Source organism: Bidens hawaiensis, unplaced genomic scaffold (assembly GCF_021521415.1).
Source record: "Bidens hawaiensis isolate Kalapana, Puna unplaced genomic scaffold, B.hawaiensis_p1.1 tig00001179_1, whole genome shotgun sequence".
Lineage (NCBI taxonomy): Eukaryota > Viridiplantae > Streptophyta > Magnoliopsida > Asterales > Asteraceae > Bidens > Bidens hawaiensis.
The window spans coordinates 1,418,097-1,490,185 of NW_027491068.1; the positions used below are offsets into that span (position 1 = coordinate 1,418,097).

At 36.5% G+C, this 72,089-nt stretch overlaps 3 protein-coding genes and 1 pseudogene across 4 annotated transcripts; 2 read left to right on the plus strand and 2 right to left on the minus strand.

The window, feature by feature from the left end:
* Nucleotides 1–17,164: 17,164 nt before the first annotated feature.
* LOC143563136 (chromatin modification-related protein EAF1 B-like) lies at nt 17,165–26,523 on the plus strand (annotated as a pseudogene). Its single transcript, XR_013140608.1, has 20 exons — nt 17,165–17,439; nt 19,174–19,333; nt 19,517–19,571; nt 19,756–19,850; nt 19,952–20,676; nt 20,734–20,876; nt 20,963–21,118; nt 21,211–21,396; nt 21,501–21,581; nt 21,906–21,963; nt 22,060–22,544; nt 22,615–22,668; nt 23,800–23,857; nt 24,001–24,089; nt 24,161–24,295; nt 24,368–24,505; nt 24,597–24,716; nt 24,807–24,904; nt 24,995–25,198; nt 25,284–26,523. The product of XR_013140608.1 is annotated as a chromatin modification-related protein EAF1 B-like (transcript).
* A 4,143-nt stretch (nt 26,524–30,666) lies between these two features.
* LOC143561833 (uncharacterized) lies at nt 30,667–31,281 on the minus strand. The gene has a single exon (XM_077049805.1). It carries the CDS (start codon nt 31,279–31,281, stop codon nt 30,667–30,669), a length of 615 nt encoding a protein of 204 aa, XP_076905920.1.
* A 9,290-nt stretch (nt 31,282–40,571) lies between these two features.
* LOC143562465 (germacrene A synthase 1) lies at nt 40,572–45,097 on the plus strand. The gene is made up of 7 exons (XM_077050256.1): nt 40,572–40,795; nt 42,417–42,687; nt 42,933–43,308; nt 43,536–43,754; nt 43,862–44,000; nt 44,321–44,569; nt 44,682–45,097. The coding sequence occupies exons 1-7, from the start codon at nt 40,664–40,666 to the stop codon at nt 44,973–44,975; spliced, it is 1,680 nt and encodes a 559-aa protein (XP_076906371.1). The 5' UTR covers nt 40,572–40,663; the 3' UTR covers nt 44,976–45,097.
* A 4,356-nt stretch (nt 45,098–49,453) lies between these two features.
* Nucleotides 49,454–52,348, minus strand: LOC143562476 (large ribosomal subunit protein uL13w-like). Its single transcript, XM_077050265.1, has 4 exons — nt 52,013–52,348; nt 49,944–50,060; nt 49,766–49,853; nt 49,454–49,673 (listed from the first exon to the last, which is right to left on the minus strand). Exons 1-4 carry the CDS (start codon nt 52,282–52,284, stop codon nt 49,530–49,532), a joined length of 621 nt encoding a protein of 206 aa, XP_076906380.1. The 5' UTR covers nt 52,285–52,348; the 3' UTR covers nt 49,454–49,529.
* Between the last annotated feature and the right edge of the window lie 19,741 nt (nt 52,349–72,089).

Below are 72,089 nucleotides of genomic sequence, written 5' to 3' on the forward strand. Positions count from 1 at the left end.
AGGGGGGGCATAGATTTGTCGTCAATGACATGTTGAATACAATAATAAAAAATTAAAAATGGAGCGATTTTGGGCTTGAACATCACTACAACCCTAAAATAAAAATCGACCATCCGCTAACATGACGCACGTTTTAAGAATCCCCTATTTTGTAGCCCTCCACTACACATAGCTTTTAGGACCACTCATATATAACTACTAGCAACCAATAGAAACAAAGGTTTAAATAGTATTTATGTGAGAATTCTTTTAATTAATGGTATGAAAATAGTAGGTCAAAAGAAATTTATCAACCACATCATTCGTAAACATTATATAGACTTAATTATGTGCTTTGAAAAATAACAAGGTTGGGTATGTTGTTTGGGGTAATGTACCGTAAATCGTGAATTATGAGAGACATCTATTTTCTAGGGATAATGACATAAAATAAGTAAATTAAAACTTGGACCCAAGAGCTTTGCCAGGTAAAAACAAAATATTAAATGCTTATCGCCGCATCAAGTTGAAGGTTATTAATGAGTTTATTTTCACCAAAGAATAAAGAGTAATTAGATAAACGCAAATTCATGTAAATCCCTTTGTAGACACTTTATTTTTAATGGTTTCCTAATAATACAATAACAAAATAATATGAAACAATATAAATTTGGATAATTATTAATTATATTTGATAATAATTAATACATGATATATAACGCATTTAATGCGACATATTTTATATATGAAGCATTCTGTATATATATGTATGGTTCTCATATTCGATTTCATCATTCACTTGTAGTCACACTCACACTCATATCTTATACAAATGGCAGGATTTCAATTTAACTTTCTCGCCTTCTTCGTGGTATCAATGGCAATCATACAACCCTCCATCGTAAGTACATTGTACACATATACACACACTATCTTAATTTATTTAGTTTGCATAGATTTTTGTTTTTTTAGTTGTCAATTAACATTACTTAATACTTTTCATATACGTATCTCAGGCCGGTGGTGAAGTTTCAGTGCTGATCCAAAGTAAATACCTTTACAGTTTATGATTATATTATATTATATTATTGTTATATATTTTAAAAACTTAAGTAATTTATTTTTGTACAGATTGTCCGGTTGCATGCGCATATAGATGTTCTGCAACACATCATCCTGGAAATTGCATAGATACATGTAATGATTGTTGTGGAAAATGTTTATGTGTTCCTTCAGGGACTTATGGAAATAAAGACGAATGTCCTTGTTATAGAGACATGAAGACCCATGAAGGACAACCCAAATGTCCTTAATTCAAAGCTAAATTTTGTTATTATTATTTACTATAAAACTAGTCGGGGAGACTAACGCCGAACTTTTTATATTATCTATTATCTAATTGTTGGATTTGATTTAAATAAACAAGTTACATTTACTCCGAGGAATTGATGGTTGGTTTTTTATTTTTCTGCTAAAGAATTATAAGTTATAATCCGCTCAACAAGTTAATAAGAATATAAGATATAAGTTGGAACAATTTTGGCCGAGCTAGTTTCATGAGTTTCATTACCAAAATAAAGATTGAATAGCTAATAAATATTTAATTCATAAAATGCAGAGAGTTATAAAAATGAGAAACAATAATTTTATTAATCGTTCCCCAAATCTATTTAATATAACTTTGATTTTTTTCCAAATCTTTTTAGTATGAGTATGAATTGTAATTAGTTTTCAATTATAATTTTGTAAGAACTTAAGAGGGTTGAGTTAATTTTTGTTTTGAATCACATAATGGTTATATAAATTCTATCTTCAATAAACCTTTCCTCTTCATTCATCATTGTCATTTTAACTATCTTCACGTAAACACATAGAGTATACGCTTCTTCCTAATCTACATAGGACTAGAAACATATATATTATAAAGACAGAGGAAGTATATATTACCCAATCACTAATCTTGGTATGTAATTACGGATACAAATCTTTTCTCCAATGAGGGATGAGCTCGGCAGCATACTGGTACCAATTCAAAACTTCCCGACCCCGATTTTTTAAAAAAATTGGTAAATGTATTAATACCGAAAATGCTCGGTTTGGTACTGGAAGAAAAATTCAGTAAATAACGATACTGGTACCGATCCCAAATTTCTTTAAAAAAAACTTGATTATGGTACTAAAATGTTTAATCCGGTGCAGGTTCGGTACCGATACTTGGTACCATTTGCTCTTCCCTAGGGTTAAAAAGCACCCTTTACACATTATCCATGATCTTGAATCTTGAAAGGGTTCATATCTTATATGTGTGTGTGAATGTTTCACACAAGAAGTGATATTAGTGTGAGAATGAATTTTAGCCATTGATTAAGTTTAATCAATGGTCCAAATTATAAATGACGATTTATAATTAACAAGAAATTAGTTTGACCAAGATTTTAATGTAAAAGGTAATTTAGTCTTGGTTTTAAAGTTATGAGTAACTAAAGGTATTTAAATGTTATTTACTATTAATTAATTAAAGTTACTAATCAACCTTTTTAGATTTTTTTTATTAATTCACCATTTTAATCAAAATTATTGGTAATCAAATATTATTTTAATTAGTTCTAGAATATCTTCATATATACCTCGTCAAATGTGTCAAACATTAAATTCATGTATAGCTTACACAAATTCATGTATTGCCTACACAAACTCATGTAGTTTGTTGGTGGTATTACGAATGTGTAGAAATACCACAAGTGTAGGTTATTAACATATTTGTCATTTATTATATTTAGTTTTATGTCTAAAATAAAAAAAAATAGTTTATTTTAACCAAAGCATATCAAATAAATATGTTTAATACTTAAATAAATGTGAAGGTCAAATTTCCATTAACACAAAAGTAGAGGCAAAGGTTTTGAAATACATTTGTATTTACCTTTTAAATTGTATGTAAATGTTCTTGTATTACATGATATATTTGTGTGTAAACATATTAAGTGATGCACTTGTGTAGGTTAACATCATGGATTGGTGTACGTATTATATATATGTATATATATATATATATGATGTTGGCGTTAGTGTTTTTAATATGGTTGATGTATTTACTACACTAGCGTATCTACACTATAATTGATGTTCCTAAACTGCACACAAAGGTTCACACACTGTAATAAATATGTATAATGTGATGATTAGTGTAGGTTATTAGTTATCACAAATTTGAATAAAGTTATGATCCATGTATGTTGTTACTTGTTAGTTAACATACATATGAATAATGTATTGATGTTTAGGTATTTTCGTTTAGTTATTGAATAATAATAATTGTGTGTAAAACGTTCTATCATGTGTAGGTGTTCTAGCCGAGTGAAAACATATTTTGAAGGAAGCGTTCTATCATGTGTAGGTATTCTAGCCGAGTAAAAAAAACAGATTTTGTAAGAAACATTTTAATGCTTATGTAAATAACAACATAACCTAATGTGTAGGAAATATTCTATCTCGGGAAGGGTATTGGAAATAATAAGTATATATCGAAAATGGGTAAATCTTGACAGCAATATTGTCGTACAAATTATGTTTTCTATTCTATATGAATATTCAAATAATAATTCAAAACATTAGGAAGTGTAACATCCCGTTTCCTGATTTCAGTTAATAAACGAAAAATGAGCTGTTATGAGTTGGGCTAGTGTTGGGTAAATGGGTATGGGTTATGGACTTGGGTTATGAAAGAAGGAAGGAGAGTCCATGGGCTTGAGCTCGGAGGGTGATTCTTTAGCTGATTCGCTATGGGAACTTAGCGAATCGGAGGGTGATTCTTTAGCTGATTCGCTATGGGAACTTAGCGAATCGGATGGTGATTCTTTAGCTAATTCACTAGGGGAACTTAGGGTGATTCTTTAGCTGATTCGCATAAGGAAGCATAACGAACTAGGCTTGATTCTTTATCCGATCCGTTAAGAGAAAAGGGTAACGAATTACTCTTGATTCGTTAAGACCATTCGTTAACAGAGATAACAAATTAGAAAGTCCAATTCGCTAACACCAAAGTAACGAATTAGAAGTTTAACAGAAGGACAGAATGGTCCCTGAACTTAGAAAAAAATGAATTAATTACAAATAAGCTAGTGATATGGCTAGTAATAGATAATTGATACGAGTAATTATTATACAATTAGTCGTGCACAGCTCAAGAAGGGAATAACCGTAAATGGTGAACGCAACCGCATTGAGGTGAGTTTCTAGCCCCACTTCCTTGTTATGTTTTCGGGGCTGTGTGCATACTCGATGTGATAGTTAATACACTTACCCTAAGTGGTAAGTGTATGCCTTGTATGATTTATGTATGATGATTGCTTGACGGTATGTGAACGATCTTCGGATATTGCATGTGCCGTCAAGTGGTAGTTACAAGCATGATTGATATGTATGATGTATGAATGATGTATGTATGAATATATATGATGTATGAATAATGTATGTATGATATGTTGATGGTACGTGAAAGCTCTTTGGAGATTGCACGTATTGTCAAGGAAAGTATGTAAACGACAGGTATGTTATAGTAGCACGAATGTAGGGAACCGCCCCTAGTAATGTCGGCGAATGAAAGGAACCGACCTTAATAATGTCGGAGAATGAAGGGAACCGATCCTAATAATGTCGGCGAATGAAGGGAACCGATCCTAATAATGTTGGCGAATGAAGGGAACCGATCCTAATAATGTCGGCGAATGAAGGGAACCGATCCTAATAATGTCGGCGAATGAAGGGAACCGACCCTAATAGTATCGGCGAATGTAGGGAACCAACCCTAATAATATCGGCGAACGTAGGGGACCGACCCTAATAATATCGGCGAAGGTTATAGGGCGGAATGCTCTTTAAAACGTATATGTATGAATGAAAGTATGTGAGTAAGTATGAAAGAAAGAATAAAAGTGCGTATGTAAGTAAGTGTGTAAGAAGATATGAAGGTATGTACCTCCGGGTGCATATGCTAGTATGTGAATGTTTTGTATGTTGTATGATTAACTAGATACCACTCAGCGTAGCTGACTTTAAGTATGCACGCAGGCGAATCGACTGAGGCGGTTGGCTTGAGGAAGACACATGGCAGGATCCGAAGAGGCTGGCATCTGGAGATTGTCGTGATGTTTGAAATGCTATGTTTTATGTTATGTTTTTGAAAGACACGTTATGGATGCTGTAATGAATGGTTGACTTTTATGTTATTCCGCGAAAGTTTTTATTAACTCTGATATTTAGAACCGCGTTTATGAGTAAATCCAACGTTAAAGTGAGGCACCGGTAACGGGGCCTTACAAGTTGGTATCAGAGCAAAGTTCGAGAGATTTAAGCATCCTACATGCTTAGACTCGAACAGAGAATGAGATTTAAGTAAGAAAAGAAAGAAGATGCCTGTACGAGAATGCCATGTGTCACTCAAGCAAGCTAAGTAAAGGTAAAGTAGTATGTGATTAAATTCACATGTAAAGTAGAATAATGAATAAATGTTTGCATAGTATCTAAATAAAGAATGTATGAATGCTAGCTTAATTTCTAGGGATAGGGTACGTGATGATATGAACTGTTTGAATGTCTAACTGTTAGAAATAGAACTAGCACAAATAGACTCATAAGAGGAAGTGTATAGGACACGGAAAGTAACGTGATCAGCTAACCACAACTGGCCACTGTTATTACCTGTTAGCCTAACTATCCTTGTACTAAATGATTCCTTAAGTGATGACGTTTGTGTTTCCTTATAGAATACGAATTGCTGGAGCTAAGAAAGCAGCTGGAAAGGGAGGGCGTACAGGACGTCGTGGTAGGCCACGTGTTGCCCGAGAGCCATCAGTAGAGACCGCTACTAACAATGAAGGCGAAGGAAGTGCAGCCGGTGGAAATCCAAGTAACAACGAAGGGTATCAACTTAACCCTGCTGTTCAAGCTGCCATTGCTCAAGCGGTAGCAGCTGCTGCGAAGAACTGGAATGCTGAAGGGTCTGCTGGAGGCCGTGAAAGAACCGCTGAAAGGGCGGAAGGAGATGGTAAGAAAAATGATGAATGGGAGGGGGAAGAATCAAGCATGGTTAAGTCAGTGAAGGTTGATGCTAAGAAAAGGGGCCGAGGTGGGTGCAACTATAAGTCTTTCAAAAGTTGTGGTCTACCGGAGCTAACCGGCTTGGGAGACGCAATCGCTACTCTTCAATGGATAACCGCGATGGAAAAAATTATCCGAATTAGCGAATGTCGTCCCGACCAAGCTGTGGGGTATGCTACCCAATCATTCGGTGAGGAGGCGATGTACTGGTGGGAGACAGTTGAGCAAAGGAAGATTCGAGAAGAGGTCAAGGCCTAGAGATGGGACGATCTGAAGGAGTTAGTGATGAAACGATTCTGTGCTGATGCAGAGATAGAAAAGGTTGAGATGAAGTTCTTAAGTCTGAAGGCGGGTAAGATGACGCACCGAGAATACTTCACTGAATTCAACCGTCTGTCAAGGTTGGTGCCAGACATGGTGAACACCGAGGCCAAGTGATGTGTTGCAAAACACACCTCTTTTCCTTACGTTTTTATCTTGTTTTTATTAATAAAGTATTACTTTTTTATGTCTTTAAGGGATTAAATGATAAATATTACAAAGACATGTTAACTTGTGTAGGTGATGCAAAGAAGAAAGAAAGAACAAGAAAAAAAAGGAACTTGAAGGGTTTAAGTGTCAAGTTTTCAAAGTTTAAGCAAGGCCCGGTCCAAGCCCATGAATTAAAAGCCTTATAATATATTATATTAAGATAATATCACAATTAATCAGCCATTCTTGATCAGCCAAACCCGAAATCAAGTAAGAAAAAAACCTAAAACCCTAGTTCTTCAAGGCTGCCGATCGGAACTCTTAGCCGCCGGCCAAAAAGAAAGAAAAAAAGGAAGCTGTTTGGCGGCTGGTGGTTCTTGGACGGCTGAGGAAGAAGAGGAGACTTGTGGGCAGCTGCTAGGAACGTAAAACATCCAAAGATCTCAGCCATATTGTTTAGTATACATCTCTAAACTTTGTTTATCTTTCAAAACCCTAACTATCTTGATTTGATCTTTGTTATTGAATTGTTTTGCAAGTAACTAGTGGTTTGGTTTATTATTGATTGATCTTGAATCTTGGTTGAGTTTTATGATGTTTATGTTGGTTAATATGATGTTTTTATTAAGTGTTCATGGCTGTCCAAATTTGATTATGAGCTAAACTCGTTGTTCTACCTAGGAATGATGTAGTGTTGACATGTAATTGACATAATAAACGGATTGGTAATGTTTAAGTTGTAAAATTGATTATGTAAATTTGATTAGACCATATAATTAGGTTGTATGTTGGCTGTGAATTTTGATGTGTTACTTAATTCCCACTTGCTTGCTTTAATTGAATCGGTTTTGATTATCGTTTGCATAGTTTAGCCTATTACTTGGTGTTTTGGGTTTTATTGCGGGTTGATCACCGTAGGGATATGTTGGGTAACTAATCATATAAAATCAGTTAATATACCTTCCTTGAGACCGAAAGGTGATAGGAAGTAAAGTTGTCACATATCTTTTATTTGCTAGAATTAGGACCGCGCGAAAGCGGGTTTTGCTCTTGTTGAATTTAAGTGTTATGCAATGAGTTGGCTTAATTAGGGTTTGGTTAAATTGTTCCTCTGTTCTTGGTTACATAACTGGGTGTTCCATGGGATGGTGTGTCGATGAGACCGAAAGGTAATTCGTCATTAGAACACGTAATTAATTAATTATCCGGTAATGTTTTAATAATCAATTCAAATGAACTAGAGATTAGTTGATGAGACTGAAAAGTAATTTGACTGTCTTAAAGGATTTTTAATTGTGTCATCTTTTGAAACCGGTATCTTAAACGTTTTTCCAATCCGTTGTCATTTTCATTAAACACGAGTCAGTCCTAGGTAGACGTTTTTACATATTGAATTTAATCCGAAAGTTTTCTTAAAGTATTTTGTTAACAGTTTTCTTTTAATTAAGTTAAGTAGTTAAATAAAATCTTAAAAATCAAATAAATATTATTTTGGTAAGTCTTAATTAGAGTTTCATAATTAAAAACGTTTTCACGTGTCTTTGTGTTCGACATCCGGACTTCCTTAATGCTATACTATTTATGATCGGTACACTTGCCGGTTTTGTGTGGTTTCTATAGGATTTTCGTTTTTATAAATTTAAAGCTTAATTGTGGTTCGTTCCTTATTTATATTATATATTTTCACACATCAAGTTTTTGGCGCCGTTGCCGGGGACACGGTTTGAAGCGTTTTAAGAACGACTCGAGTCAAGATTTTCCATGTTTACTACTTGTCTTTCTTATTTGTTTTGTTTATTAGTTTAAAATAGTTTAGATAATTATAATTTCTTTTAATTATTTTAAATAGTTGTATGCGACGTACTCGATCTCTAGGACCACCAGAAGTTGAAGGATTTCCCGAACCAGAGAGAGAGCTTCTTGAGAGACGTCGTACAAAACCGTCCTCCAGTTCATTTACATCCGTCGGTAATACGTTCTCTTCTCCTACTTTTTCTGAACCCGTCATTAGGGATAGGATTATGGGCGACGCGAATCCACTACCGAGGAGGACAGTTGCAGACCGGGCCCGTCCGGTCGATGCTGGCGCGAGATCCAGCATTGCTCCACCAGCTATAGCAGTTCAAACGACCTGGCAGATTCCATCGAACGTTCTGAACACCATTTCCCATTCTGCTCAATTTCACGGGTTGCTCCACGAAAACCCGCATTCACATCTCACTCGCATCGCACGTATTTGCGACACGTTTCACCTTGCCAACGTATCCGAAGACGCCATCAAACTCCGCATCTTTCCGTTCTCACTCGTTGATCAGGCGAGTCTGTGGCTTGAGTCCCTCCCACAGGGATCCATTTCTACTTGGGCCGCCATGCAGACCCAGTTCCTGGAAAAATACGATCCTCAGGCTAAGGCCGCTCGTTTGCGTAACCAGATTCATTCTTTCCAGATGGAGGACACTGAGAGTTTCTACGAGGCGTGGGAGAGATTCAAAAACCTACTCACTTTATGTCCGAACCACGGCTTGCAGGACTGGGCGGTTGTTGAAAAGTTCTATAACGGAGTGACGTAAGCGACTCGGAATATGCTTGACACTGCTGCAGGAGGCAACTTATTGACGACAAAGGATACCGATGAGTGCATTGCCTTATTTAACGGTTTAGCCATGAGTGGATACCAGCGACCACCTTCTAAGAGTACCAAAACCGTTGATTCCCTATCACGCGGCATGCACTCGGTCGACACGAATACCGCACTGGCGGCACAAGTTGAAGCGTTAGCAAAGATCGTGAAGGACCTGCAGGTGAAAAGTAAGTTATGCGAGATCTGCAGAGGGGGACACGATACCGTTCAGTGTCCCGTAGGTTTCCAGGAGGAGGCAGTCGACTACGTTAATAATCCAATCTGAAACCCTAATTCTTTTAATTCTTATAATTCTTATAACCAAAATCCTAACTGGAGGAACGGAAATCATTCCGGCTTCCAGCCGCGTCAGAGTCTATTCCAGGATTCCGGTGAAGGAGCGAGTGGTGGGGAGAAGAAGCCCACGCTGGAGGAGATAATGGCACAGCAGACTCAGATGCTGTCGCAGCTGATGACTCGAGAGGATTCCCGTCACAAAGAGACTCAAGAGAAATTTCGGGAACACGAGTCATTCATGAGAAATCAGGGGGCGTCAATTCAAAATCTTGAGAGGCAGACAGGAGAGATAGCGAATCGTCTGAATGAGAGGCCGCCAGGTACACTTCCAAGTAACACTGAGCAGAATCCGAAGGCTTTCGCGAAGGCGGTAACGACGAGGAGCGGTGCAGGGGCACATAGTAAGCCAGTGAATCAGGGGCCTGCGGTAGATGTAGAAGAGCAGGTAAACGATGAGATTCAGATGGAGTCTCCACCGGCCAAGATGCATCAGAGGCGAAGCCCAGGAAGTACAGCACAGGCCGAGGACCAGCCATTACCCAGCACACCACCGAGAGTCTACAAACCTAGACTCCCATTTCCCGGGAGAGTCCGCAGGGATAGAGACGAGGAGCAGAACACTAAATTTCTTGATCTCCTGAAGCAACTTCATCTTAACATCCCATTCCTTGAGGCACTAACTCAAATGCCGAAATATGCAAAGTTCCTTAAGGATATTCTTTCTAATAAGGAGAAGTTAGCTGAGGTCTCTTCCATCCCGCTGAGTGCTGGTTGCTCTGCAGTTTTGCAGAGAAAATTACCGGAAAAGATGTCCAATCCTGGGAGTTTCACGATTCCCTGCATCTTGAGCGATAATACGGTTGTTCAGGCACTGGCAGATCTTGGTGCCAGTATTAATCTCATGCCGTATTCCGTGTATCGCAAGTTGGGACTAGGCGAACCGAGGCCTACCCGTATGAGTATACAGCTTGCTGATCGTTCTGTGAAATACCCCCGAGGGGTGGTCGAGAACATGCTAGTTCGTGTCGACAAGTTCATCTTCCCGGTGGACTTTGTCATCCTGGACATGAACGATGATGATAGTGTCCCACTTATCTTAGGACGACCATTCCTTGCCACTGCACAGGCGTTGATCGACGTCTGCGAGGGTAAGTTGATTCTGAGAGTTGGGGATGAGAACGTCACCTTCGACGTTCGACAGTCACTGAAACACCCCAAGTCTGCTGATGACTCCTTATACTTCATTGATACCATCATGGAGCATGTCGGGGAGTTTCTCAGCGAAATTTGTGGAGGATCTGCCTCCGACACCCAGATTCTCGATAGGGAGATTCCGGAGATTGAAATGGTTGCCGTAACCAATCAGTCCTTAGATGACGACACCGAGTCGCATACCCCTGAATCTGGCGTGTCTGCCGAGATCGTACGAGACGATCCTATGGACCGACCTTCGGTCGAGAGTCCTCCTTCTTCCTTAGAGCTTAGGGATCTGCCTGCCCATCTTGAGTACGCATTTTTAGATGAAGAGAGGAAGCTTCCAGTTATCATTGCATCTGCTTTGACGGAGGTCGAGAAGGAGAAGTTGTTGAGGGTGCTACGAGAGCACAAAGAGGCGATTGCATGGAAGATTATCGACATCAAGGGTATCAACCCTTCGTTTTGCACTCATAAAATCCTCATGGAGGAAAATTTCAAAACTGTCGTCCAGCCGCAACGGCGGATCAATCCGAAAATGCAAGAGGTCGTGAAGAAGAAGATTATCAAACTCCTTGATGCGGGGATCATTTTCCCCATTTCTGATAGCGCTTGGGTGAGTCCAGTCCAAGTGGTTCCTAAAAAGGGTGGCATGACTGTCGTCACCAGCGAGCGGAACGAGCTTATTCCCACGAGGACTGTGACGGGATGGCGAGTCTGCATCGACTATCGCAGACTGAATGATGCCACCAGGAAAGACCACTTTCCTTTACCTTTCATTGATCAAATGTTGGAGCGTTTAGCGGGTCAGCAGTACTACTGCTTCTTGGATGGTTTCTCCGGGTATTTTCAGATTCCCATAGCTCCCGATGACCAGGAGAAAACCACTTTCACCTGCCCTTACAGTACGTTTGCCTACAAACGTATGCTGCTCGGACTGTGTAACGCTCCGGCCACATTCCAGAGGTGTATGGTGGCCATTTTCCATGATATGATCGAGGACTCCATGGAGGTGTTCATGGACGATTTTTCCGTATTTGGGAGTTCCTTCGAAGAGATTCAAAACCAAATCAAAAAGAATATTTTGATCATGAGGAATGTCAATAGTTAATACAAAGAAATGCACTTAGCTTTATAGATTTGTGGATTCAATTTAATTTCAACTAAGAACATGCATAAACTACATTATTTATGAAAAGTTTATTTTTTTTTAATTAAATAATATTTTTTTAATACATTTATCATTCCATTTTTTCTTTTCTTTACTCACAACCAATTTCAAAAAATGGTAACTGGGATATGATCTGCATACACCACCCCCATCACTGTATAGGCCTATACGGCTCGTATATGTCACACATGATTAACAAGTGTACAGAGGAGATACAAAAACGAACTTTTTGAAGCCTATACGATCTATACAACCCTATACGAGCCGTATAGGTCTTCAACAAATCGTATATGAGTTACACCATAAAACCTACACGACTCGTATAGGGTTATACAACTGTATGGAAACATTTTGCTGAAAACTGTTGAACTGGGCTTTGACCGGCTGTTACCAACAACTTAAAAAGGACTTTACGAGTCTATATGAGCCGTATAGCCCTATATAACCCGTATATGCAGATTTTCAGTTCTCTAAGTGTAAAACATGAAATATTTTTATTTTTATGATGGTTGATAAGATTATCAATATATTTTGGTCAAATGTTTGTTGTTTGCTTGATCATTGATTGATTATTGTATATAAACTATAAAGTGTCTATGCACTATAGATAGGCTTTATAATTAGATTTATCACTATCCTTAATTGATATACCATATAACAATTTTACACATGATATATTTGAGTCACATAACCAACAAAATATATTTATTCATTTAACAATATGAACTTGGTGGAAAACAATACGTTTTATTTCACTTAAGAGGTGTCACGTTTCTAAATTCTAATTTCTAATATACAGAGAGAACATTTACCATCTAGGAGAGTATTTAAGTTTAAGAAACACATTTATTTCACACATCATTTTCAACTTTTAATCAGTTATAAAGAAGTTTTTATACGGTCCATATATGTCTATACTAGGCACCAGAAACAAAAATGGGCAACTTCCGACACAAACGGACAGGACTCGGTGCCTATACGGTTCGTATAGCCTATACGAATCATATATGTGAAAAGTGGTGTATGAAGATCCCACTAATATGGTGTAACATTAACTTTTCAAATATACAAAAAAATCACTAAATTTTCTCTCTCATTCACTTACAATCTTTCAACACATAAAGCACTCCCTAAGAGAGGACATTACACCCATATGGGTAGGGTGTATGAGTTCATTCAATGGCAAATGTTTGCCACAAATTTTTTTAGCGTTATTGTATTTAGCTTTTACATGATATTTCGTATGTTAAATTTTTTGTTTGAATTGTCGTATTTTATTTTTCCGGTTTTCAAAATTATTTAATGTTTTTAAATTTTAATATTAATAAATTTTTAATTACATGTAATTGTTTAATTTATTTTAAATGAAAAAAAAAAGTTGTAGGGTACTTGCGGATGGATGTATCTTGTGATTTTATGATTTGTGGATACTTTAGGGTATAAATGATGTGATACTGATAATGCAGAATTGATCGGTGAATGAATAACTCATGAGAGCTCTCCCATTTATAAAAACCCCACCTACATTGACATATTGACATGATTACAAATATAGTCGTTTTATACTAATACGAACCCATCACACAAGAAGGGTCGAGTCAAAGTCAAAGCTATTTATTGGACCTAGTCAAAGTCATCTATAAGGAGTCAAAGTCGCTTAATTAGGGGAGTCAAGGACTGAATTAGGGGAGTCAAAGTCAAGAGGCGTATTTAGTGGAGAAACTCCTTATGACCTTTTTAGTATAAATAAAGCTAGGTCTCTTCTATTTCAGGGAGTCTAAGTTATCTAAAATATATCAAGTTATATTGTAATTGTAATATGGAGACTAACCCTTCTCGAATTGGGTCTTTTATCTAAGTAATCGAATCTTTTGCTTGAGTCCAGATTCTAGACTCTATCATTTGGTTCCGTTGCCGGGAAACGATGGCACATTCCACCACTAAAGACGAAGGTTCCTATATTGATTCCGTTGTTGCCCAATTAGCGGCCATTAACTCTCACCTTGAAGCTATAGAATGTCATTTTAGGGATGAGATAGCGGCCCTTAAAGCACACTACATTCCACATGGGAAATCAGGTAACGATTCTGGCAGATTTGATGATGCTCAACACATAAAAGGGATGCAACCAACCACTTTCAAGGTTCCATCTACTATTGTGCCAAACATCATCACCTCCTACGTATCTACACCTCACATACTCCCTGATTTCAGCACCAAATACCATCCCAAGACCGACCTTCAAACCCTCACACTTGAAGTTGTTGAGAAAGAAGATCAGATTGTTGAAAAAGGTGACGAACCCATCAACCACCATGAAGACATCCCTGAAATCAGCCTACATGCACTCGGGAGTGGGTGCTTTCCAATACAAGCAAATTGGAAGGTGATGTTCATGGTCTTCTCTATTAACGGCCAAACTCATAAGTTATAAATTACAGCAGCGAGGACAATGGTTTTAGTTACCTTCCAGCAGCTCATAACAACTCATTTACCACCAAATGCTTGGCTACCAAATTCAGCTCCATTGGTGGTGTCATCATTCAAGGTTTTGATCATGGTCTGCAAAAACCTCCTCGATCCGTTTCGACTCGACTTGGGGACAAGTCGTTTCTGCGGGAGGGAAGTATTGATACGAACCCATCACACAAGAAGGGTCGGGTCAAAGTCAAAGCTATTTATTGGACCTAGTCAAAGTCATCTATAAGGAGTCAAAGTCGCTTAATTAGGGAAGTCAAAGTCAAGAGGCGTATTTAGTGGAGAAACTCCTTATGACCTTTTTAGTATAAATAAAGCTAGATATCTTCTATTTTAGGGAGTCTAAGGTTGTGTTTGTTTTGTTTATAAGGTCTGCAAGGAGCCTATGTCTGCGGGCGCACAGACATAAGCCCTTGAAGACTGTTTGTTTAAAAAAAAAGATCTGAAAACTGTTTTTATGGTCACAAAAAATAAGCTTTTTCACCATCTTCATACTTCTTCACACTACTTAACATCATACCAAGTACCAACACCCAATGTCCAACACCACCACCACCCACCGTCCGCCGCCACCACCACCATCCGCCGTCCGCCGCCACCACCACCCACCACCACCTTCCGCCGCCACCACCACCCACTGTCTGCCGCCACCACCAACACCACCCACGGTCCACCGCCACCACCGTCAACCACTCACCACCACCACCGTTTACCACCCACCACCATCGTCCATCTCCACCACCCCTGTCGGCCACAACCACCGTCCACTACCACCACCACCACCCACCGTCCGTCGCCACCACCACCCGCCACCACCATCCACACCACCCACCGTCCGCCGCCACCACCACCACCCGCCACCAACATCCACCACCACCCACCACCACCGTTCATCACCACCAGCACCCATTGTCGGCCACCATCACCGTCCACCACCCACCACCACAACCGTCTATCACCACCACCCACCGTTTACCGCCTACCACAATTGTCTACCAACACCACTTCCATAGTTTGTACACCACTACCAATTATTTTAGCACTCTACAAACGTTAAATGACTTTTATCTACTGTAATATATATGATAGGTAACTAATTTTCAGCTTATGCAGATGATTTTCAGTTTATAAAACAAACAGTATTATATTTTCAGATTGCAGACCTTCAGACCACGTCTTCAGTTGCAGACATTAAATCAGATGAAATCAGATTGCAGACAATTTTTGTCTTAAAAAACAAACATCACCTAAGTTATCTAAAATATATCAAGTTATATTGTAATTGTAATATGGAGACTAACCCTTTTGGGTCTTTTATCTAAGTAATCGAATCTTTTGCTTGAGTCTAGATTTTAAACTCTATCATATACCATCAAATATATTTGAATTTTAAATCGAGAATGGGTTGTTCTACTATCGGTATACAGTAATGAAGCAATACCACTTGAAGCAACATTGAAACTATGAGGTCTTTCAATGTGAAAGATGTAGCTAAACTCTTTCACAAAAATGTTATACATTTCATACCTGACCGTAGACAAAAAACACAATATTTTTCTTTTTGAACAACTTTCATGTTGTTCTTATAAATACACTATTGTTCAACTATCACAATAATATTATAATAAATAAACAAATGGAAAATTTGTCTATGATTATTTTTAAGACTGAATATTTGTACAAAAAATAAAAAAAAATTATTATAGTTTTCTTCAATATGAAGATGTCTAAAAAAATTGATGTCATTGTACACTTTAAATATAAACTCTTTTATATATACATTTTAATTTTAAAGAAAGTATATTTATGACACGTAATTATTATATTAATATTTTTTATATATATTAAGTATGTTTAGAATATAATTTCTGACATTAATATTTCAATTAATAGAGATTGGGCAATTAATACGGCATGTTGAATTTACAATCAATACTATTTAGAACCGAGATTTTTTTTCTTTTCCATCAACAGAAAAGAAGTCATTTTGAAAGGAATTTAATAGTGAGAATTAATTTCAGAATGTCATGTGTTCAGAATTAATTTATTTTATTAGTACAGATTAGGGTCGTCCAAACCGCTCGCCGCTCGCTCGAAAATTGCTCGGAAAATGCTCACTCGTTTTTTCGCTCGATTGAAAACGAGCCGCTCTGCTCGGTTCGGTTTGTAAGCGAGCCAAGCAACGAGCAAAGGTATGCTCGGTTCGGCTCGGCTCGAATATTTTTAATTTATTTTATATATAATTATATATGAACAAATATATAAATATATAGACAAAACACATAAATATAAGCTTACAATTATTTTTACCCCTTAAAATTTTTCATATTCCGTTAATTTTATAGTTTTATTTGTTCAATTCAAGTTTTTAGAAAACTAAAAGTTTGTTTACATGATCATTATATCTCACTCTAAACTTATTTATAATAAAAAATTATAATATAAAACATGTTTGTCTAAAAACTACTAATTTATTTATAAAATATATTATTTATAACATTTAAATTTATTTCTTATTGAATTTTTTGAAGTGAAAAATAAATAAATAATGTTCGAAATCGCTCGATGTTCGATCGAAAAATGCTCGATTCGATTTTGGCTCGTTTCGGTTTTCGCTCGGTTCGAATTTCAGCCGCTCGGTTCAGTTCGGTTGTAAACAAGCCAAACAACGAGCAACCATTCGCTCGGTTCGGCTCGGCACGTGAACAACCCTAGTACAGATAGAAAGATAGATTTGGAACCCCTTTTAATAAACAAAAAGCCCAAAAGGCCTCTTCGTCGACGTCTGCATGTTGTCCAGCCCACTAAATTTACACAGAAAATAATAATATTATTATTATTATATTATTTGCAGAGCCAAATAAGAGCTTGAAGACGAACCAGAACGAACAACATTATAAACACACAAATCTTGACACCAAATTCATTCATATGTATCATGTACACGTACAATTCCAGAGCAATTACGCTCATTTTGTCATAAAACCCAATTCATTCACGTCCTATTTTTTCTAGGGCAAATTTCGATTTCATTTCTCAAAATTGATCCATTTTACGTCCAATTAGAATTCAAAGGTATAGGGGAAACGTTTCTAAGCTGGATATTGCTGCATTGGTGGTTTCAATTCAGGTATAAGCTGCAGAAACCCTAGAATTGGATGAAATGTTGTGTGTTGTGTAAGCCCTAATTATTGGCAATTTTAATTAGAGTTGGTTATTGGATTGTGAATGTGTAATTGTGCAATTGCAGTGTTTTATTGCTGTAATTTGATTGAATGCATGCTTGGAAAGTAACCAAGTGTTATGTAAATAAAATAAGGTTTTTTTTTTGAGAATTGCACGTGGGCATGTAGTGTACTCAGCAATGGAGTGGAATATACAGTGAAATTGTTGGAAATAATAATATTATAGTGATGTGAATTGAACTGGTTTGCTTTTTCTGTGCAATGTGAATGGTTTAACTGTTACTCGAACGCCTAGATCATGTGTGATCAACTAAACTATTGGATTGTGTTGCTTGGATTCGTGAATCGGCTGATATCTAGATTATTTCCAAATTGGGTCTGTTTTATTAATTATGATCTTCATTGTCGGTGACAATTGACGAACGTATTCCTTTCCTTGATTATAAAATCAAGTTTCTACGGATTACCGTAAATATGATTATTTATGTTTATATAAGAATCATGTTAATTATTATCATTACTAGTGCCTATAGTAAGCGTGTTCTGTTCTCTGAAATTTATGACTTTAGTTTTAGTTTTAGAAGACGACCCTTGTGCACTACTTCAATAAGATGTGTAGTCTATGAAAAACAGTGTGTGTAGGGCTGTAAACGAACCGAACCGAACGAAGCCTTGTTCATGTTCGTTCGTTTAACATTAAACATGTTAACGAACGGTTTATGAACACTATTCGAATGGAAAATCTTGTTCTTGTTTGTTCGTTAAGAAGTTGAGCTTGTTCACGAATGGTTCATGACTGCAAACGAACGTGTACTATTTAAGAAAAATAAAGCAACATTCTTAATCCAAAACATTAGACATGATCATCTTAATTAAACATAAAGTTAAGCACTTGATATACTAATAATAATAAACATAATCATCCTCCAATAGGCGGGTTTATTCTGATAACGTCAACGAAGCACAGGATAAATTTGTTGTTAGTTAAAGCAAGACTATATAAAATAAACCATTAACAAAACGAACTGAACATAAACAATTCATTATAAAAGTTAAATGTTAGGCTGGTTATTACAAATAAAATACAATAAAAATATAAATCAAACCTTTAACTAACGAATATAAACAAACGAACATAAATGAACACATTACTGAACCTTCACGAACCTAAATGAACGGACGCAACCTCTGTTCATGTCTGTTCATTTAACTAACGAACAAAATTTCTTGTTTGTGTTCGTTCATTTATTAATTAAACCAACGTAAACAAACTTCCCGCTGAACGGTTCAGAGACTGTTCGCGAAACATTCAGTTCGTTTACAACCCTAAGTGTGTGGGATATGCTTTTAGAGTCGTGTATGAAACAGCTTCAATAAGATGTGTAGTCCAGACTCCAAATTGGTTCTGTGTTATTTAATTATTAATATTTTAGATGATTGGGTAAACAATTCATGATATTTGGTGCCTACTGCTTCTCAACTTAGTCCCATGATTCTCACATAGACATGTATGTTTCATCGTCTAGACTGCTAATTTTCTTCTCGGCTTGAAAGTACGTTTTGTATGTAAATATGTAATCCCATTGCAGCCGATTGAGTATGAATCATATTTGACTCTCTCTCTCTCTCTCTCTCTGTCTTTTCTTTAGTATTTGATTAAGTTTCTGAATCAGTGACAGGAACAAACCTGTAAGTGCTTTGAGTTGGTATGCATGGATGTACTACAGGATTTGTGCTTGTAGTCAATGCTGAGCTTGATTCCATGGGAGGAGTTGGAATTTCTTCAACACCATCTCTGCAGCAATCATTAGATCTTGAGAAAACTCAAGCAGAACTCAGGTAACAGTGGCACTCTTTTGTATACTGCAAACTTTAGGGGGTGTTTGGATTTGAGGGTGTGGGCTTGATGGTGTTTTGAGTATATTTGTTGTAACAGTGTGGATTTTGAGGGAATGCTGGTAATCATTTCCTATTATTTTGTCAAATCTAGGCGAACATAATAACGGATCATTTTTGTTGCAGGCAAACATTCACTGCTGCTGAGAAGTTTAGAAAAGAATTAGAATTTCTACAGAAAGTAGGTTGACTAGATTGTTGTTGTTATTATTATTACTGTTGTTGTTGTTATTATTATTATTATTATTATCATTATCATTATTATTATTATTATTATTATTATTATTATTATTATTATTATTATTATCTTCATGTTACAAAGCCTTATAGGCACAAACAGGTGACAAATTGTATGCTGTTTGCAGGGTGGAGATCCGTTAGACTTGAAACCTGGGAATGCAACATCTGTTAGCTTCCAGTCCACATCCCTAAAAGGGCACCCTGAGCAGCTTGTAACAAGGTCTGTATCTAGGGTTTAATATAATCACCGGCTATTTTTCAACCATTTATATCATCATTATTAATATATTTTTTTGTTATGATTTTCTTATGGTACTGTAGTGAAGCAAAGGGTAGTTTTGGAATCACTGCTTCACCTCATGGAGATTCTGTTGAAAGTAGCGGTCGACTAGGCGTTCCTTGTGAACCAAACAGTGCTGATAATCTTATGCTTTTGAAAGAATCAGGCGATTCTGCTGTTTTAGAACTGCCTAAAAAGTCATATAAACGTAGGATTCGATCTCGCTCAACTCGTGATCCGATTCGACATGCTTCTAGGGATTATAAAGGATTATCACATGATAATGCTAACGTGGCTTTAAATAATTCTCTCCGTCATTTAGAAAATGAACCTGATTCTGTAGGGGGTATAGACCAGGTACAATTGACAGATTCCAATGTTCTTCCCACAAATGGGAATACAGAAGAGATAAAAGACATACCTGGCCCCACAAAGGTGCTTGATTCGTCATCATGCACTCAAACCAGTCAACGTTTTGATGACAATAATGGGGATGGCATGCATATTACTAAGCAAGTGGAACAGAATTTAGAAAGTAATAATTTAGGTGCAGAAAAGAATGATAATGTGTTAAATATTGGTCCTGATATTAAGGAAGATGAAGGATTGAAAGGATCTGAATTTGTTGTGGGGCTGGGTCCCATTTGTCAAGATGGAAATGCTAATGATGGATCAGAGCTAAATACATGCTCTCAGGAAAACTTGAAATTGGCAACAAAGGAGCATGAAGACTCGGTTTTAGAAGAGGCGAGAATTATAGAGGTTGGTTTTTTTTATCTTCATGTGTTTAGAACTTTATACATTTGATTATAGCTTATTTAAGATTGTATTATTAATTATTAATCGGCGAAACGCAAGAGGATAGCTGAGTTATCTGTTAGAACTTTGCATCTGGATAAGCGTTTAAAATCGCATTGGGATTTTGTTCTTGAGGAAATGTCATGGTTGGCTAATGATTTTGCTCAGGTTTGTTTCTGCTGATGCATGTCAGTCAAAGTTAACCTTGTCGTGTATCAGTTTTTCTTTATTAAACATATAATTTCATGAAACAGGAACGCCTTTGGAAAGTAACTGCAGCTGCTCAAGTTTCTAGAAGAGTTGCTTTTGCTTCACAGAGACGATTCCAACAACAAATTTCACTGCACAAGCAGAAGGAACTGTCATACACCATTGCAGAGGCTGTCATGCAGTTCTGGCACACGATTCAGGTCTTTTAATTTCGAAGTTTTTTCTTCATACATACTTGAGAATGTTATATTTTACAAATCAACTTGAAGACTTATGTTTTTACATTTGATAGGTGAATTGCAAGGGGCCAGAGTCGCATGATAAAGATCAAGCAGTTGGGATTCAGGGATATGTTACGAGGTTCATGGAGTATAATAGCTCTCTAGCTCAGTGCAATTCAAGTCAAACACCTTTGACTTTTGATATTGTATCTGATCTAGGCATCATGGACCATTCATGGGATGATAATTTGACAGAAGTATGGACTAACACTTTGTATCTTTACAGTTTTAATGGATATAACAATGTTTGCATGTTTACTTTTTACTGTTCCTATATTTACATTGGTTTTCTGGAATGCAGGAGAATCTCTTTTATTCAGTGCCACCTGGTGCAATTGAGGCTTACAGAAAAGCTATTAATTCTCATGTGTTACATTTTGAGGTATAAACATGCTAAGGAATCGATTAAGTTTATGGTGGCATTGGTACTATGATCTTATGCATTTAAGTGGTTTAGATCACAAGTCTGATAGGTTGTTCAAATCTTCATTAAATACGCTATGATTATTTAAAATGTTATATCTATAATGTAATCTGGGAACTTGTTTAAATAAATTTAAGGACTGCATCGTATGTTAATAATTGAAAGTACGTTTGCCTTTTCTGTCATTACCAACTAACTAAAAGTAGCCATATATCATTCTATGTTCTTTCATGCTTTTCCCTTTTGACCTTGGTTGACTAATGATGTTTTTACTCTCTTTAGAGAACTGGCACTAGCATGCACGAGGAAGTGGATACATCCTGCTATGATGCTGTTGCGGGTATGGTATTTTATACTCTTTTTTTTTTAATTTCAGATCTTGTTTACAAATTATACTAATCGAAACTAACTATATGTGTACTTCAAATCTCTGAAGATAATGATGCATTTGAAGAAGACGAGGGAGAAGCAAACAAATATTATTTTCAAGGTGGAGTTGAAGGTAGAAAATCTGCAAAAGCCGCTCAGAAAAGAAGAATGAACTTCAATTTATTTGGCTCAAGATCATATGCAGCGGACGATGACGTGCCATTCATGCAATCTGTAGAAAGGACAGTTGTAAATCAGCCTGGAAAACGATATGGCAGTAGTTTAAATGCTACAATTCCAACAAAACGTGTTCGTACTGCATCCAGACAGAGGATTATAAGTCCATATAATGCAGGAACGTCAGGGCACATACATGCACCAAATAACGCTTCGAGTGCTGATACTAATTCGTTTCAGGATGAACATAGTGTTTTACATGGCGGGACCCAAATACAGAACAATCTGGAAGCTGAGTCAGCTGGAGACTATGAAAAGTTTGACTCCATGGAAGTTTCAAATAGACCTAAAAAGAAAAAGAAGGAAAAACATCATGTATGTAACATTAACTGCAGTCCATGTTGTGGTTTGCCTTTTGTGACTAAAATTTCTTATTGTTTTGCAGGGATCTACGTTTGAGCACCGTTGGCAACTTGATCCTAGTTTTCAGAATGACCAGGTGAAATTTCAACTTTTTTTCTAAAAAATCAGTGTTTTGATGTTAGTCATGTCACCATATATTAGTGCTAACGGTTTGTAGTTGAGTTGATTGATAACATGTTCAGTGGCGGGCCGCCCAAAACTTTAAATGGGTGTTGCTAATTTTCGGTGTTAGGGTCGGGTCAGATTATTTTAGAAATACAAAACTATCATCATTCATACTCAAGATGCTAACCAACGGTTCCACGACTTCAGCTATCCAAATAAGTTTTGTTAAGGCAAATACCATAAAAAGTCTGAAAAGAAGGGTTTTTTTAGGGCAAATACCATAAAAAGTCAACATACTTTCTGTTTTTTCTCACAAAAGTCCCTCAAGAATTTTTTGCACATTAAAGTCTTACATGTTAAATTTGAACACAATTTTGAATTTCTTAAGCCACTTGAAACCAGTACATCCAAGTTGTTTTAAAAAACAACTGTGATAAAGAAGTATAAGCCATGTAAGAAAAAAAGAATAAACATGCAAGCAAAATAATACCAAGTTTAATCTGTTTAGATTGTACTTTAAAAGAATTAAAAATTTAGATTTGAAAGAATAAATAGATAACATTTCAAAATACGTATAAAATGTAAGATTCAAACTCTTGACCTCCTATGGAGTGAATGTTAAAGAAAAGTGGATTAACCGTTGCACCATATATCACTTTTGGTTTTATTCTCATTTAAGTCATTTATTGGTGTCACTGCCAATAAACCAAGGTGCCGCATGAGTTTAAGCTCTATATTATGAAGATAATTTTTTTTTCATGGTTGTTACTTGTCGGGCCCTGTAAGGTTATAATTGGACCTCTAACTAGTCAAATGGGTAAACTTTTAATAAGTTGGAACGTGTTGAATGTTTGAATGATGCCAATCTCTTGCATTACTTTACTTAAAAAGTTAAATTTGTAATATAATTTTTTAATCGTCTTTAATACATTAGTTATTTATAATATTCAAGAAAAAAGGAACAAAGAACGTTTACTGGTCTACTTAACCCAACCCATTTATAACCCATATTAAAAACTACCCATTGTGACTCGTAGCCTTTTAAAGCCGTTTATTATCTGTAATAAACCATCTAATTTATTTTACATTCATCAATATGCAGAAGGATCACTCAAGAAGGAGACTGGATACACATCAATTTGACTCTAATGGAAGTAGTGGTATGTCTCATTTGTAATATAGAAAACTAACTAATATCTAATATAGTTTTCCAAATTACATCTAACAATCTTTCTGTAACGGTTTGTATGTTGATGAGACATCTATTAGATATTTGGCATTCTTACCCAATTTCTTAATGCAGCAATTTCTCAAATGAGTAACATGTCCAACACAAATAAGTTCATGAAATTACTGGCGCGCGATCGTGTTCGAAAAGTCAAAGCACCTAAGGTATTCTATTACTCTGTGGAATAGTCTAGATTTTTCTTGCATGATGTATTAATCAAATAACATCTTTGCAGACACCTGTTAGGCAGCCCGGTTCAGGAAGCCCATGGTCATTGTTTGAAGATCAGGCCCTTGTTGTGCTGGTACATGATATGGGTCCAAACTGGGAGCTTGTTAGTGACGCCATTAACAGCACTTTGCAATTTAAAGTAAGTACTTTTCTAGCTTGATAAATTATGTCAACTACATTAATCATTATTTTTAATTTGTCACGTGTGCAGTGCATATTTCGCAAGTCAATGGAATGCAAAGCTCGTCACAAAATGTTAATGGATATGAATAATGGCGATGGAGCTGATAGTGCTGAGGATTCAGGGTCTTCTCAACCTTATCAGTCTACTTTGCCTGGCATTCCTGAGGTAACAATATTCATTTTTTTTAATTGTATTTATTTTACACGCAGAATTTAGCTAATTAGTTGGTTATGTATCTTGATATATCTCAATTCAGGGTAGTGCAAGACAGTTGTTTCAGCGGTTGCAGGGACCGATGGAAGAAGATACACTCAAAACTCACTTTGAGAAAATTATTATGATTGGACAAAAACATCTTTATAGAAATAGGCGACAGGTGATTTTTTGCCCTAACGTGGTTGGTACTTGGTAACATTATAAGTTCCAATATTGTTGACTCATATTTTCTTTCTTTTTTTCTGCAAAGAATGATAATCAGGATACCATACAACCGCCTCATAGTTCTCATGCATTTGCTCTTTCTCAAGTCTGCCCTAATAACGTTAACGGTGGGCCCGTCCTCACGTGAGTTATTTTTTTATTATCATTGTTTTTGCTCTGTTTCTGAATCCCGTTATCCCCTAATACCATTGTTTGTCTACTTTTCATCTTAAGGCCACTTGAACTAGCTGAAGCAATCTCATCTAGCCCAGATGTTCTTCCAGCTGGCTATCAAGGTCTTCATAGTGGTGGGCTACCACCTCTGAACCATGGGCCCGCTGCACCAATGCTTCCTGCTTTGGGTCCTGTTTCTGGTTCCACCTCAGCACCTGCTCCATCCAACCCGTCTGCATCTGCTCAACTTGATCCATCTGTTAGGTAATATTGTAAACCTTTACACACTATTAGTTTTCTCTAATATCAAATTCTAACTTCTAGTTTACCTTTTGTTTTGTACCCGTAGAATGAAGCAGTATGGTCAAATGTTATCTGCAAGGAACAATCAACAGTCAAGTTTGTCACCTGGGTCCCACTCGGCTAACGACCGTGGGAATCGCATGCTACCTGGTGGAAATGGTATGGGTGCGGCTAATAGAAACATGAAGATGACTAGACCACCATCTATGTTGAGTTCCACATCATCAACACCAATGTTGAGTCCACGTGATCCTACGCATATGATTCGGGCTAATCAGAACACAGACCAGAAAGCATCGCCAAGTGGGCCTGGGACCGGACCCACTCAACAGTCATACCCGCGTGCAGTTTCTCCACATCCAAATAACTTTCAAGGACCTCCAAATCATCATGTGAATCCAGCTTTCGCAATGAGATTAGCTAAAGAAAGACAACTTCAGCAACAACAGTTGCTTCAACGGCAGAAGTTTTCTCCATCCAATCCTGTGATGCCACATGTACAACCTCAGCAGTATCAACCGCCACATCAGCAGGCGAAGCTTATGAAAGGTGGACTCGGGAATGGCTCTGTACCTCAACAGAGCAAATTTTCTGGCTCGTTAAACCAGAAGTTGGCTAATCAAAAACAAACGACGGCTCAAAAACTGTTGTTGCTTAATCGAAAACTCAACACGGTTGACCAGACGGGAAGCAAGCAAGCTGAGTCAAGTACAGCTGTCACAGTTCCAAATCCACCTTGTAATGATGCAAATAGTAGTGAAACTGAAACCAATGTTGTACCTGCAGAGAGTGAACCATCTGAACCACCCATCAGTTTTGTTGAACATTCATAACTACTAGCTCTCAACTTACATGCTAATTATTTATGGTAAAGTAGTTATGGGCCTTATGGGCCATACCATTTGGGTTGGGCGGTTATCATCATGTATGAGTAATCTACAGGTTAGTCTCCTCTTTTATGTTTGCAATTATATTTCTACAATTGCACATCTTTTGTTCTCTACTTAAAACTTGTCTTTTGCAGATGAAGCTCAATTATGGTTACAAATTAACCAAACTGGAGTAATGTTGACATGGCTAATTATTGGGTGTTTTTGTAAAAAGTTATGAGGAGATGGAAGATGATAAAGAGATGTGTACAGGACTTCCGTATCCGGTTTTTAAAAAGCATTTTGTTATTGTTATTATTATTGTCATTGTTATTATTTTATCTTTTTGAACCTTAGGTTAGCCCTATGTAGTAGTACCCTTTTGTTCTTGGTGGGTAGTTTTGATTGTTGGTGGGAGGTTGGGAAGCTTTTGTGAATACTAGTTCATTTAGGGTATACTTAGATCAATCATCAATGTCATTAAAAAGCTTCATTGAAGGTCATCATTTATTCATGTCTCTAAAAGAACTAACATATATTTCTTTGATTTTGGTGTTCTCTACTGATCTTTATATGCATTACTTGCTAGTTATTTACATTATTGTTTTATTTGAAAAGAAAAGACCATGAAACCATCTTCCTTTCTTTTAATAGCAATTTAAAAACTACTCCCTTTCTTTTAACAGCAATTAATAAACTACAACTCGAACTTTTCAGGATTTGAACCCCCGACCTTTTGATTGTGCGGTACATCACTAACCAACCAGGGTGTCGGTTACTAGAAATTGAAAGCTTAGAATTAGCCTGATTCGAAATAGACTAAGGTACCGTTTGGTATGCAGGAATGAGAAGATGAATGAAATGAAAAAAGAGATGTTTGGTTGGTCAATGTAATGGAATCAACCATTACACAAGAATCTCATTCCATTAAAACCATTCATCCCTCCTTTTTTTTCATTCCATTCATTGTACCCTACAAACAGCACCACCTAACATCTACCACCACACCACCACCGCCATCACCTAACTGCCGTCGCCATCGCCTGACCGCCACCACTTGACTGTTACCACTATTCTTACCACCACCACCACCACCTGACCACCCTCCATCACAACTACTACCACCTGATCACCCGCTACCACAACTACCACCGCTGCCGCTGCCACCACTAACTGACTACCACCTGACTTCGCCGCCACCATCATTTGACCATCAGCTCCACCATCGACTCCATGCCACAAGCAATAATGACCGCCATTGCCATTTTTTGTTTTGTTAATTTTTATTTATTCGAGGTATATATCTTTGTCATTTGTATTTCATTCCCGTGGGTTTTTTTTTCTACCAAACAACATAAAGTAATAATTCATTTCATTCATATAGGTTAACCATACTAAACAAATGAATTGTAATGATTCATTTCATTTCATTGTCCATTCTTTTCCTCATCAATTCCATTCCCCTTTATTCCATTACATCCTACCGAACATAGCCTAAATCGCCAATTACAATGGTAAAAACCGAAATTTGTTAATAATAACATCGATACCTCAAAACAATTGAACATCCACATACCAATACTAACATGATCGGTTAACAAAAGTACAAAGCTATTCACCGAAGACAAGAATCAAGAACATTTGCTATGGAAAAATTCGGGTCTGACCCATTTCTTTTTTTAAATGGCAAATGTTACCTTTACCGTTATTCACTCCTAAATTACACCAAACTTGACTAGAATTAAACCCAAGACCTCCCACATAAGAGGCTTGCAGTGGACAAGCCTCAAGTGATGACGTGGTCACACATTAATACTCCTGGCGCAAAAAGACTACTTGTCTCCAAGTTAGATGAAGGGAATTTTTGCGCCATGCAATAAGCCACTCAATTGTGAAGCCATTGAATTGTTATTTACGGAATTTACTCCAAATTGTACTGATAATTGACATAGCATTCCATGTTACGTGTTATGATTGGGCTGGAATTTTCATAAAAAAAGAAAAAAAATGTGTAACCATTTGAAAACTCAACCGTTATATCTTTAGACAATATTTGATAAGATTGCTATTTAGGACAAACATAACTAATTAAGTTAATGGGAAATTTCCTTGGTTTGCAGAATAATATGTACTTGGGAGGTCATACGGGACTCTCTTAAGTCAATTTTGGTGGTTTGATATATAAGAATAACCGCCACTTGTTAAAGTGGTTAATTACTACAAAATAGATTAGTATTTGAGACTGAAAAATTAGTCTTTGATGCCCCACAATTAGTCCCTAATGGTTATGGAGGACTGAGTCGCTAGCCAGTAACAAATGCCTAGTCCTAGATAGTGGTTTTGGTAACTAAAAAATCAGTCCTCATTGTATGACGCTAACAAAGACTAACAATCAGTCTTCGATACATACAACTTTAGTCCTTAATCTGTCCCCTTGTGCCACATCATGTCAGTCTCCAATGCATTTTTGATGACTGCAAATTAGTCTGGGATATTGTGATAGTTCAATCCCTAAAGCATAAGTTTATGAAGTGAAAATCAATCCTCTAAACATGTCTATATTGTCCCTAATATGCTTTATTAGATTTATGATTTCATATCAAATCAGTCTCCAATAAGGTGTTTTGAAGACTAAGATATAGTCCACAATACTACTGAATTTCGGTCGTTAATATGCCTTTTATTAAAGACTGAAAATTAATCGTAGATATCATTTTACTGTAGCCCCAAGCATGTACTTTTAGAGCCTATAAATCATTCCCCAATATGTATTAACAATCACTAACAGATCTCTTCAACAATAGTAATATATTCTTAAACCTAATCCATTTCTTTCTTCATTCTCAAAATATCATAACCGTACAAATCAATCAGTTCTGATGGTTAAAAGGTATTAGACAAAAAAAAAGTACAAAATGTCTTAAACAACTATTGCTGAGTAGTTAGTTCATCTATACCATGAGCTTCAATACTCACTAGTGTGGATATTGTGCTCTCCAACCCCGGAAAATTTATTTGACGAACTCTAGCAATCTTTAATGTTTCTCCTTACTCTGTTTTGATTTCAAATCGGGTGTACCAACTTGTTTTCAAAGATCTTCTCTCTTGAATACCTTCGATGCAGATTTTGTTGTTTTCTCCTTGGCACAAACACTTTGTATTGCCTCTTTTTCTAGCATGTGTTCCATAGAAGTTATAGTCACTCCTTAAATTACTTGGGCATCGCCTCGTTTTCATGGAAAACAATATTTTCCTGAAACAATAAAAAGTACATGAAAAAGATAAACCACATTAAACTTGTTTAAAGTGGGGATAATGTTGATAAACTAATAATGTTGCCCGGAAATCAAAGTAAATGGGTATAAACGCCTAACTTAAACTGCTACTCACTAACTGAGATATACCAATGGCAATACAAGTCGTTGAAGTTAACAAGCAGTCGCTACAAGAAGTTGGTTTGTCTAGATCCCACATTTAATCGGTTATAACAATTGGCAATTACACAATATAAATAAAAGTTTACCCACATTTAGATAACATCAAGACACAATAATTAAATACATAACCAATTAGGAAGATGTCTATAGCAACTAAAAGCTAACTCATCCGTAGTGTATACTATTTCAATCTATTCCTTCCCACTCAAGTTACAAGAATATTAAGTCATGACCATAAATCAAAACTCCTAACACCATGCCTCATCCGAACATTACATCCCTTAAGACAAAAGTTTGCTAGTGCACCTACCCCATTATCCCAAAAAAGCTTAAAAACACATACATACATACATACATACATACATAATGAAAAATCACCTGTGAAGAAGCCCAACTTCAAACTATACAGTGAAGGATGCCAGTTTCATATGCAACAAGTGGTGGATCCAAAATTTGTCACAAATGAGGGCACACACAAATTAAAACATATAAAAAGAATTACGTTAAATTGTAATTGAAAAAAAAAAGAGAAGAAAAACATAATAAAAAAAACACAGTTTTACCCCGCTGATAATGTTAAGAAGATGATGTGTGTAAGACCCGATTCTTAGAGCAGAATGAGAATGAGGCATGTCCCTCACAAGTGTTAAATTCCCATGTCGCTGCTAATTTCCTGTAAATCCATTTATCGGAATTTGATGTTAACTAATATTTTATATCCAAACATTATAGAGATGAAAACATCAAATAAAATAAAAACAAAACCAAACCATATAAAATATAAAATAAAACTTTAAATCGTACCAAACACTATAAAGGAGGTTAATTAGATATGAATATACATAACTAAAAATGTCACATGCTTACAACTTTATGCATATTCAAACTGCTATTTTGGCGTCAACATGTTCTCTTATCTAAATGAAGAATAATTGGGTCTTAAATATCTCAGGAAAAGACAATCATTAACATCAAAATTGGTGAAAGAAAACCCCAAAATTTTAAATGATTCAATAACAGCAATCAAAAGTATTCAAGGCGGTTTTCCACTCATCACCCGTCCTAAGGCGAATCTGATGGCACCTACTCTTTAAATCCAGTTTCGTGAAAATAGTGGCACCGCTTATCCGGTCAAGCAAATCATCAAGTCGAGGAATTGGAAATCTGTACCTAACAATAATCTTGTTGATGGCATGACTGTCAACACACATATGCCATGTTCCACCCTTCCTGGGGTCAACATGGCATGGACAGCACAAGGACTCATATTTTCCCGAATATACCCCTTAAAAATCAAGTCATCAACCTGCCAGAGCAACTCCTTATGCTCATTAGGACTCATTCTATAGTGTGGCTTATTAGGAAGTTGGGCATCTGGTTCCAAATCAATATGGTGCTGGATGTCACGCAAAGGGGGCAAACCATCCGGTAACTCATCAGGAAAGACATCAACAAATTCATCAAATAATGGAGCCATAGCTTCAGGAATTTTAGTCTTCTCAGACACTTCCCTCCCTAACAACACAAAAACCGTATATGCATCTTTTAACTTATCTTCAAACTGACTAATAGTCAAATAATTACTGGAAGGCTTCGTGACTAACTCTTTTGGCTTGCTAGGAACAAGAGTTATATTCACACCACCAAACATAAAGCTGTAAGTATTTGCACGCCCATTATGTTCAATGCTACGATCAAATTCCCAAGGCCTACCCAACCATAAATGACATGCATCCATAGCAACCACATCACACCTAACTTCATATATATATATATATATATATATATATATATATATATATATATATATATATATATATATATATATATATATGTTGTACCAACAGAAAAAGAAACAAGAGCTCTCTTGGATACCGTTACCTCACCTCCCTTCTTAATCCATTGTAGCTTATACGGTTTGGAACGACTCTCTGTTTTCAAAGCCATCTTATGAACTGCCTCTTCTGAGATCAAGTTATCACAACTTCCAGAATCAATAACAAAGGTGCCAAACCTTCCCCAAGACAGTACACGTGGAGTGAAATATGTTATGCTTAAGCCAATCATCACCATCTGTCTTTGGTGTATAGCAAGAACGCCTAACCACCAAGTTCACCCCCACATCACCGGTCACCACCTCTTCTTCGTACTCGGACTCTTCATCATACTCTGGGCATTTTCATAATCTTCATACTGATCATCCTCAGATTCAACAAACAAATGCCTCTTACCAGCTTGTTTACAATCAACTTGCCGATGGCTGTCTCACCACACTTGAAACACTTCACCCAGCAACTACTAGCCTCCTTAGAAGATGAACTGGCATTGTTAACCCCTGGCCTCTGTTGACTAGGCACGACACGAGTTCCTCCACTACCCGACCCCAAACTTTCTCCAGTAGGGGTTGGTGAATATGAACCGCCCACCCGACGATTTTGTTTTTCAAAAGCCAATGCCCGTTGGTGTGCCTTGGGGGTTGTTAACAGATCAAACAAGCTGGTAAGAGGCAGCCCCTACTGAAGGAAGTTCAGGGTCGGGTAGTGGCGGACCTTGTGTCGTGCCTAGTCAACAGAGGCCGGGGGTTAACAATGCTAGTTCATCTTCTAAGGAGGCTAGTAGTTGCTGTGTGAAGTGTTTCAAGTATGGTGAGACAGCCATCGGCAAGTTGATTGTAAACAAGCTGGTAAGAGGCATTTGTTTGTTGAATCTGAGGATGATCAGTATGAAGATTATGAAAATGCCCCAGAGTATGATGAGGAGTCCGAGTACGAGGAAGAGGTTGTGACCGGTGATGTGGGGTTGAACTTGGTAGTTAGGCGTTCTTGCTATACACCAAAGACAGATGGTGATGATTGGCTTAAGCATAACATATTTCACTCCACGTGTACTTTCTTGGGGAAGGTTTGGCACCTTTGTTATTGATTCTAGAAGTTGTGATAACTTGATCTCAGAAGAGGCAGTTCATAAGATGGCTTTGAAAACAGAGAGTCGTTCCAAATCGTATAAGCTACAATGGATTAAGAAGGGAGGTGAGGTAACGGTATCCAAGAGAGCTCTTGTTTCTTTTTCCAGTTAGTACAACATATATATATATATATATATATATATATATGATGTTAGGTGTGATGTGGTTGCTATGGATTCATGTCATTTATTGTTGGGTAGGCCTTGGGAATTTGATCGTAGCATTGAACATAACGGGCGTGCAAATACTTACAGCTTTATGTTTGGTGGTGTGAAGATAACTCTTGTTCCTAGCAAGCCAAAAGAGTTGGTCACGAAGCCTTCCAGTAATTATTTGACTATTAGTCAGTTTGAAGATAAGTTAAAAGATGCATATACGGTTTTTGTGTTGTTAGGGAGGGAAGTGTGAGGAGACTAAAATTCCTGAAGCTATGGCTCCATTATTTGATGAATTTGTTGATGTCTTTCCTGATGAGTTACTGGATGGTTTGCCCCCTTTGCGTGACATCCAGCACCATATTGATTTGGAACCAGATGCCCAACTTCCTAATAAGCCACACTATAGAATGAGTCCTAATGAGCATGAGGAGTTGCTCTCGCAGGTTGAAGAATTGATTTCTAAGGGGTATATTCGGGAAAATATGAGTCCTTGTGCTGTCCATGCCATGTTGACCCCAGGAAGGGTGGAACATGGCATATGTGTGTTGACAGTCATGCCATCAACAAGATTACTGTTAGGTACAGATTTCCAATTCCTCGACTTGATGATTTGCTTGACTGGATAAGCGGTGCCACTATTTTCACGAAACTGGATTTAAAGAGTAGGTACCATCAGATTCGCCTTAGGCCGGGTGATGAGTGGAAGACCGCCTTCAAGTCTCGTGAAGGGTTGTATGAGTGGTTGGTGATGCCTCTTGGTTTATATAATACCCCCCCCCCCCCAACACTTTTATGCAAGTCATGAACCAGTTGTTTAGGCCCTTTATCGGTAAATTCATGGTGGTTTATTTTGATGATGTTTTCATTTATAGTGCTAATATTGGTGAGCATGTTAGCCATATACGACAGGTTTTGACCTTACTTTGCAAAGACAGCTTGTATGCAACCAAGAAGAAATGTGTCTTCATGGCCCCAAAAGTTCTCTTTTTGGGATATGTTGTTTCGGGGGAAGGAATACAGGTCGATGAGTCAAAAGTTTCAGCCATTAAGCAAAGGCCAACCCCAAACTCAAAAACTGAAGTACGCAGTTTCCATGGTGTTGCTTCGTTCTATAGATGATTAATATGAAATTTCGGTTCTATAATGGCACAAGCGAAAGACTGTATGAAAGGGGAGACCTTTATGTGGAGTGAAGATGCTCAATTAGCTTTTCATTTAATTAAAGAAAAACTTACAGTGGCACTGATTCTAGGATTACCAGATTTTTCTCAAGCTTTTGAGCTACATACAGATGCCTCGTATGGTGGAATTGGGGCAGTTCTAAGTCAAGGGGGCGGCCCGTTGCCTATTTCAGTGAAAAGTTGACAGGTGCCAAGATTCGTTATAGCACGTATGATATTAATTTTTATGCAGTGGTCCAGGTTGTGAAACATTGGCGCTTCCATAAGGAGTTTGTTCCTTTTACTGATCATGATTCCTTGAGGCATATTCATAGTCAGGACAAGGTGTCTCATAAGCACGCATGATGGATGGCTTTCTTTGAAAAAATTACTTTTGTGGTGAAACAAAAGTCTCGGGTTTCAAATCGGGTGGTAGATGCTTTGAGTAGGAGGAGTAATTTGCTTGTTTCCATGAGGTTTGGTGTGCCGGGTGTAGACACCTTCATGGAGCAGCTAATGGTGGAACCTTATTTTTTTGTTGTTTTGCAGGATGTGCAATCAGGGAAAAGGTCAGATTTTCTAGTGTATGACGGTTTCCTTTTCAAGAGAAATTAATTGTGTATTCCAGACTCCAGTCTTCGTCTTCAAATCATTCAAGAGTTACATGGTGAAGGGAATGTTGGAGGGGACCGTACGTTACTGTTGGTGCAATTTTCCTACTTTTGGCCTACTATGCGCAAGGAAGTAGATCGGTTTGTGAAGCGTTGTAGGGTATGTCAAGTATTAAAGAGAACCGCTACTAATGCTGGATTCTATATGCCTTTATCCGTTCCTTCACAACCTTGGGTTGATATTAGCATGGATTTCGTGTTGGGATTACCAAGTACTCAGCGTGGTCATGATTCGATTTTTGTTGTTGTTGATCGGTTTTCTAAACTGGCTCACTTTGTTCCTTGCAAGAAGAAGACAGATGTAGTTAATGTAGCTAAATTGTTCTTTAGAGATATCTACAGTTGCATGAGTTACCAACTTCTATTGTGTCTGATCGGGACACTCGTTTCTTGAGTTATTTTTGGCGTAGTCTGTGGAATATGGTGAATACTTATTTCAATTTCAGTAGTGCCTACCTTCCTCAGACAGATGAGCAGACAGAAGTTGTTAATCGTTCACTTGGAAATTTTCTGCGGTGCCTAGTGCATGAACATGTGAAGGCCTGGGATCAAAAACTATGTCAAGGTGAGTTTGTTCATAATCATGTTGTCAATCGAAGTACCGGGTTTAGTCCATTTTAAGTGGTTTAATTTTGAGCGAACCTGGAATTAGGTGAAATCGATGAAGCGGGTTAAAAATTGGTCGGGTCATTGAAAATAGGCCGACCAACAATTTTGGAGGCCAAAGCGGAATGAACTTTCGAGACAAATAAGAGGGTAAATTGGTTTTTTACACACCACCATATGAAAGTTAAAATAAATGTTATATTTTATACAATATATATATAAATAATTAAGTCACATTTTGGACTCACCTCTTTAATTATTATATACTATCATCAAATACCATGGTCATTATTATGACGTCATGACGGAACCAAAAACTTTTAATCTGAAGATCACAATATAATTTTTGTTTATATATGTTTCGTGAATTTACTTACCGTAGTTGATAATAATAAGACCACAAATTATATTTTTGAAAATAACTTTTTATATATAAAGTATTACATATTATAATATTTTTTAGCAAACTAAAATTATATATTATTAAGCCAAATAGTAAAATTATTACTAAAACATAAAAGTGGAGTTCATACCCAAAATACAATTAATATATCAAACAAAAAAACTAGTAAAATGACAAAATAAAACTATTAGTTTCATAATCTTAAAAATTGAGTGAATGCAAGATTTAAAAAAGAAAAACAGTACAATATTATAAAATAATATTGGGCATTATTAAATTATATGAGTTAATACATGTATGCACAACTCTAAAAAAAGGAAAAAAAATATTTAACTATACATTGTTCATCTTCCCAATTCTTTCTTTTGTCTTCACATTCTTCAGCATGCCGAACCATTGCAGCTCAAGAACAACTTGTAAATCCGACGATGACGGTTCCGACAGTGGGCACGAACTGGTGTTAGACGGTGGGGACTGATTGTTGAGTCATAATATGCTAACCTATACCTGAAAACACGGTATTCCGGCAGCCGGACGGTGGGCACCGACCCATCCTTGCCATAAGCTGGATCCGCCCCTGCCTTGACCTGATGTCACTTTTCATTCCTGGTTCTGTCCCCAAGAAGGTGAAAGATTTTGTGAAAGGGCTGCATGAGATTCATAAAGATGTGCACAAATATATTTTCTTTAAAATTGAAATGTATATATAAAATAGTTTATGTTTAAAGAGTATATTAACATTCAATTTTTGAGACATCTTCATATTGAAGAAAATTATAATACTTTTTTTAATTTTTTTACAAATATTCAGTCTTAAAAATGATAGACAAATTTTCCAATTTTATATTTATTATAAGACTATGTGATAGTTGAACAACATTGTGTTTATAATGACAATATGAAAGTAGTTTAAAAAGGAAATTTTGGTTTCTTTTTTGTCTATGGTCATGTATTGAATGTAAAACATTTTTGTGAAATACTTTAGCTACATCTTTCACATCGAAATGCCTCATTATTTTAAATGTTGTTTCCAGTGACATTGCTTCATTATTGTATACCAATGGTAAAGCAACTCATTCTCGATTTAAAATTTAAATATATGTGATGACATAAAACGACTATATCTGTAATACATTTTTTTAACATAATATAAAAGAGACTTAATTATCTTTTTTTTATTTGTATTAAATTATTCATTATAATTTATACAATAGTTTATCCCGTGTAATACACGGGTTTCTAAAGCTAGTACCCTTAGAGCATTCTCATCCAACCCTCTATCCCTAAATTCAAAATTACACTAAAAGACACTACATTTTCTCTCTCATTTTCAATTAAATAATACTTTTTATACATTTATCATTATCATTTCTCTTTCATTCACTCACAACCACTTTCAAAATATATTAAAAAATTATATAGGGTGAACAATAGTTTTTCAAATATACAGAAAAATCACTACGTTTTCTAAAATATAAAAACTTTTCATTCACAACACCCTAAATCATTCTCTTTATAATAAAATAACCCCCTTATATAATATGGTGGGTTGGATGAGAATGCTCTTATAACTAAACAATCACAATGTAAAATAAGTAAATAAAATAAAAAACGCGAGTGAACTGACTCTGATGGGAATAAAATTGGATGGCCTCTTTAAACAAGTGGTAAAAAGTGGGGATAGATGCTTGTTCTGGCTCGATTTTTGGATTGGTGACGAAGTGTTGTCTCTTAAGTTTCCTATATTTTTTGGATTGGGGCACTGTAATTAATTAAGGAGTCAGTATATTAGCAATGCAAATCGAGTTAGAAAGGGTTCCTGTGATGACATCATTGGCTAAAAGATATATTGGAGTGTATTCGTTACTTTGCCAAGCGTGTGGAGAATGGGAGAAGATGACCGAGCACCTGTTCGTGACTTGCAATTTAACGCAATCGGTTGGCAGTGTTGGAAATCAAGCTCAAGAACACGAATACAAAATTTTGATCTCAACCAAGATCGACTCTTTTTTATTATTATAATTATTGTCTCTCTTAAATTACATAAACCCTAACCATCTATTTATAATAAACTAACAACTTGCAAAACAAGACAACTTATTCTAGGAAACTAAATAATAATTAATAGTCTTATCATACTAAATAAACATACCAAAATAAACATAATAAAATGCTTTCACTTAGCCCCTTCAACTTTCGATAACCCGTTTCAAGATTATATCTCAATATTTCCCCTTAATCTTGAAACTGACTAATTCATTCTTCACCACAAAGCCGGATTGTGATCATCTTGAACAAGGTTTGCTTCTTTGTTCTTGTCATCTTTCTTTTCCTCCCACTTAGTGCACTCGTATGCAAAGTGACCGAGTTCATCACATTCATAGCACCTAAACCCACTTTTGTCTTTGTCTCCTTGTCCCATGCCTTTTCCACGTCCTCTTTCTCCTCTACCAAAACCTCTTCCCCTACCACGGTTTTGATCACCACTTCTTCTCTTTCCATAATGCCAACTTTCAGGATCATCAACCCTTGGATTGCTTGAACTTCCTAGTAATAGCTTACTTTGATCATTCTCTTCTAGTTTATAAAGGGCTTTAAGACTTTTTTTCAAAGGTCTTTATCCTCCCCACAGCTTCTTCAAAAGGCATACTATCAATATCTGAATATTGTTCCATTGGGGCAATGATTGATAGGAATTTCTTAGGAACAAAATTAATTAGCTTTCTTACAATCACCTTATCTTTGAGATTAGAACCGAGAGTTCTAAACTTTGCTCTCATGCCAGTTAACTTGCTTGTAAACTCATTCACGGTCTCGTTATCCTTCATCTTCAACGTCTATAACTCGTTCCTTAATGTTGATAAACGTGCTTCCTGAACCCAATCTTCTCCTACATACCGAACCATGATTGATTCCCACACCTCTTTTGCACTCGGGTATTGTTCAACCTGCATCAAGATATCTTCCGATAGTGTCTGAAAAATCATTGATTTTATTGTAGCAACCTTCTTCTCATCTTCTTCTTCTGCTTTACTAACCATCCCCCAAAGGCCATATGCCTTCAAGATTTGCTCCATCAAAATTGCCCACATGATGTAGTTTGTTTCTGTCAACTTAAGGCATTTTATGGACACATTCCCTTGTCCTTGAACCGGTCCAACTTCTTTGTCTCCTGCCATGCTTTATTGCTCTTGCGGTTTCTTACTTCGTGCTTGTTTTAACTTGAAAACGAGTTTCTTGCTCTTGCGAATTCGTTCTTGCTTTTGCTATAACCCGAACTAGATTTCTTGCTCTTGCTTATGATCAGATGATCAAATTACTGGATTCGAACTTGCTTTGGCTAACTTGCTAACCAGTTTTCTTAGTTTTCTTGCTGAACATTCTACTGACCAACTTGCTAATCAGTTTCCGGCCTACTCGCTAACATGTTTTTCTTGCTCCTGACCGACTTGCTAATAAGGTTTTCTTGCTGCAAACCTACTTACTGATCAGGTTTTCTTGCTACTTACCACTAGGTTTCTTTCTTGACATACTAACTTGCTTTACCTTCTTTTTCTTACTCCCTTATCGTAACAGTAACCATGCACCATTCTTACTTCATGTCGATATCTCTCTCTAAACCACTTTCTGGTCAAATCGCTCTGATACCAATTGTTGGAAATCAGGCTCAAGAACACGAATACAAAATTTTGATCTCAACCAAGATCGACTCTTTCTTATTATTATAATTCTTGTCTCTCTTAAATTACATAAACCCTAACCATAACAACTTGCAAAACAAGACAACTTATTCTAAGAAACTAAATAATATTTAATAGTCTTACCATACTAAATAAACGTACCAAAATAAACATAATAAAATACTTTCACTTAGCCCCTTCAACTTTCGATAACCCGTTTCAAGATTATATCTCAATAGGCAGGTGGTTTCTTGATGGTGTAAAATATCAAATACTTTTGCATTTAGCTTTCATGGTCGACATATTAAACTTGTGTAAGTTTACTAATTTCCCAAGTAACAATATATGGATAAGAAATACTCACAGCAAAGAGTTAATATATGGGATAGGCTGAAAGTCCGTCTCCACAGCGGGGATAAAAACTCTCTTTTGGCTAGATACTTGAGTTGGGAACATACCACTAAAAGATAATATGTCCTTTAAAACGTTACCGCTTGTTTCATTTGCGCGTTTGTTGTTGCACCGGATCATAGCCAAGGAAGTACGTACTATCGTATCGGTTAGAGGTATTAATTATTCTTTATGACAAAAATTGTATATTTTTTGGCAGAGTCTGTTGTGTGCCACGATCTGGCACCACACCCATGTTTCCATAACTTCAACTCAATGCCATGCAATGCAACTTTTCTATGTTCTTTGTATTTGTTTAGATTGATAATTGTCCATTTAATATCCTTGTAGTGGCCTAGTGGGTAGTTAATTAAGTAGTGGGTTGGTTATGAATCTTGGCTATATAAGCCACTAGTTCTTATGTGTTAGGATTATGAATGAAATATTATGATTTGATTAAATCATCAAAGTCTCTTCCAAAAGATTCTAGTTTCTATCTGGTTTCTTTCTATCTTCTTGTACCATTTGATTAACGAACGAGGTTCGTAACAAGTCGAGGAGAACTCGGAACACTTAATTAATGAATGATAAATTATGAGTGTACAAACTTGCCCCACACGTACGAAGATTTTCGACATAGCATTAATTTAAATATGACGTACAAAGAAAGTTTACTCATTTGAAAAAATCGAAGTCTTGAAATTGGTATTTACGTCAAACTTGTGTTCATGCAAAATGTCTTTGATTTGCAATTTGCATGGACGCATTTATTTATGGTTGATAAATAATGGCCATTATGAAATCTCTTTATTCAATGATCAAGAAAAAAGATATTTAACAACGACAATACTAAGAAACAGAATAATTTAGTCGATTTGTTTTTGTTTCCACAATTCCACTATTATTTGCGATACAATGTTGACCCTTCAACAAAAAAAGATATTTAATAAACGTGGCAATCCACCATTTACGACTAACATGAGTGCATGCATGTACTACAAATAGTACCCTTAATTGAACTACTTTGGACATCCACACACCTTCAATCAAATTACATTTCGAGGCTAATTACTACATCAAGCTAGAAATGGCAGCAGTTGGAGTCAGTGCTATCGCCCAAGCGAACACCAAGAACAATGCCGAGCCGGTGCGCCCTTTGGCCAACTTTCCTCCTTCTAAATGGGGTGATGTGTTCCTGTCGTTCTCTCTTGACGATTCGGTAAGATTAATTTCTCACCCAAAGAGTTTGAGAAAACTTAAAAAACTATATTGATAAATAATACTTTGTATTTACTGAGTAGATAAAAATCTAACATCTTCTGACTGACAGATTATGATGAAAAAGATAATGATGGAACGTTCATTACTTTTTTATATTTAATATTAAAACTAAAGACCTAAGAATGAAACTTAAAGATAGATGATACATAAAACAATAACTATAATAGATTATAAATTCGGTCCAAAAGGGATTTTCAAGTTCCGGATCGATAATCAAACACGAACTAACGAATGACTTTCGTTTATATTAATCAAAAAAATCTAACTTAAAATACATATTAAAATATCTCAAACCCTAACTTGGTTTGACTCTTGATGAACCCTAACTTGGTTGCATCAACTTCTTAACAATCCTAACTTGGTTGTCCCATTTATAATGCTAACTCAACTTAGCTAACAAGAAACCTAATAACTCATTTTTAATTCTTGGATTGGGCCTTACACTCGGGCCAAACAACAATTGAGCCAACAATCACCCTCTCAATTATTATATCTGACTCACCCGACTCACCCCTAGTTCCGGCTTGAAATATGTGAGTCTTCAACTTCACGCTTGTCATTCTTTTCTTGATTCTCCTGAGACATTTCTTGATCTCTTGAAATGTTCTTTGAGCTCCACTTAGCTCGAAGAAACACTTGCTTCATTTGATCATTACATGTCTTCCCTTGGGCTTGAATCTCCTTCTTGACAGCACTTTAGTTTCTTTAACACTATTCTTTGGACTTTGAATTTTGGAGCTTGGATCTTTGATTGAAATCTGACTCATACTCGGCTTGTCTTCTTTCGGTCCAATTCTTTGAAGATCCGAACCTGTAAAATTCTTCATTCCAATGATAGTTCGTTTGCCTAGAATTGTTATCTTAAGGCTAATCATGTACAATCGGTTCTTGGTCCTTGCCACCTTCATCAAAAGCTTACTTGTATCATCTTTAATGGTTAGCAAATCGTGTTTCATATGAACCTCGCATCCACCTTCCGTTGCTTGACCAAAACTTATGATAGTGCATTGTAGGCTCGAGATATAGTAGATATCGGTCAACAGACGTTGCTCCCTCGATTTCCCTTCAATTAAGACCGACTCTTTTCCCAGAAAATCAATACAAGATTCATCTCCGAACTTCTCCTTTCCCGTGACACGTTCATTCAGCTCATAAAAATACGCCTTATTACCCGTCATGTGATTTGAGGCTCCTTTTTCGAGATACCAAACATCTTTCTCCATCAACTCGGTTTCGAAACGCTTTGGAATTACCCCGTCTTCATTCAAAAAACCGTTTACTGATCACCAATTCAAGTCCCAGGTCGACAATCAAACATGAACTTGCGAATAACTCTTGTTTATATTAATCAGAAAATATAACTCAAAATACTTATTACAATATCTCAATCCCTAACTCGATTTGACTTTTGATGAACCCTAACTTGGTTGCATCAACTTCTTAACAATCCCTAACTTGGCTGTCCCTATTTATAATGTTAACTCAACTTAGCTAACAAGAAACCTAATTTGTTGTTTTTTACAATTGGTAATAAGTAATAACCGTGTTTTCTTTTGTAGGTAATGGAAGAATGTGCTAAAGCCATGGAAGAGCCAAAAGAAGAAGTGAGAAGACTGATCATGGATCCAACAATGGATTCAAATAAGGCATTGACTCTGATTTATAATGTTCGTCGTCTCGGTCTGACATATATGTTCTTGAAAGAGATTGAAGACCAGCTTGACAGACTTTTCAAAGAGTTCAACTTGGAAGATTATGCTGAAGTTGATCTACACACAATTTCGATTAACTTTCAAGCTTTCCGTCACCTTGGTTACAAACTGCCTTGTGGTAATTAGGGTCATTCTTTTCCCTTCTAGCAAAATCACAAAATTATTACTGGAATCTAAATATAAAAAACTCTCTAAGCTACTAACATGCATTAAATATCTGCATAGTAACCACTAAACTAGTATATATTATTAATCATTTATAAGATTGCAATGAATATATCTATAAAGAACTTAACAAATCACATCCCTCTCGCTAGCTAACGCAATCTTTTATGATGTGCCGTCAAATTTGTGACCATGTAGATGTTTTTAACAAGTTCAAGGACAGCGACACAAATACATTCAAGGAATTCATTACCAGTGATGTGAGGGGTATGTTAGGCTTATATGAATCTGCGCAACTGAGGTTAAAAGGAGAGAAGATTCTAGACGATGCTTCAGCATTCGCTGAAACTAAACTGAAGAGTTTAGTAAATACTTTAGAAGGCGATCTCGCACAACAGGTGAAACAGTCGTTGAAAAGACCATTTCATCATGGGATGCCAATGGTAGAAGCAAGGTTGTATTTCTCCAATTATCAAGAAGAATGCTCCACACATGACTCGCTATTAAAACTTGCAAAACTTCACTTCAACTATTTGCAGCTACAACAAAAGGAAGAACTTAGGATTGTCTCAAAGTGAGTCACATATCATCGTCCTATAAATTAAAATTACAAGCATTATTTTACTGCACCAATGATTTAAAGTAAACAAAAAAGCAAAATGCATACTCTTATAATTTACATATGCGTATAAGTTAAAATTCACACTTCCTTCCATCCCCGGCATATAGATAAAAATGTATGAAAGATACGAAAATTATAAAAGCTGAATGTTGATCAAATATCTTATAATTTGCTTTCAGGTGGTGGAAGGATATGAGGTTTCAAGAAACTACTCCTTATATAAGGGATAGAGTACCGGAGATTTATTTATGGATATTAGGATTGTACTTTGAACCTAGATACTCTTTGGCACGAATCATTGCCACCAAAATTACGCTGTTTCTCGTGGTTCTAGATGACACATATGACGCGTATGCTACCATTGAAGAGCTTCGCCTTCTAACCGATGCAATAAATAGGTAACAAATTAACACATAGTGGTGCTTCAAAACATCATGCACTTCAATATAAAGTTACTATTGCAAAATGATATCTTGCTGTATATTAACATTTAATTTACTTTTAGATGGGACATTAGTGCTCTAAGCCAAATCCCGGAGTACATAAGACCATTCTACAAAATTCTCCTGAATGAGTATGCTGAACTTGAGAAGCAACTAGCTAAAGAAGGACGTGTGAATAGTGTTATTGCTTCAAAAGAAGCGGTATGATTTACACAACCAATAATATGTTGTTGAAAGATTTACACAATTAACTTATATCTTGTGCATGAAATATAATCAGAAATAGTGGGGGGGAGATATAAACAACGACGGTTACATATATAGTCATCATGTGTATCACATTCAAAGCAATACATACAATTGAATTATGCAATTTCCACAGTTATTATTGTTTAGATATAATCGGCAACTTATTCTCTATATGTATGTGTATGTTCTTTCTCTATATGTATGTGTATGTTCAGTGAACACTTTATCTTCATGCTGATTTTTATTTTTCGTTATTAATATATGGAATCCAGATCCAAGACATAGCTAGAGGTTATCTTGAAGAGGCTGAGTGGACAAACAGCGGATATGTGGCATCTTTTCCGGAGTATGTGAAGAACGGATTAATCACTTCTGCCTACAATGTTATTTCGAAATCTGCTTTGGTGGGAATGGGTGAGATAGTGAGTAAAGATGCTTTGGCTTGGTATGAAAGCCATCCAAAGATTCTACAAGCTTCGGAGTTAATTTCAAGACTCCAAGATGATGTTATGACTTACCAGGTAACTAATTAAATTCTCTATAAGCCATAAAAGAGATTTTTGAACTAACTTTTGCTTTGAAGATTGTGTAGTTCATTCTAACAATATAATACTTTCTTTAATTATCTCTAAGTTCGAGCGTGAAAGAGGACAATCAGCCACCGGTGTTGATTCATACATCAAGACCTATGGTGTGTCGGAAAAGGAAGCTATCGAGGAGCTCAAGAAAATGATTGAAAATGCATGGAAAGACATAAACGAGGGTTGTCTCAAGCCAAGAGAAGTATCAGTGGATTTGCTTGCCCCAATTCTTAATCTTGCACGAATGATAGATGTGGTTTACAGGTATGACGATGGGTTCACTTTTCCAGGAAAGACCCTCAAAGAGTACATTACTCTCTTGTTTGTCAGTTCTTTGCCGATGTAATAGTAGAAAAATGGTTGTTGTGTGTCTTTATTACAATCTCCCATCTTTAACTGTTGATTAGTGCAAAATTATTAATATATTTTCTCATATAATGGACACTGTCTTTGTGTGAATGAATATATCATATAATCAACATGTCTTTCTACCATTTGCCTTTGATACATTTGGTTTTCTGGCTCCAGAGGCTGTGAAATTTTTTAGTAGGGTTCAGCGCGTCGTACACGGAACCTCTTCAGCTTCTAGGTCCCAAAGTTTCGTTTTTAGCAGGATTGGCTTTGCTGTTCAAAAGGGGGTTGCGGCGCAGCTTGTTGCCCGTTTGCCTGCCACTTTATTGTAATCGTTTTATAGTAAATTATATAAAACTTCGATTGTGATGGATATATCATATATGTGGTTGGGTTGACTTAAACCAGTAAGTGACATTGTATAATAGGTGTTAAATTACTAATATGGTTCTCGCATGTTATAGTTCACATCCTCAAAAGTTCTTGCATTCTATAGCATTCCCACTATAAATTAACTACGCGACTACTTCTGCTGCGGTAACTGTTCTACACGACTACTTTTATGTGATGATCACTATTCTATCCGGAACTATATGTGTGATTACTCTTTACTAGCGATAACTACCTATCAACCGATAACTTACATAAGCGTTAACTAAGGGTATGCAGAACTTACCTCTTGTTCTTTGTTGAAACCTTGGAATGGGATCTAACTGGTGGCTAACTTCGTGAATTCCTAAAAATGAAGCAATCTATCTTTATCCCGTAAAACATGCCTTAACCGAACCCTAAAATGAACCCTCTCTATCGAGATCTGATGGTGTTTGAAGTTGCTTCACAAGATTTCCACCGGTGAACATAAATATTCTTTTATTAATTAAAAAAAGACATGGGATGTTACAAGTATTGCTCACTAGAGCCATTAACTTAATCTAATCACCCGGCCTAAAGATAATAAAATTATTATTATTATTATTATTATTTTTGAGTTTGTAATATATTTTATTTTATTAACATTTAACACCAACCAAACTACATAAAAGAGTCATTAACGGAGCCATCGCTAGCTAAAACTCCAATATGAATATGAAGTTTGAGTCAGGGGAAGCATAAAACGTTAATTAATGTTGATTCAAAATAGGTTCACAAGAGTTCAGTATTGCCTAGTGAAAGTGTCTCTATAAATTGGCTAAGATTTAACAAAGGTCTTCTAGGCTAGCGGTATTAAAAGTGTTTATGGTATTGTATTTTGTTACCCTTTAGATTAGAGATGGTTAATGGTAATGGTCGAGTATTGATACTCATCGGGCAATTACCAGTTAGGTATGAGGTATCCATGTTAGGTATTAGAAGTTACTCGTTGGGATTTCCAAATACATTTCTAACTATTTTAACTTTTATATAACTTCATTACTCAAGAAAATTAGAAAAAAAATAAAATATAAACTAATGAATAAATAGATTAATCTATTATCGAAGATTAAGAGTAAATATAAATATAAAGAATTTGTTTGTATGTATGGTTCAGGTAAATGGGTATTTATGTTTCAGGTAATCAAGTTAGGTATCACCTAATCATGTACCTGTCCCAAACCCACGATTTTTCTTAAAATTAATCCTATACCCCGATACTCGTCTTGTGACCTATCTCAAATGCTTTGTGTTTTGTAAATATGGCCGTCGGGTTTGGATTAGTTTGCCACTCTAATTTAGATACAACCCCAGAATCCATATAATATGGCGAGCGTCGCTAGAATACAAGATAATTATAATGATTTAAGTATATCTCTACATCTCTTTGCTAATATCCCCCTGAATTTCTAGCGGGAGCAAGGCGTAGTGGCGTACACTCGAAATAAAGGAGATCCCCAAAACAAACGTGGTACCTGGAGTTGGGGTGACGTGAGTTGGGCCACCCAGCCTAGTCTACTTCGAAATATGCAATGAGATTTTGACTGGATCAATGCCAAAGTATATATTTTTACATATATCCCCTTATTAATATGCCTTATTACATATTTATCCAACCATCTAAACTAAATTACATGTTTCCCCAAACTCATAAGAAATTACCCAATTACCCTCTTTAACTCCTATCAAATTAAACAACCCTTTTTTGTTTCAAAAAGTTTTCCACTCATCCATCGTTCCACCTGTGTACTAACCGGCGTCATTGCTCCACCTACAAATCAAGTTTAGGGACGGTAGAATCAGACGATGGTGATTGAGAACGGCCAGGAGAAGATTATGCTACGGTTTCAGGTATGGTAGTTTCCGATGGGTTTCTGCTTCTGCGGCGGAGATGATGAAGATAGTGAATGATGGGTGGTGAGCGGTGGCGGATGTGTGTCCGGTGGAGAGTGATAGACGATGGTTGTAGAGTTGGGGTTGGGTTTGTTGGCGGTGGAAAGTGGACAGTCATAGCCGACGGTGGTACTCACTAGACGGAATGGTGAATGGAGAATGGTGGTGGAATGGTGGTTCAATATCACAGTTTCGTGGATTTTTGTTCACTACATTTTTTCTCTCCACCCTACAATTTACACTCACAACATTCAAAACTTCACCCTATAATTTACAAACTCTCCTCACATTAATATAGGGAATTCTCATCCCATTCTCCATCCCAATCTCTATAATTACACTAAAAAACACTACATTTCTCTCTCCTGTTCAATTAAATAATAATTTTTTATACCTTTATCATTACAGTTTTCTCTCTCCCCCTACTCACAACCAATTCAACAAATATTAAAAAATAAATAGGGGCAAACAATGTTCCCCAAATTTACAAAAAATCACTACATTTCTCTCTCCACCCTATAATTTACACTCACAATCACTCACAACCCCACCCCATAATTTACAAAATCCCCACATATAATTATAGGGGATGGCTCGTGAATGCTCTTAGAGCATTCTTATCCAACTCCTCATATTATGTGAGGGGGTGTTTTTATAATAAGAGAGTGATTTGAAGTGTTGTGAGTGAAGAATTTTATATTTTAGAAAATATAGTGATTTTTCTGTATGTTTGAAAAACTACTGTTCACCCTCTATAATTTGTTAATATATTTTGAAAGTGGTTGTGAGTAAAGGAAAGAGAAATGGTAATGATAAATGTATAGAAAAGTATTATTTAATTGAAAATGTGAGAGAAAATGTAGTGTGTTTTAGTGTAATTTTGAATTTAGGGATAGAGGGTTGGATGTGAATGTTCTTATTTAGTCAAATATATATGTTGATGTTCCATAAGAACAAAGTTAGTTCAGTAAGATAAGATTTACAAGAGAATCAAGAGGATGCTTCCAGATGATTAAAAAAATTGTTTTAAGGGTAAAATAGTAATATAATAAAAGTTTTTTAATGAAATGTGTAAATATGTAATATATATGGTTTAGTAAGGGGAAATATGTAATTGTTGTTTAGGGGTTGGATAAATATGTAATAAATTAACGTAGCAAGGGGATATATGTAAATGCCTCAAAATTATATGCAGCTCTTGTGAAGCATGCATGAAGAAGAAAACTTTTTGAACGGCACAGGATATGTCGAGTCGTGTAAATTTGAGATTGAAGTGCTCTGGCTAAACTTTGGTAAGTCAACGGGGTGCAAGATTAGAGGACGTATCCATGAGCATTGTCTAAGGTTGCAAGAGAGGTCATGGATGACATGCGCATATTGAGCCTGAGATTAAAAATCAAACTAGTTTTGTACTTTTGTTCCGAGTAGCTGTAAAGAACCGGTAAGTTGCCGACATATGTCATGGCAAATTATCGTGAATAGTGATGATGTTCTTCAATATCTCGAAGTCAGGAGTTGTGAGAATGATATCATCTATATAAACTAGTAAACATGTTTGATTCCCATGATGGTAGACAATTAAAGAGTCAGTGCACAATGTTAAAATAAGATTAGAATGGGTAATAATATTACCTTATACCATGCATGCGGTGCTTATACCATGCATGCGGTGCTTTTTGTAAGGTCATAGTTTACTTAAGAACGATGATTGAGACTAACTATGACCACCGCAAGGCTAAAAATCTTTACAGCCGTTACAAGTATCATCACATTCGATGCCAAATCATCTATCGCAAACTGTTCAAATGAACGTCTGACTATATCTACAAATAATTTGTCTCAAAAAAATTGCGTGATCGACATTTTTTTTCAATTAGACTAAATCTGTTATTATGACAAATCCATTAACAGTTCAACACTAGAACTCTGTTCAAAACTATAGCAAAACATCATTAAAGAAAAAGACAAAACAAATGAAGGTATAACTAGAAAACATCAACTCCAGCAAAAAAAAAAAAAGAAAAAAGTGCAAGGATCACAAAAAGTGAAAGAAATACTACTCTCCATCAACAATCTCATACAGTCGCATGCATTTGAACAAAGACCATAAGATTCCACCACATTGCATATAAAAATATCAAGAGTCAACAGCATCAAACACAAAATTCTCATTTTGCATATAAAAATATCAAGAGTCAACAGCATCAAACACAAAATTCCTAGCAAAAAACTAAAATCAAAAGATTTAGTAGGTAACCGGTGCAAGAACCTCCAGTTGTGAGCCAAGTTTCTTTTCCGCTGCCTTCTCTGCTTTTGCACGCAGTTTGTTAAGCTGCTTCTTTCTCTCATACACCACTGCAGCCTTCTCCTTCCTCTTCTTTTCAAGTTCCTATAATATTAATAATTCAACAATAAATCAAATATAAGTTAACACAAACTTATAGATATTGAAATTTCAAAAAACAATAATAAATGATTTACCTTGATGGTTTCATAGTGATTCCATCCAACCTCAGATGATAATCGACCCAACAAGCAGTACTTGTGACCTGCTGTAAGCCTCAAAACCCTGTTTTAAAAAAAACAAAATCAAATCATATTATCTCTATCAACTAGTATTTTATAAACAGCATGATTTATCATCAAATAAAGTACTAACTTGAGTGCATCAGGGATGACCATCCTCTTCTTCCTGTTGTAAGGAGTTGGAACACCTTCATAAACCTTCAATCGTGCAAGTGCAGCCGCTCCACGCTTAGTCTTGTGTGGAATCATCCTACACATAAAAATATAAATCTTACAATACTAATAAAAGAAAAAGTTGAAGCTTAGGTGTCAAGCCGACATTTCTCCTAATTCCTAATCTCTCATTTCATTCATTCTAGCTATTCATGGGTCAAAACAATTTTGTCAAGTAGGCTATAACATAGTGTGGATTTTATTCATTATTGAATTAAGTTTCATTTTCATACTTGAGGTTTGATCAATTACATAACTTTAATACTTTTTTTTAAATTTCTTGACGTTTCCATTAAAACCATGCTATTTTAGTACTTTTTGTTAACCACCCGTTTGTTTTTTTCCATTAAATCTACTTAAAATTAATTTATAAGTATTTTGAGAATCACAATTGAAATAAAGGATCAAATTTATTTTTTATTATTTGACAAATCCCAGGTTCAAGAGCTAGTATATTAATATAGATTCACCAATGTTAAATAATTATTTAACACGCCTACTAATAACTTTATAACAAACAAATATGTTTAAATGACAATGAACCGTTGCTACGAGCCTATAACTACACCTTAAAAACACATCATAGCAAACAACCACTAATTCATTCCTAATGTTTATTTAAAGCAAAACTACATTATTGAATTCAGGCCACTACATAACATTAAAAAGAAGTTGCAAAAAATGTCAACATTCATATGCACAAAACCATGCTAAATGCATCTGTTTTTAACAGACAAACATCTTATCAATAGTGCTGCGGAACTCACTAACCGCCAGTCGGAAGTGGGAGTACCAACAATCAAATTATAGTTTTATGTTTAACTTTTTGAAATTATATACACTACATTATACTCGCCTACCAATTATAAAGTCCAATTACATAAAATCAAATCGGTCGATTAATTCTATTTTACAACATTGCTAATCAATGGTATGCAATAAAAACCTTTTAAATCATAATTACAGTTTCGTCATTAAACCTTAATAATTTAACTTCAACATATAACATATAAACCATAAAACATATAATGCGTAACATTAAAAATAAACTGAAAATGTACTGTTAAAACATTAAGTCAGATGCCCAAACTTGTGCTAAATGGATCACTTTTTAACAGACAAACATATTATCAACAGTGTTGTAGAACTCGGTAAGCGCAAGTAAGGCGGTGGAGTAGTGACCGTCAAATTCGAATTTTATGTGTAACTTTTTAAAATTATCAACACCACATTATATATATAGAAACATGATCCAATACATTTTATTCTTAACATGAAAACACTGAGAACCAATTTGCTGTTAAGGTTTATTTTTATAGGTGTTTGATGTTAGTTTAGTTCCTAATTGCTAATTTTAGATTATCAGACGTTAAAAGTATTTGCAGATTTATAATTTGTTGATATTATTAGACCTTTTTTTTGTTGTTATAAGTATTTGCTGTTATTATTTTGTTTTTGTTTTTGATTCTTTTGTTGTAATTTTAGGTTTTTTTCTTTGTTATTGTAAATAATTATCTATGTAGATTGCTATTGTAGTTGGTATTTTTTACTGCGTTATCATTTTTTTTAAATTGGTATTGGTTCCTACGTTCTCATGTTAATATTAAAATGTACAAGAACCTTCCCCTATATATATATATATATATATGAACACATAAATTTATATATAATTTATCAAAATAAGCATAATTTTTCAAACAGTTTAGAAATTTTAACAAATATCGACCAAAATTTGCCAATTTCCTGTCTGCCTTTAACCAACTTTAACCGCGTACCGGTTATAAAGTCCGATAACATAAAATCAAATCAGTTGACTAATTCAAATTTACAACATTACTAATCAATGTTACGCAATAAACACACTTTAGAATAAACCATAACTACCGTTACATCACTAAACCTTAACTTAATTTCAACAATATATAATAACAGTTAATCACAATTATACCAAAATATAAGCCATAAAACATATAATGCGTAACAATTTACCCTCGGATTGTCCGCCAGAGGATCTTAGACGGAGCACGGAAATGAATGGGACCGTGAGACGGCTTAGTGTTCATGCGCTTGCGAAGAAACCGAAGGTACTTCATCTTCTGACGGACGAGTCCGCCGGAAAGGCAGATCTCTTCACAGCGGACGGCAGTAACACTCTGTCCGTTGAGTAGTTCTTTGGCAACGATTGAAGCTAATCGTCCGAGCATGTGGTGGCGTGCGTCCACCACCACTTCTTTCTTGCAAACACCCGATCCTGACACCATTGTTGTCTTCTATGTTTAGGGTTTCACTCACCTGCGCCTCCAAGCTCAAAGTTTAATTAGGATGAAGATGGTGGTGTATATAGGATTAGGGTTTCTAGTGGGCCTACGTTTAAGCCTGAAAATAAATTCATGGGCCTGAACCAGTACTCTCGACCATACCCATAAGATAAGATACGGATAACATATTTATTTCAGTACCAAAACCCGTACCCGGAACTAGGTCGGATTTGTACTCAGTAATACCTAAAAACTGGAACTTGTTCCGTACCTCCATACCCTAAACCAAGATTTTCAAATACTAGATCTATACAATAAACCTGAAAAATACCCCTAAAAAAGTGCAGCCCCTCCAATAACTCCATCTATACCCGGAAAAAGCCCGAAAATAGAGTTTTCAATACTCGAAAATAGGATATTCAAATACTCGGTTCTATACTCGACCCGAGCCTGATGCATAGGGTATGGATTTTAGAGACAATACATGGACCCGAACCCGACCCGAGTATTGCGAATACCTGATTTTTCAATGCCCGGTCATACCCGAAATCGAGTCCCGTTTTGTGCACCTATATTATAAACCGGTTCTGGTTATAACCCGGTTAAGGTGGGAAATTGTTTGAACCAATTCGTTTAGATTATTAACCGATTTGGGGCAAAAAAAAACTAATTTGGGGAAAAACAACATTTTTCTAGCTGTGATGGAAGAGATCAAACACGCGAATAATCGGAATAAGAAGTCATTTCAATACATGTTGTATCGGGTATTCTTAAATAGATTTGGTTATTCAAAGTTCAAACTAATTACAAACCGCCAAGCTAGGTTAGTTTGGAAGCCAGTTTGGCTTAAACCGGTTTTGAGTTGGTACCGAGTCAAGTTCTAAACCAGGTTCTTTGGTCATCTCTAATTCCAAATGATATACTAAATTATCATTCTCATAGTGTAGTTGAGATTCGTATACAATGATTGGTTGTGTTATCAATATGGTTACTGGTTGAAAATAATTCATAAGGGTAATTTTGTTCAGTTACACTTTAAAGTTTTTGTTTCATTTTGTTGTTAGAGAGCAAATGGCCAAACGCATTCTACCAAATAACTAAATCCATATATTGTTTTTGGTGATGACACTTTTAACTTTCATTTTTATTGTTAATGATGGTCCCAAACTCCCAGTTAGGAAAAAGAATATCGATTCTATAATTGTGTTTTTGTTAGCTCTTTGGGAAAAAGGTTAATAAGTGAAGGTAACTTTGTTTTATTTACTCTACACTAGAAAGCGTGATATTCTATTTTTCAAGTATAAACGGAAAATATTTAAATTTTAGTGAAGGGTTTTTATTCCTTTAAAGGTTTTATTAAGGGTTTGTTTGGGATTACTTATTTAAGTTAAAAAGGACTTTTTGTTCAAAATAAATATTAACTTATGACCTTTTTAAAAAGAGATTTTAAAAATGTATTTAGATTAACTTATATGGTAGGAAAAGACAACATGATGAAAAATGACTTTTTTAAAAGGAGTGTAATGGGTTAAGAGTGTTTGAACTAAACCAAACACAATAAGTTAATAAGTTACAATTCCCTAACTTATCAAAACCTCTTTATATTGCCTTGTTGATAAGTTAAAATCCATATGTCCTTTTAGTTTGCCAAACAAGTTATAACTCACGAACTTTTTGTAAAGTTAATAAATAATAAGGAGACAAATAAACAATCTCAAACACCACCTAAGTATTAACTTATTTCATTTTTTTTGTATGGATATCCATGTCAATAAAGTGAATGAGTTTGAAATGTTGGGAATTGGTTAAGAACTTTTGGGTTATAGTTCGTTTGAAATAAAGTTGAGGGGGCTAAATGTCCACGTTTGAAACTTAAGTACTTAACTTAACAGTTATCGAAAACAATGTTGTTGAGACGAGGACAGTCGAACCGGTCCGACTCAGATTCGGTCTATTAACCATTCCGGTTCTATACAGTTCACTCGGTTTTTTAAGAACCAGCCGGTCCGAACCAGTCATACCGAAAAACCGGGCCAGTTAAACCGATTTTACTATTAGAAAAATATTTTTCTTTTGAATAAAATTATTTTCAATCCTAGCAGTCAATTTTTTAGACGAAAGTTGTTTGATCGGTTACCCGTCTGGTTCGTTGTCTTTTCTTAGCAGGTAGTTGATCATATGTGTTTAAAGCAAAGGCTATCATGAATACCATAATCGGTTTCCTTCTCCATTGTAGGAACATAAAGATATATAATCTAATCTTACTACTCTAATAAATAACTACTACTACATGCCACTTGTCACACTCTTATCCATTTCCATATTTTTTAACCCATTTTTTAAAATATGGATCATTATCCACCCACTTTATTGTTATTCAAACCTACCATCTTTTATTCCAATCGAACCCGAGATCCCAAAATTCTCCCAACTCCATCACTACCTATCGGCCCACTCCATGGCCTCAACCACCACCACCAGTGCCGGCAACGAAATAGCCCCTCTCCACAGCCACCACCACCACTACTATTGCCCCTCTCCACTATATCTACTATATATATACATATACGACGCAGCGGTGGACCTCAAAACCCCTAAATTTCTTTCTCTCATCTTCACCAGGTAATAATATTATTATTATTATTAACTCTTTTGATTGAATTTTGATATTAGATTGATTGAAGGTTTTGGTTTAATATGTTCAATTTGAGATTTATGTATTAATTAGCTGTTTACAGATCATGTGTATTTAATAATAATATTATTATTATTATTATTATTATTATTATATAAGCGCTTACAGATCAAATTAAAAGAAACAATTATTATTATTATTATTAATGATCGTTGATAATTCTTCCACGTTTCATTATTCGCGTTTGTTGTTAGTCTTGATTCGATATGAAAGTTTTGTGTTTTAAATTGTAGCTTAGATTCAGTAGTGTACTGGTATTGTGGTGGATCTCTTGGCAAGCACCACCATGAAGGTAAATTGTCCAAACTGTGATCCATTATTTTTCTAGATGATTGTTATGATAATTATTTTTTGAACGGTACACAGTTTTTTATTAATCAATATATGCCTTTCAAGGATGTAACTATTTATTCAATTTCTTTCATTTTATGATTCACATATGCTTCTGTTTTAGGCATTAAACTAGAAAGAGTTTGATTATCACTGCATTTTACACATGTATAAACATTGTACTTATCATATTCAAATGCATTTAATGTATTTTGCAGGACTACTGTATGAATAGAAAACAACCTAGGGGAGGCTTGAGTTATCAATAAAAATATCTTTTTCTTGGAGAAGATTTTGGTCAATGTGTAAGTTTTGTTATTCAACACCTGTTAGATACAACCTTGATAAAAAAATAGACTCTTAACTGCAACTCATATCAAATAGATCGTACATTCAAGCACTTCTTTTTAGTAATGTTTACTTCACACTCTTGATTAGTTCACTGATTTAACAAATTGTTGTTGATGGTGTTGATCGGGTAATATGATTGGTTGATTGCACGCCAGTTAACTTAATTAATTTGAGACTTGATTTGCTCGCACTCCAGTTAACTTGATTGATTTCAGACTTAATTATTAAGGGGAAATTCTCAAAATAGCCCATTTATAGAATGTGGTTCCAAGTTTGTCCCCCTAAATTCAAGTTTCCAACTTTGTCCCTTTGGTATCTCGTCGCCGGCGACATGTTAGCGAACACCGACGATGTGTTAACATAACATAGGGTTGACAATGCGTTATGTTGGTAACATAGGGTAGCAGCGATGCGTTAGTGTTTAAAGTAGGGGTTCCACGATGCGTTAGTTGATAACGCATCACTACTACCCTATGTTAGCAACATAAACGCATCGTCAACCCTATGTTATGTAAGCAACATAAACGCATCGTCGACGACTTGTTGACATAACATAGGGTTGACGATGCGTTTATGTTGCTAACATAGGGTAGCAGCGATGCGTTATCAACTAACGCATCATGGAACCCCTGCTTTAAACATTAACGTGCCGCTGCTACGATATGTTAGCAACATAACGCATTGTCAACCCTATGTTATGTTAACACATAGTCGGTGTTCGCTAACATGTCGCCGATGACGAGATACCAAAGGGACAAATTTGGAAACTTAAATTTGATGGGACAAACATGGAACCACATTATATAAATGGGCCATTTTGGGGATTATCTGTTGTTTATTCTGTTTGCCTTTTTTTCATGTTAAATTGATAATATAAGTACCACGGGATATAAGAAAAGGTCAAATCGCAATGATATTCGGAAAAGTCTTTGTGCGTCTCCAAAATGGTTGAGCCAACCATGTTTGCCTCCTTGGAGAAAGTACATCATTAGGGTAGGATTCTGAAACAGTTGTGCGCCTTATGCTTCTATCTTAAAAACTAAAGTGGAGTGGCTGAAATCTTTCAAGTTAGACGTAGGGGTAATGACCTGGTCTTAATTTTCTACTTTCTTTTAAATATTTATGTACATTGTGGACGCATTTGAATTTTCTTTATAAATTATTCCTTAAAGTACACGTGTGGTTATTTGTAGTTAAAATTCATATGTGAAGTTAGAATTTGATAAAAACATGTTTCTCTGGCTCACGACAGCTGATGCTGGCATACCTGCAGTATGTGCTACAAATTTCAGGTAACCGAATGGTTCCTTGAAACCTTACAATGGTTCGTAAAAGTAAGACTTTGGTTTGGCATCCCGCTAATATATAAAGTTATAAACAAATCTTTACCCTCAAGTGGCCTAATTGAATTTTAGCCGTTAAAACATGATAGCTTCCATAACTCAACATTATATTATGGTCGACATTGGTCGCTATCATTCGACTGCATAACAGTTTGTATTCCATCATCTCTTAGGTTAAATATCTGTTTGTATTCCAACAAGGTATGGATCATGCTACACCCAGTGCTAAAGATGCATGCAACTGCTAATATAGTATGTATAATAACTTTTAAAAGTAGTTAGCTTTTTTTCCCCTAAAAGGGTGGGTGATTTATAATGTTTGATTCTATATGCTAAAGTAGAAACTGTGTCTGTGCATAGTATTAAACTCTCAAAATATAGTGATTTTTCAACTCATTGTTATTGATGATAACACAGATGCTGCTGAAAAGAAGTGGTAGAGATTAGAGATAGCAGATATGTCTAATGGCAGGTAGAGCTTTAAATTATGTGAAGTAACAGTTAGTGATTATTGTCTGGTCAAATTTAAACCCGTAAGGGGTCAAGACTTTCAGGCAGTTTACAAGGCTATTATTGTAACAACAGTTTAGGTTTAGAACATCTATATTTGGTTATTATTGTGTTTACTAAATGGTGGCTACTGATGTTCAAAAAAATAATTTCAGTTAAATTTAAATTAAATGGATTTTATCTTGACTTCTCATGAGGTCTCCATATTGATATTCACTCAAAACAAATTAAAGTAAACACATTCACAGAAAGCGGATGTTTACTTTAATTGTTCTCTTAATATGTGTACTATTAATTTGATTTCTAAGAATTTGACATTAATTGTTTTAAAATAGATTCCTATTAGTCTATCTAGATATAAAAGAAATCAGAGGAGGGATTAAAGAATCAGAGTAGGTACCATCAGATTCGCCTTAGGCCGGGTGATGAGTGGAAGACCGCCTTTTAAGTCTCGTGAAGGGTTGTATGAGTGGTTGGTGATGCCTCTTGGTTTATATAATACCCCCCCCCCCCAACACTTTTATGCAAGTCATGAACCAGTTGTTTAGGCCCTTTATCGGTAAATTCGTGGTGGTTTATTTTGATGATGTTTTCATTTATAGTGCTAATATTGGTGAGCATGTTAGCCATATACGACAGGTTTTGACCTTACTTTGCAAAGACAGCTTGTATGCAACCAAGAAGAAATGTGTCTTCATGGCCCCAAAAGTTCTCTTTTTGGGATATGTTGTTTCGGGGGAAGGAATACAGGTCGATGATTCTAAAGTTTCAGCCATTAAGCAAAGGCCAACCCCAAACTCAAAAACTGAAGTACGCAGTTTCCATGGTGTTGCTTCGTTCTATAGATGATTAATATGAAATTTCGGTTCTATAATGGCACAAGCGAAAGACTGTATGAAAGGGGAGACCTTTATGTGGAGTGAAGATGCTCAGTTAGCTTTTCATTTAATTAAAGAAAAACTTACAGTGGCACTGATTCTAGGATTACCAGATTTTTCTCAAGCTTTTGAGCTACATACAGATGCCTCGTATGGTGGAATTGGGGCAGTTCTAAGTCAAGGGGGCGGCCCGTTGCCTATTTCAGTGAAAAGTTGACAGGTGCCAAGATTCGTTATAGCACGTATGATATTAATTTTTATGCAGTGGTCCAGGTTGTGAAACATTGGCGCTTCCATAAGGAGTTTGTTCCTTTTACTGATCATGATTCCTTGAGGCATATTCATAGTCAGGACAAGGTGTCTCATAAGCACGCATGATGGATGGCTTTCTTTGAAAAAATTACTTTTGTGGTGAAACAAAAGTCTCGGGTTTCAAATCGGTTGGTAGATGCTTTGAGTAGGAGGAGTAATTTGCTTGTTTCCATGAGGTTTGGTGTGCCGGGTGTAGACACCTTCATGGAGCAGCTAATGGTGGAACCTTATTTTTTTGTTGTTTTGCAGGATGTGCAATCTGAGAAAAGGTCAGATTTTTTAGTGCATGACGGTTTCCTTTTCAAGAGAAATTAATTGTGTATTCCAGACTCCAGTCTTCGTCTTCAAATCATTCAAGAGTTACATGGTGAAGGGAATGTTGGAGGGGACCGTACGTTACTGTTGGTGCAATTTTCCTACTTTTGGCCTACTATGCGCAAGGAAGTAGATCGGTTTGTGAAGCGTTGTAGGGTATGTAAAGTATCAAAGAGAACCGCTACTAATGCTGGATTCTATATGCCTTTACCCGTTCCTTCACAACCTTGGGTTGATATTAGCATGGATTTCGTGTTGGGATTACCAAGTACTCAGCGTGGTCATGATTCGATTTTTGTTGTTGTTGATCGGTTTTCTAAATTGGCTCACTTTGTTCCTTGCAAGAAGAAGACAGATGTAGTTAATGTAGCTAAATTGTTCTTTAGAGATATCTACGGTTGCATGAGTTACCAACTTCTATTGTGTCTGATCGGGACACTCGTTTCTTGAGTTATTTTTGGCGTAGTCTATGGAATATGGTGAATACTCATCTCAATTTCAGTAGTGCCTACCTTCCTCAGACAGATGAGCAGATAGAAGTTGTTAATCGTTCACTTGGAAATTTTCTGCGGTGCCTAGTGCATGAACATGTGAAGGCCTGGGATCAAAAACTATGTCAAGGTGAGTTTGTTCATAATCATGTTGTCAATCGAAGTACCGGGTTTAGTCCATTTTAAGTGGTTTAATTTTGAGCGAACCTGGAATTAGGTGAAATCGATGAAGCGGGTTAAAAATTGGTCAGGTCATTGAAAATAGGCCGACCAACAATTTTGGAGGCCAAAGCGGAATGAACTTTCGAGACAGATAAGAGGGTAAATTGGTTTTTTACACACCACCATATGAAAGTTAAAATAAATGTTATATTTTATACAATATATATATAAATAATTAAGTCACATTTTGGACTCACCTCTTTAATTATTATATACTATCATCAAATACCATGGTCATTATTATGACATCATGACGGAACCAAAAACTTTTAATCTGAAGATCACAATATAATTTTTGTTTATATATGTTTCGTGAATTTACTTATGATAATGATAAGACCACAAATTATATTTTTGAAAATAACTTTTTATATATAAAGTATTACATATTATAATATTTTTTAGCAAACTAAAATTATATATTATTAAGCCAAATAGTAAAATTATCACTAAAACATAAAAGTGGAGTTCATACCCAAAATACAATTAATATATCAAACAAAAAAACTAGTAAAATGACAAAATAAAACTATTAGTTTCATAATCTTAAAAATTGAGTGAATGCAAGATTTAAAAAGGAAAAACAGTACAATATTATAAAATAACATTGGGCATTATTAAATTATATAAGTTAATACATGTATGCACAACTCTAAAAAAAGGAAAAAAAATATTTAACTATACATTGTTCATCTTCCCAATTCTTTCTTTTGTCTTCACATTCTTCAGCATGCCGAACCATTGCAGCTCAAGAACAACTTGTAAATCCGACGATGACGGTTCCGACAGTGGGCACGAACTGGTGTTAGACGGTGGGGACTGATTGTTGAGTCATAATATGCTAACCTATACCTGAAAACACGGTATTCCGGCAGCCGGACGGTGGGCACCGACCCATCCTTGCCATAAGCTGGATCCGCCCCTGCCTTGACCTAATGTCACTTTTCATTCCTGGTTCTGTCCCCAAGAAGTTGAAATATTTTGTGGAAGGGCTGCATGAGGTTCATAAAGATGTGCACAAATATATTTTCTTTAAAATTGAAATGTATATATAAAATAGTTTATGTTTAAAGAGTATATTAACATTCAATTTTTGAGACATCTTCATATTGAAGAAAATTATAATACTTTTTTTAATATTTTTACAAATATTCAGTCTTAAAAATGATAGAAAATTTTCCAATTTTATATTTATTATAAGACTATATGATAGTTGAACAACATTGTGTTTATAATGACAATATGAAAGTAGTTTAAAAAGGAAATTTTGGTTTCTTTTTTGTCTATGGTCATGTATTGAATGTAAAACATTTTTGTGAAATACTTTAGCTACATCTTTCACATCGAAATGCCTCATTATTTTAAATGTTGTTTCCAGTGACATTGCTTCATTATTGTATACCAATGGTAAAGCAACACATTCTCGATTTAAAATTTAAATATATGTGATGATATAAAACGACTATATCTGTAATACATTTTTTTAACATAATATAAAAGAGACTTAATTATCTTTTTTTTATTTGTATTAAATTATTCATTATAATTTATACATTAGTTTATCCCGTGTAATACACGGGTTTCTAAAGCTAGTACCCTTAGAGCATTCTCATCCAACCCTCTATCCCTAAATTCAAAATTACACTAAAACACACTACATTTTCTCTCTCATTTTCAATTAAATAATACTTTTTATACATTTATCATTATCATTTCTCTTTCATTCACTCACAACCACTTTCAAAATATATTAAAAAATTATATAGGGTGAACAATAGTTTTTCAAATATACAGAAAAATCACTACGTTTTCTAAAATATAAAAACTTTTCACTCACAACACCCTAAATCATTCTCTATTTAATAAAATAACCACCTTATATAATATGGTGGGTTGGATGAGAATGCTCTTATAACTAAACAATCACAATGTAAAATAAATAAATAAAATAAAAAACGCTAGTGAACTGACTCTGATGGGAATAAAATTGGATGGCCTCTTTAAACAAGTGGTAAAAAGTGGGGATAGATGCTTGTTGTAACACCCCGTAACCGCAGCGGAAACGTAAACGGGATGCAACAGACACATCTGATATCAACAGCATTGCTTATAAAGAAAATACCACTACATTAATTTATAACATATTACATTGTTGCGAGATTCATTACTGTCTAGGTGATACACACATATTTTACCGATAAGACATTAATAAATTCATTACAAAACAAAGAGCAGCAAGCTTCCAACAGGTAGCACAGATAGTTAAGCACACATCAATCAATCCAACTTGGGCATACCTAGAAAACATGTAAAGAAAACGGGTCAACTACGAATAGTTGGTGAGTTTCACTAATTTAAATAAACACTGACAAATCATTTTAATAATCATTTATTAACAATATAATCATGCTGGGAACTATGTTACCCCAGAACATTTCCAATAACTTTCTGGGAACTATGTTACCCCAGAACAATAACAACCCCTGGGAACTATGTTACCCCAGAACAATAACAACCCCTGGGAACTATGTTACCCCAGAATAATAATAACCCCTGGGAACTATGTTACCCCAGAACAACAATAACCCCTGGGAACTATGTTACCCCAGAACAATAACAACCCCTGGGAACTATGTTACCCCAGAATAATAATAACCCCTGGGAACTATGTTACCCCAGAACAATAACAACCCCTGGGAACTATGTTACCCCAGAATAATAACAACCCCTGGGAACTATGTTACCCCAGAATAATAATAACCCCTGGGAACTATGTTACCCCAGAACAACAATAACCCCTGGGAACTATGTTACCCCAGAACAATAATAACACCTGGGAACTATGTTACCCCAGAACAATAATAACCCCTGGGAACTATGTTACCCCAGAACAATAACACATTATAAACATTTTATATATTCTATGCATCAGTCCATATATATATAAATGTACAAGTATTTCCATACGATCGGTATGTACTTAAATACTTTAAATAAGACATGTTTTCCGCCCCGGGAAAATATAATTAAAACAATTCATTAAAAGGGGCTCGTGAAAACTCACCTTTTTGTGAGTCGGTGAGTAATATAAGGAACAGCTACGTGCCTGGATCTGTAATATAATATCTAGTCGTTACTATATAATTCCCATAACTTAAATACATATCAATCGGTACATCTGGGAACATTGTTATCCCAGTACTGTACTCGATTCGGGGACAATGTTAACCCCGTGACACTTCTAAGGACTCAGATTGACATTGCTTAGAGTTTGACAGTCAATTTAGTTAAGGTGATGAAATTATAGCTCGGTTTGACACCCCGTTTGGCCGCGGGGCCCGTTTCCGGTATTTCGGTGCCGGAAACGGTAACATCGGGTAAAATTACCCAAATCATCCGAATTATTTTCGGATGATTTATTTTTACTTAATTTACTTAGATTTATGAAATAGTCTATTTTTAGAGTTTTCATGTACCAGTCAGCTCGCTTATGCGAACTTTGCCGGTTTACACGTTTTAAGCTTTAAAAACTTGTTTTTATGTTCTTTTTAGCACAAATAATTACCCGATTAGTCTCGGGTCTTGAAATTTTGCACAAAACTTAATTTGACAGAAAGGAATTTTGTAAAAATTTTCCAGATTTATTTTCTTATATTATATTTATTTATCTATTTTTAAATCTTATTAAAATACTAAATATATCAAAAATACCAAAACACTTTAGAAAAATCCCAAGTTTTTCTGGGATGATCTTTATCATCCTCATAACTTTCTGGAATTTTCCCAGATTTATTTTCCTACATTTACATTTATTTATCTATTTTTAAATCTTGTTAAAACACTAAATATATCAAAAATACCAAAACACTTTAGAAAAATCCCAGATTTTTCTGGGATGATCTTTATCATCCTCATAACTTTCTGGAATTTTCCCAGATTTATTTTCCTACATTTACATTTATTTATCTATTTTTAAATCTTGTTAAAACACTAAATATATCAAAAATACCAAAACACTTTAGAAAAATCCCAAGTTTTTCTGGGATGATCTTTATCATCCTCATAACTTTCTGGAATTTTCCCAGATTTATTTTCCTACATTTACATTTATTTATCTATTTTTAAATCTTGTTAAAACACTAAATATATCAAAAATACCAAAACACTTTAGAAAAATCCCAAATTTTTCTGGGATGATCTTTATCATCCTCATAACTTTCTGGAATTTTCCCAGATTTATTTTCCTATATTTACATTTATTTATCTATTTTTAAATCTTGTTAAAACACTAAATATATCAAAAATACCAAAACACTTTAGAAAAATCCCAAATTTTTCTGGGATGATCTTTATCATCCTCATAACTTTCTGGAATTTTTCCAGAATTTAAAACTTATTTTTCAAGCCATTTTCATCCAAAACCGAGCTAGAAAGCCCTAGAATTCGTTTCACCGAAAAGCCTACTTAGACTTTTCCAACTGAGCTCAAATTTTGTGGGTGACTTTTATATGTTATAAAAAGCTTATCTTAAATTTTCCGGAATTTTTCATCATGTTTTGCTATTTTTCACTATTTTTGGCCAAAACCGAGCATTAAATTCACCAAATATTCATCTTTTATCCAAAAATTACCAAAAATTCACAGATCTCATATTTTCATGTGTAGATCATCTCTGTGAAATTTCGTGACCCGACTCTAAGCACACGTAAATCTGTCCATTTTTTTCATAACACACGAAAACCGAACTATTTTGTGTTTTCTAGCTTTAGATCGCAAGGATCTCGGTTTCTAGCCTTTGCTAGCCGCTAGATACAACACTTACAAGCACATCAACACCACACCAAGCAAACTATACCCACAATCAAGCCATTTCTTTCCTAGTGTCGGTTAAAACATCAAAACAACGATTTTGACCGTAAAAATTCATTCTAAACACTTTTAACTAATTACTTGGATCAAGATCCTTTGTATAACTTGTATACATCCCTTGATCACACGAGAACCGGTTCCATCTCGGGTTTTCACCCATATTTCACTTGGAACCTCTTGTTCTTGCAAAACAACTAAAAATAAAGAAATCAACACCAAAGATCATGTATTATAACATGTTTATACCTTGTGTTCTTGATTAGAGAGGATGGATTTGATGAATACTTGGAAAATTGGGAGAGTTTTGAGAGAGTTGTGAGATTTTGTGAAGTAAAAAGAAAAAATGAAATGTGTAAATGGGGTGGGGGGGGTGGCCGGCCCTTTGTGTGGTGTGTGGGGGGCCCACATCTCAAATATTGTCCACACATTTGGATTACACAATCCGGATAATGTTGTGGATAATCTGGTTCAGTTCGTTTCTCGTTTAAACTCGTAATTCGGCTTAAAACGAGCATAAAATGGTCGTTTTTCGGGTTAAAACAAAATTTACATGAAACTGATTTAAAAACTTTAAAAACTTAACCCATGACATTAAAACCTCATTTTATTAATAGTTACGCATCTTTTACGGCTTGATTGATCGTCTCTTGCTTGGTTTGGTGTTAAAGGTTTCGTTTAGCGTACCGACGTACCATTAAATCGAAATCCTTTTTCTGTGCTATAATTCACCTATCCCGAAGCATTAATACTTCGTAAACATCACTAAACATTATATACTTCGTCTATAATGTAATTCCCGATTCGTTCGGGTTTTAATAACCGATCATTGATTAATTGTAATTCCAATACGATTCACTATATAATTGAGTATGATTCGTACTGTGAACCATATATATTCGTATAAACGTACTATAACTCATATAATCAGTATTAAATAACACGTAAATAGTATATTCCGGCTAGGGTATACCTGGATTTGTCGGAATCGTTACATTCTCCCCCCGTTATAAAAATTTCGTCCTCGAAATTTTATGCGTCAACTACTTCCTTTTGGGGAAATAGGTGGGGGTATTTCTTCCGAAATTCGTCCTTTCGTTCCCAAGTAAATTCTGGGCCTCGTTGCGAATTCCATCTAACCTTGACCAACGAGATCTTATTGTGTCTAAGCTGCTTGATCTTACCGTCCACTATTTCGATGGGCTCCTCTACGAAGTTGAGCCTATCACTTATTTGAACACCCTCTAAGGGTAACACCGATGTCTCATCCGCCAGACATCTTTTCAAATTCGACACATGAAACACGTTATGAACTGCACTTAGTTCCTCAGGCAGTTCTAGTCGGTAAGCTACCGGACCGATCTTTGCAGTAATAATGAATGGTCCAATATATCTAGGGGCCAACTTCCCCGCCTTACCAAACCTGACCACTCCTTTCCAGGGTGATACTTTCAAATATACTTTTTCACCCTTCTCAAATGACAACGGTTTTCGACGGGTATCAGCATAACTCTTCTGCCGATCCCGCGCGGCTTTCAGGTTGTTCTTAATCTCAAGAATCTTGCTGGTCGTCTCTTGGACCAGATCCGATCTAATGACCTGCGGGTCACCCACTTCAGACCAGCAAAGTGGTGATCGGCACTTCCGCCCATACAATGCTTCATAAGGTGCTGCCTTTATACTGCTGTGATAACTGTTATTATAGGAAAATTCAACGAGCGGGAGATGTTGATCCCAATTTCCCTTAAAGTCCAGTACGCAGGCACGAAGCAAATCCTCCAAAGTTTGAATAGTCCTCTCAGACTGACCATCGGTCTGAGGGTGGTAAGCTGTGCTTAGGTCAATACGTGTTCCCAATGCTTCTTGGACAGCTTGCCAAAGTTTGGAGGTGAAATGGCTATCCCTATCGGAGATGATCGAGATGGGGATGCCATGACGAGACACTATTTCATTTATATAAATTTGCGCAAGTCTCTCAGTGTTATAATTATTCCTAATTGGAATAAAATGTGCCGATTTGGTTAATCGATCCACGATTACCCAAATCGCATCATGACCTCGGGGTGTCTTGGGGAGATGTGTCACAAAATCCATTGTGATCTGCTCCCACTTCCATTCGGGAATTTCCGGCTGTTGCAACATTCCCGAAGGTTTCTGGTGCTCCGCCTTAACTCTCGCACACGTCGTACACTTGCCGACGTATGTGGCTATATCCTTTTTCATCCCTGGCCACCAGTAAAATTCTTTCACATCCTTGTACATTTTATCTGATCCCGGATGTATGGAATATTTCGATTTATGAGCTTCGTCCATGATTAAATCACGAAGGTCATGGAGGGTCGGGATCCAAATCCGATTTTTGAAATAAAGAATTTCGTCCACACGCTGTTCGAAATTCTTCTCATTCCCGTAAAGTCCTTCTTTAACCAATTGGCCCTCTTTCAACGCCTCGCGTTGAGCGACTCGAATTAAATCTGAAAGGTTCGACTGGACTATCATCCCCAACGCTCGCACACGTAGTGGCTTGACTCGATCCTTTCTACTCAAGGCATCGGCTACAACGTTAGCCTTGCCGGGGTGATATCGTATGTCACAGTCATAGTCACTCAGCAACTCGACCCATCTTCGTTGCCTCATATTCAGTTCTTTCTGATCGAATATGTGTTGCAAACTTTTATGATCAGTGAATATGGTGCACTTTGTACCGTAGAGATAGTGTCTCCAGATTTTAAGTGCAAAGATGACTGCTCCCAGTTCCAAGTCATGAGTAGTGTAGTTTTTCTCATGAACTTTTAACTGTCGAGACGCATAGGCTATGACCTTTTTATTTTGCATTAACACGCACCCTAACCCTTTACGGGATGCGTCACAATATACAACAAATCCATCGTCTCCGTCGGGGAGACTTAAGATTGGCGCTTGGCACAATCTTTGTTTTAGCGTTTGAAACGCCGTTTCCTGCTCTTCACCCCATTCATATTTCCGATCCTTTTGAGTCAGGAGGGTTAAAGGTTGGGCGATGCTGGAAAAGTTCTCTATAAATCGACGATAGTATCCAGCTAAGCCTAAGAATTGGCGGATTTCTTTCGGAGATTTAGGCGCTTGCCAATTCTTAATAGCTTCAACCTTACTCGGATCAACGTGTATTCCTTTGTGGTTTATAACATGACCGAGGAATTGCACCTCTTGTAACCAGAAGTTACACTTGGAGAATTTTGCATATAACTTCTCCTGATCCAGGAGCTCTAAAACTAACTTTAAGTGTTGCTCGTGCTCCTCTTTACTCTTCGAGTATATCAAAATATCGTCAATAAATACAATGACGAACTTGTCAAGATAGGGTTTACAGACTCGGTTCATGAGATCCATGAACACTGCTGGCGCATTTGTTAGCCCAAAAGGCATAACTAAAAATTCGTAGTGGCCGTAGCGAGTCCGAAACGCGGTTTTTGGGATATCCTCCTCTTGAATTCTAACTTGGTGGTATCCCGATCTAAGATCAATTTTTGAGAAATAGCTCGCACCTTGCAGTTGGTCGAACAAATCATCGATTCGGGGAAGAGGATATCTATTTTTGATGGTTAATTTGTTCAATTCCCTGTAGTCAATGCACATTCGAAGGCTTCCGTCCTTCTTTTTCACAAATAGTACAGGTGCACCCCACGGGGAATAACTGGGACGTATAAATCCCTTATCCAACAATTCCTGCAACTGGTTGGATAGTTCTTGCATCTCGGACGGTGCAAGTCTGTAAGGGGCCTTAGCAACAGGGCCGGCTTGAGGTAATAAGTCGATTCTGAATTCGACTTGTCGGGTTGGCGGTAATCCAGGAAGTTCCTCTGGAAAAACTTGTGGAAATTCGCGTACCACGGGAATATCGTCCACCCGTTTTTCCTCAGAATCAGCGGCCGTCAGGCTCGCTAGATACGCCACACATCCCTGACGTATATATTTCAACACCTTGAGGTGGGATATAAATGGTATCATGGTGCCGGATTTTTCTCCCTGCACTAATACCTCCTCGTCATCCGACACCCGGATCTTGACGGTTTTCTTTTCACAGTTTATTTCTACCCTATTACGTGCCAACCAATCCATTCCCACTATCACGTCAAAACTACCCAATTCTACCGGTAATAAGTCAATCAGGAAGGATTGTTCGCTTAGAATAAAAGGGCAATTCCGAACAATCCGATTAACTATCATGGTTTTACCGTTAGCGACCTCTACGGTGTAGGGTTCTATGGTTTCACCAATAGGAAGGTTTGCTATCGAAAGGAAACTAACGGAGACAAAACTTCTATCGGCGCCTGTATCAAATAATACAGAAGCGTAATGATCAGAGACGAGGAAGGTACCTGTCACTACGCTGGGGTCCTGGCGCGCCTCGTTTGCTCCCATCACAAATGCCCGGCCACGCGCCGGATTGGACGCCGATGGCTGACCCGCGAGTTGTCTCCCGTTTCCTCCCTGATTCAGTTTCGGGCAGTTCCTTTTGAAGTGATCCGTGCTGCCGCATTCGTAGCAAGCACGGCTAGTGGTCACCATCTGGTTTCCTTGCGGGTTCTGCTGTCGGGCTGGTTGAGTTCTAAATGGTTGCGCCCGAATAGGTTGTGGTTGACGGTTCAGGTTGTTCAGATTTGTCTTACAATTTGGTGCGTAGTGTCCAACCCTGCCACACCGGTGGCACACCACCTCCTTGCACACGCCACTATGGTGGTAACCACATTTCCCGCATTTAGGAAACGTTCCCCTCTGCGGTTCTTGCCTTCCGCCCGAACTAGTCATGGCATAGCTCTGGGCAGCGGGCCTAGCTCGTTTGTTTTGCTGCTTCTCTCGGATCCTATTGTCATACGTACCTCGCTTTCCCCCAGCCGACTCTCCCGTCGCCTTTATCGATCTGCTCCTTAAGAAATCATACGTGACAATACCAGCCTGTGTCACTGCACCCTCATACGTCTGGTGCCCTCCCGCGTTAACTATGCTCCTCACCACTGGAGTAAGTCCCCAAATATAACGTTCCACCCTTTTTGACTCTGGGGTGACCAACCACGGCACTAATCGTGACAGTTCATTAAACCGGTTGGTATATCCCAAGTGGTCCGCCCCATGCATCTCTAGGTTCCACAACTCATGTTCCAGTTTCTGCAATTCATTCTTTGGGCAGAAATGTTTCAAAACAAGATCCTTAAGCTCTGCCCAGGTCATGCGGTTTGTCGCCGCCTGACCTCGAGTCTGTACTATGGTGTTCCACCATGTCAAGGCATGGTCTGTGAACGTACAGGTGGCGTACTTAACGACACAATCCTCGGGACAGTTGCTGATATTTACCACTGATTCTATTTTCTCTAACCATTTCACTAACCCATTCGGTCCTTCCGACCCGTTAAATTCTAAAGGCTTGCATAACATGAAATCCTTGATTGAACAACCCCTGGATGGTCCAGTGCGGTTGGTCTCTACAGTAGGGATAGGGCCATTACTGTCGGTAGCGACCACCGTAGGCGGTGCGTCAGTACTCGGCATAGTGTTATCGGTAGGTGGAGGATTAGCATTATGTTCCCCGCCATTATTTATGGGCGTTTGATTGCTCGGAGGGGTTGGATTAGACGAATTATTAATGCTGGCGGCGATGCGCGATACTATATCCGGTATCGCCGCCTCCAACTGTTGAGCAATCAAACGGCTCACATCTACTTCCGATACTTTCGTTGATCGTTTCGGTGCCATTCTACACAATCATCAAAGAAATATATATAATCAATACCATCTCAAAATATAAAACACAATACATACTTCATTCATTAGTAAACATTGATTCATATTACACAAACATCAATTTACATACTTCCAGTCAACATTACATAACTACGTTTTAATACAAAGGGCCTATGTTGGTATCATCCTCGACATAACCCGCAATGGGTCAGTGCTTGAATGATACCCAAAAGTATCTGTTGGTACATGTTTGTCAGTAGTTCATAGTCTTGTAATTGTAATCGAGTCTGTATTGTAATTGTGTATTTGATTATGTTTTAGATTGTGTAACTAGCAAAGTTGTCAACAAGTTCGCTCAGGTGAACTTGTTGAACAAGCGAAGTTGTCAACAAGTTCGCTCAGGCGAACTTGTTGAATATGCGAAGTTACAGACAACTTCGCCTGTGGCGAAGTTGTCGTGTATATATTCACTGTTTCAGCCGAAACGAAAAGGTTGTTCGTTTAGGGTTTCAGTCAAGTGTTCGAGTTTAAGCAGACGTGTTTGCTAGTTCCAGTGTCTGTAATAGTGACTACGAGTCACGTGTTCGGTTAATAATATTACGTGTTTGATTCATTGCTTGTGTTATTCTATATCTACACTCGTAACCTACCTACGCAGGGATTCCGCACCTGCGTTGTTAGAGAACATCCCGTGTACGATCCGTCCAGGAACCTACAATTGGTATCAGAGCCAATCGGCTCGATTGTGAGGTTCGGGATTTCACGCGGGTGTAGTTTCGTCTCGTTTGACCTATTCGCGAGACGTATTTTTGTTGGGATTGTGTTCTACTAGTGCTTGACAGTCATTTTCAAGCCTTAGCATTGATCGGGAGCTTCTGGTTTGAAGAAAACAGATCTGGAAAAACTTCCAGGTTCATCGGGCGAACTTGCTGATCTTCAGGCGAAGTTGTTAAATTCAGGCGAAGTTGCCGTCACTAGAATTAGGGTTTTTGGCGAAGATATAAGGTTTGGCGAAGTTAACCACAACTTCGCTCAACTCATAAGTTCGCCTTAGCGAAGTTATCCGCAACTTCGCTTCACACTTAAGTTCGCAGATTTCATAAGTTCGCCTTAGCGAAGTTATCCACAACTTCGCTTACTACCCAAGTTCGCTCAACTCATAAGTTCGCCTGAGCAAAGCGAAGTTAACTTTAACTTCGCCAATTCAAGCGAATTAAAGACCTCAGCGAAGTTCTCTGTTCAGCGAAGTTGACCTTCAAGCGAAGTTATCCTTAACTTCGCTTACTGAGCTGTTTTAATTTTTTCTTGTTTTTTTTTTCAGGTTTTTCAGGTTTTACAAGGATGTCGTCTATCAACATCTCCGATTTGGTCAAGATGGAAGTTGAGGCAGGGTCAGCCACTAAGGCCCCGAGGTTGATGAAGGGAACAGACTTCGTGGCATGGAAGGATAGATTCATCCAGTACATTAAATATCAGGATGCCAAAATGTGGGTGTGCATTCAAGATGGATACGTTCCTCCAACCATGCAATACGAAGGACGTGACGTGGTGAAGAAGTACAGTAAAATGGAGGACGAAGAAAAGAAAATGTATGAGGCCGAGAGCAAGGCCCATGCAGCGATAACAATGGCACTTCCTCAAGAAGTTCTCCATACGTTTCGAAAGTACACTTCTGCAAGAGAGCTTTGGGATGCTCTGGAAAACAGATTCGAGGGGAACGTAGGTATCCGTGCCTCAAAGATTAAACTCTTGAAGACCCAGTTCTCCGTCTTCAAAT

Coding starts and splice junctions, on each gene's coding strand:
- LOC143562465 (XM_077050256.1), top strand. CDS start 40,664: ATGGCAGCAGTTGGAGTCAGTGCTATCGCCCAAGCGAACACCAAGAAC. Junction 40,796..42,416: donor CGTTCTCTCTTGACGATTCG/GTAAGATTAATT, acceptor TTTCTTTTGTAG/GTAATGGAAGAATGTGCTAA. Junction 43,755..43,861: donor CTAACCGATGCAATAAATAG/GTAACAAATTAA, acceptor ATTTACTTTTAG/ATGGGACATTAGTGCTCTAA.
- LOC143561833 (XM_077049805.1), bottom strand. CDS start 31,281: ATGGATGCATGTCATTTATGGTTGGGTAGGCCTTGGGAATTTGATCGT.
- LOC143562476 (XM_077050265.1), bottom strand. CDS start 52,284: ATGGTGTCAGGATCGGGTGTTTGCAAGAAAGAAGTGGTGGTGGACGCA. Junction 50,061..52,012: donor CTCTGGCGGACAATCCGAGG/GTAAATTGTTAC, acceptor TTTTATGTGTAG/GATGATTCCACACAAGACTA. Junction 49,854..49,943: donor GTCATCCCTGATGCACTCAA/GTTAGTACTTTA, acceptor TTTTTAAAACAG/GGTTTTGAGGCTTACAGCAG.